This window comes from Bidens hawaiensis, unplaced genomic scaffold (assembly GCF_021521415.1).
Source record: "Bidens hawaiensis isolate Kalapana, Puna unplaced genomic scaffold, B.hawaiensis_p1.1 tig00008721_1, whole genome shotgun sequence".
Taxonomy (NCBI): domain Eukaryota; kingdom Viridiplantae; phylum Streptophyta; class Magnoliopsida; order Asterales; family Asteraceae; genus Bidens; species Bidens hawaiensis.
The window spans coordinates 1,925-72,011 of record NW_027504980.1 but is presented as its reverse complement, the minus strand read 5'-3'; the positions used below and the strand labels follow the sequence as shown (position 1 = coordinate 72,011).

General features: G+C 37.0%; 6 protein-coding genes and 3 pseudogenes across 7 annotated transcripts; 5 read left to right on the top strand and 4 right to left on the bottom strand.

Moving 5' to 3' along the window:
• The first annotated feature begins 378 nt into the window (after positions 1-378).
• On the top strand, positions 379-2,896 carry LOC143609664 (2-carboxy-1,4-naphthoquinone phytyltransferase, chloroplastic-like). Its single transcript, XM_077084357.1, has 10 exons — positions 379-545; positions 1,071-1,338; positions 1,407-1,510; positions 1,592-1,663; positions 1,737-1,875; positions 1,938-2,132; positions 2,204-2,242; positions 2,320-2,430; positions 2,500-2,565; positions 2,641-2,896. The coding sequence occupies exons 1-10, from the start codon at positions 472-474 to the stop codon at positions 2,773-2,775; spliced, it is 1,203 nt and encodes a 400-aa protein (XP_076940472.1). The 5' UTR covers positions 379-471; the 3' UTR covers positions 2,776-2,896.
• Positions 2,897-2,979: 83 nt separating this feature from the next.
• Positions 2,980-6,706, bottom strand: LOC143609665 (dicarboxylate transporter 2.1, chloroplastic-like). Its single transcript, XM_077084358.1, has 4 exons — positions 5,957-6,706; positions 4,900-5,213; positions 3,830-4,278; positions 2,980-3,382 (listed from the first exon to the last, which is right to left on the bottom strand). Exons 1-4 carry the CDS (start codon positions 6,683-6,685, stop codon positions 3,267-3,269), a joined length of 1,608 nt encoding a protein of 535 aa, XP_076940473.1. The 5' UTR covers positions 6,686-6,706; the 3' UTR covers positions 2,980-3,266.
• Positions 6,707-14,535: 7,829 nt separating this feature from the next.
• On the bottom strand, positions 14,536-17,187 carry LOC143609662 (uncharacterized). The gene is made up of 11 exons (XM_077084356.1): positions 17,014-17,187; positions 16,822-16,921; positions 16,462-16,552; positions 16,235-16,373; positions 16,110-16,144; positions 15,863-15,943; positions 15,563-15,739; positions 15,351-15,471; positions 15,078-15,260; positions 14,911-14,985; positions 14,536-14,790 (listed from the first exon to the last, which is right to left on the bottom strand). The coding sequence occupies exons 1-11, from the start codon at positions 17,185-17,187 to the stop codon at positions 14,536-14,538; spliced, it is 1,431 nt and encodes a 476-aa protein (XP_076940471.1).
• Positions 17,188-27,154: 9,967 nt separating this feature from the next.
• Positions 27,155-30,100, top strand: LOC143609669 (bifunctional riboflavin biosynthesis protein RIBA 1, chloroplastic-like). Its single transcript, XM_077084360.1, has 6 exons — positions 27,155-27,540; positions 27,650-27,871; positions 27,956-28,278; positions 28,386-28,515; positions 28,677-28,973; positions 29,626-30,100. The coding sequence occupies exons 1-6, from the start codon at positions 27,166-27,168 to the stop codon at positions 29,860-29,862; spliced, it is 1,584 nt and encodes a 527-aa protein (XP_076940475.1). The 5' UTR covers positions 27,155-27,165; the 3' UTR covers positions 29,863-30,100.
• A 5,691-nt stretch (positions 30,101-35,791) lies between these two features.
• LOC143609661 (secreted RxLR effector protein 161 pseudogene) lies at positions 35,792-36,247 on the top strand (annotated as a pseudogene).
• Positions 36,248-37,864: 1,617 nt separating this feature from the next.
• On the bottom strand, positions 37,865-39,439 carry LOC143609666 (UDP-glycosyltransferase 84B1 pseudogene; annotated as a pseudogene).
• Positions 39,440-49,738: 10,299 nt separating this feature from the next.
• On the top strand, positions 49,739-52,363 carry LOC143609670 (eukaryotic translation initiation factor 5-like). The gene is made up of 2 exons (XM_077084361.1): positions 49,739-49,850; positions 50,535-52,363. Exon 2 carries the CDS (start codon positions 50,859-50,861, stop codon positions 52,119-52,121), a length of 1,263 nt encoding a protein of 420 aa, XP_076940476.1. The 5' UTR covers positions 49,739-49,850; positions 50,535-50,858; the 3' UTR covers positions 52,122-52,363.
• A 2,275-nt stretch (positions 52,364-54,638) lies between these two features.
• LOC143609663 (eukaryotic translation initiation factor 5-like) lies at positions 54,639-57,629 on the bottom strand (annotated as a pseudogene). The gene is made up of 2 exons (XR_013149455.1): positions 57,482-57,629; positions 54,639-56,392 (listed from the first exon to the last, which is right to left on the bottom strand). The product of XR_013149455.1 is annotated as a eukaryotic translation initiation factor 5-like (transcript).
• A 1,825-nt stretch (positions 57,630-59,454) lies between these two features.
• Positions 59,455-60,833, top strand: LOC143609667 (bifunctional riboflavin biosynthesis protein RIBA 1, chloroplastic-like). Its single transcript, XM_077084359.1, has 4 exons — positions 59,455-59,630; positions 59,714-59,843; positions 59,997-60,293; positions 60,627-60,833. The coding sequence occupies exons 1-4, from the start codon at positions 59,455-59,457 to the stop codon at positions 60,831-60,833; spliced, it is 810 nt and encodes a 269-aa protein (XP_076940474.1).
• Positions 60,834-70,087: the final 9,254 nt, after the last annotated feature.

The following is a 70,087-nucleotide window of genomic DNA, read 5'->3' as shown; positions in this document are numbered from 1 at the left end:
CTTCCATAGTTATTCGATGTATAATTTTGTTTTTCTATATGAGTTATATAATCGTATTTTCTTATATTTGACATAAATAAAATCTTTAACATTCGATGTATAAATAACCAACCAAATCATAGCTATTGTCCATTACCACAACTTTGGTTTGTCCTAAGGTGCATACTTTTCTACTAAACCAAAAAAATCCAGACTCAATAATAATGAGTTTACTTGTTACATTTTAAAATATTAATAAACTACAAACAAGATTTTCCCATTGCTTTATGAAATATCTTGTGTTTGTCACTTGTAATCCAAAGTCCAAACATGATATCCTTTAAACACAAGGGAAATCTTGCAAAAATATAAATCATATGAATCAATTAAAATATAGCACAAAAGTAGAGGGAAGTCAAGTGTAAATTTACCTTATCCTCTGCCTTCACTTTCAAACCCATAGTATGTGGTGGGAGTTGCATCCACTTAAAAATGGTGCCCAAATTCTGCAGCCAAAGACCATGGAGGCATGCACTTTATCATCAAAACACCCACAATTTAACCAGGTATGTTCCTTCTTTAACCTCAAATTACCATGAAAGTGTTTTAAAATGTTTTGCATGCATATATTCAATCATAGTTTTAGCATGAACATGTATGAAACTTGATTGTAATATAGAGAAATACTCAATCTTGATGTTCTTTTTTTCTATTTGAAATTTATGGTTTTATGAACTAATTCCTCAACTTAGAAAGCCTGAATTTATAAACTTGTACAACACAAAACTTGAAATCTGTACTTTTATAGTGTTGATGTATCATGCATTATTATACCATAGACTTAATTGATTGTTCTTACAATAAATAATAATCCTTTAGAGTTATTTTCTTGTTCCTTTTTTTTGTTTTGTTGTTAATATACTTATCTAAACATATTTATAGTCACAAAAAAACATACAAGTTGACAAAATTTTAACTCTGGTGGTTAAAACTTTTTTGTCCAAAATTTTAACTCTGTCGCTTTAGGCCTCCAAAAAAGTTGAGCTGCCACGCACACTGTGATTTAATTTCTCCAAATTTAGTATCTATAGGTTTTACCCGGTAGCATCATTGTTGGGTGATTTCAAATCTTCATCATGGGGTTCCTTCCCCCCTCATTTATACTTCAAACATACTCATATCGGACGCTCAGAGGTCCATGAACAAATAATAAGACGACGAAGACAGCTTATTCGCGCCTATATCGAACCAGATCAACCTGCTATAGTTTCTACACATGAGGATGATATCTCTAAAGCAACGTTAATATGGAGGGCGATCAAATTACCAATCTATTCCGTTGCACTGGTTCCCTTGACTGTAAGTGGTTCAAAAACGATGCATCACTCGTGTCATGCAGGCCGATGAAATGACATTGATGTCTGCAGGTGGGAACCGCAGCAGCTTATCTGCAAACAGGGTTATGTTCAGCCAAGCAATATATTCTACTGCTGTCTTCGTCGGTTCTTATTATCACATGGCTCAATTTAAGGTAACAAAATCCCAAATTCATGAGGTAAAATTTACACATTTGGTATGGAAAGTATGTTCATATAGTGTGTAATCTGGACAGCAACGACGTTTATGATTTTGATACAGGAGCAGATATAAATAAGAAAGAATCAGTTGTTAACATGATCGGCAGGTAAATAATAATTTACTGACTAATCAGTTTTTGCTCTTTACGTCTCTAAAATTTGTATCGTGTGTCTTTGCAGTCGGTCAGGGACCCTTATGGCTGCATTATTATTACTCGGTGTCGGCTCAATGGGGCTCATGTGGGCATCGATGGAAGCTGGAAATGTGAGGTCAATGTTGCTACTAGCTTCTGCAATCACTTGTGGTTACATATATCAGGTACGAATACTATAGTTTCCATTATGCTTAGCTTGTAGCACTTTACAACTAACTTGTTATAGTGTCCGCCTTTCCGGTTGAGTTACCGGGGTCTTGGTGAACCGTTGTGTTTTGCAGCTTTCGGTCCGTTTGCAACCACCGCCTTTTACCTGTTGCAGGGCGGTAGCACGGCACCAATAACTAGCACAATTCTATCGGCTTCGGTCCTAGTTGGCATTACAACATCTCTAATTTTGTTTTGTAGCCACTTTCATCAGGTAATATTATTTACTTATAAACGGGTCGAGTTGTGTTTTTAAGTTTCTTAGAAGTTTTATTGCAAACTCAGATTGCAGGTGATAAAGCAGTAGGAAAACTCTCTCCATTGGTAAGTAGTTTTTCAAATCACAACCACCCACACGGGTTGGTATAAAAATCTAAATAGGCTCGGGTTCACTTATACAGGTGAGGATTGGCACAGAAACAGGTTCAAATGTGGTGAAAATGGCGGTTATTTTCCTCTATTCACTTCTGGTTATTCTTGGCATCTGTAAAGCTCTTCCAATCACTTCCATTGTAAGCTTTTCAAATTATTATTTTTTTAAAAACAAGTGTATAAAAACTGACCCGAGTTTTGTGATGCAGGTTATGTGTGCGCTTACAGTACCTATGGGCAAGCTCGTGGTCAGCTTCGTTTCAGATAACCACCAGGTCAGTTGCAAAATCACAAAACTTTCTGTAAAATGTCAAGATGATTAACGCATTTAACGGGATTTGTTCTTGCAGGACAATATTAAGATATTTATGGCGAAATATTTTTGTGTTCGGTTGCATGCGTTGTTTGGAGCCGCTTTGGCTGCTGGCATGGTAGCAGCCAGGATTATAACAAGAAATAATGTACTAAGACCAATATTGACTTGATTACCATATCAAGATCAGGATCCTAAACTCGTTTTATGAGTTTAATTAAAAAATGAGTGTTTGTACAACGGTTTTTAGTAATATTAATGAACCCATGTACATGTTCCAAATTTTGTCATTAATCGAGGATATTTTCGACATTCTACTTAGTTAACAACTTAACACTAGTATAAAAATGAAAATAAAAATAAAAACATATATGTAGACAAGGAAAAACCTAATTATCTATAATAATATGCATTGGACATGGGACAGATATTATTATATTAAAGAGTTTGCATTCACAATTAAAAAAGTTATGAACAATGCACAATTTAATCAGGAGTCGAATATTTACATGGTTCAGTGAAGAGCTTGATTAAACACAAGTCAACAACACTTGAGAGATGCCTAACTACATAAAATCTGAATCTTATTTTGCGCCATTGCGCTTGTGTTGAGAGGGGTGGTATATACAAAACTAAGGTAACTACTTACATGTAACCTGAGAATCAATAGAGTCCTAAAAACTTCCACCAGAAACCACCAACAACTGCCCAGATCAGTGCGTTTACGCATGCCATAATGAACCCGATTCTGAAGATATCTGGGAGGTCTACATAACCAGCTGGTAACAAAAGACAGAGAAAACAAACGCATCATTTTTATGCTGTGACAACATTAATGTCAATCAAGTTCAGGTACGAATGTTGATAAATTGGTGGCAATTTCAACTTGCTTATGAATGCGTAGATAAGTCAATTCATGTTATGTTTAATCTCAAAGGAGTCAAAATAGTAAAGTCAACAAATTATCTATTAACTTCTACATTTTGGCATAAAGCACCCAACCGCTATAAGTTATAGCTTAAAAACATATTTAAAAAGTTTTTTAACAAATAATCCGGTTAAACGGGTCACCCCCAAACCGACAGGTTGACTGACCCGAACCAAACCCGTTTATCTAAACGTGCTCATGGGTTAGACCAAAACTGACCCAAACCCACGAATTCGTGTTATGTTATTTTGACCCGTTAACCCACCCGCACATATTACCAATACAAAAGAAAACACACCTCCAAAGTAAACAGCAGCCTGCCCGCTACTATAATGAGTTAAAGCACCAAACAAATTTGTATTGTAAGCTAAGGCAAGTGCAGCCAACACCCGGGGCACCCCAGCCGCCACTTGCATAGCAAGAAAAGCCGAATATAAAGCTCCAACATGACCGGTTTGGCTTGCAAACATGTAATGTATCAAGAAATAAACTGCCTGAAGAAGACAAAAAGCCACAGGCCAGCTTAATGACAATGACTGCAAAATAACCGCAACATAACCCGATACCCATTGAACGATCCCAAGTTCAGTTAACTGGCTAGCCATGCCCACGAGTACTGCAAACCAAGCTAACGTGTCCCATGCTGAAGTTTCTTTTAAGCAGTCTTCCCATTCAAGCACTCCTAATAATAATAGTATTGATAATGCAATCATTGCAGTAAGAACACTCGATATCCCAATTGCATCCCTATGTAGAGAACGAACAAGTCACATCAGTATTTTGAGTTTGGTGTATGCATGAAACCGAAAATGACCTGTAGCCGAATAACGAATCCAAACAAAAACCGACAGTTGGGTTTTATGTTTTTTGTAAAACCAAGTTGTCGGTTCGGTTTCGGTTTTGTATGTATCTAAAAATGGAAAAAGCGATCAAACCGAATTTATCGGTCTTTAATTAATTTATTTTTGTTTAGAATGTTCATTAACTTATAAGAATCTAATAAATGGTCTAACTAAAATAAATTAGCTCAAATGTATAATAATTAGTTAATTATTTATTAATTAAAATGATTTAGGCCCAAAAATTTCAAGCCCAGATGGTAAGAGAAAAACGAACGGTTTTCAAAAACTCAAAATTCGATATTTTTTTCATTCATTATTTTGGGCAAATTTGTTTTGCCCAAAAATTCCAAGACCAAATCGTAAAACCAAAAAAATCCAAACCAAAAACTGAAACCGAACGATTTTCAAAAACTCAAAAATCGAATTTCGGTTTTTGGCTTAGTTAGAGCCAAAAACGGACCCATGCATATCCCTGCTTGGAGTTAAGGGGTGTTTGGATGTACATTATGGAAGTGAATATTAATACCCGAACACCCATAGAGAGATGGCTAGAACCATGGTGGCAATCATGACCCACTCGTTGGTTGTGACCGGACCCATAAGTTCAAGTTTCTTTGCAGCCATAGCAGGGGCATCCGGCGTGTCTTTGGTTTCTGGCGGGTATAATTTGTACAAGATATATGGAGTAACTAGCAGTGATACAAAAGCAGGTACACTAGCTGCTATGAACCATTCAATCCACGGGTCTGCAACCACCACCCCGAGTCCCTCGGCTAGTTGCAGACATAACAGATTTTGTGCTGCAGCAGTCAAGAAAAGAGCACTAGAGTAACCAGAACACTGTCATTGATTATTTACAATTGTGTAAGCATTTAAACACCAAAACATTTGAATTCAGCTAAATTGTTATCATACAAATTCAAGATTTCAATTTTTAACATTTTACATCAGTCATATTGTTTTTCTTTTATAATTTAAAGAACATAAAAGACCTTTTGATTAAAATATCCAAAATGCTAGTAACAGAGTCTCATGATTCGTTTAAGTATTTAAATTAAATCATTTTGTTACTTTATTTTTGTTTTGTTTATTGTTATTACAATTATCGCCGTACATACTTTGTTTTGTTTATTTTGCCACCAATATTTTTAACCACCCGGGCCCACATATTTCGGCATTCTTGGGACGGCCCAGGATTTCATTAAGGTGTGCAGTGTTCGGTTTGGGTTGGTTTTGGGCTTAAACAATACCAAAACTTCGGTTTTTAAATATTTGAAAATCGTTCGGTTTCAGTTTTCGGTTTGGCTTCAGTTTTTTCAGCTTTGCCATTTGAGCTTGAAAATTCTGGGCCTAAAAGAAGAATTTGGGCCCAATTTCATTTTGTTATCGAATAATTAAATGATTATTATAAATTTGGTCTAAAACATTTGAGTGACAATGTGACATATTTACTAAATTCTTATAATTTACTTTAAATAAAATTAAGAATCTATAAATTCGGTTTGGTTCGGATTTTACAAAAACATAAAATCAAGCCGTCGGCTTTAGTTTTTCAGTTTCACGCACACCCCTAAATTAATTACCTGGAATTGTGACTGAACAAGATAGGATCCAAGCTTTTTAGCCGACGGATCATTCGGTTTACTCCCAGCCGAAACCGACAACGACTTAATAATCGGCAAGAACACCCCACCTGCCCGAGCAGTAGTACTAGGCATTGCGGGCGCGATCAAAGTCTCACTCAAGGTCAACCCGTACGACAAACCCAACGTACTCTTTCCTAACCACTTCACAAAATAAGTAGCAATCCTATCACCCAATCCAGTCTTAACAAACCCTCTAGCAAAAAAGAAGGAAATCACAATCAACCAAATAACTTCATTAGTAAACGCATTAAACGCAGCCGAAAATGATAAAGTGTCGGTTAAAACCGTTGTGGTTAAACCGAGAAAAGCCCATGCACCGACTGGTAATGGTGATAAGACCAGTCCAGCAATGGTGGAGATGAATATGGAGAGGAGTTGCCATGCTTGATCGGTGATTTCGAGTGGTTTGGGGATGATGAAACGTACGGTTAAGCCGAATGCGAGTGAGGTTGCTAGTGGGAGGAGTTTGGCGCCTTGGAAGGTGAATTTTGGTGGTTTGGTGATTGGATTGGTGTTGTTGTTGGATGATGGTGTTGCGGTTAATTGTCGGAGTGGTTTCGGCTGTGGTGATCGGAAGAATGATGGTTTAGTGGATGATCGGTGGTGTAGAAGGTGGTTGATGGTGTATGAGGAGAATGAAGAGGAGAATACTGCATAGGTTTCCATTAACGTTGATTTACAGAACAAGTGTTTGAGTGCTAGCTTATGGTTGTGAGTATTGGGTAAGAGACTGTGTGGCTGTGCATGGTCTCACGTTTTATCTATTGCTCATGTTACTTTATAACATGTTTGAAATTTAAAACAACGACCGACTCTATCACTTGTTCGTATTCGTTCGTTAAATTTTTGTTGGAAAAACGGTCGGTTCACGAACATTTTGCCAAACAGGACAAACGGTCGGTTCACGAACATTTTACCAAACAAAATTTCGTATCCGAAAGTAACTAGACAAATGTAAAAGAACGAACCTAAACGAACACATTACCAAATGTTCGCGAACACATGTGAACAGGCGTAACCTTTGTTCGTGTTTGTTCGTTAAGGTAACCGAACGAAATTCACTTTACATGTCTGTTCAATTATTAAACAGACGAATATAAATGAACTTCCCGCCGAACAACTCACGATTGTTGGTTCGTTTACAATCCTAGTTGTGTCCATGTCCCCTACGTTGTTGGACACGTTCATAAGAATTCCTCGCCTGTAAGCTTATCAAGCACTTCTAAATGATTTAATGAAACACTAGGGTATAGGCCCGCGTGACACGCGGGTGGAATAACATGTCACTACAAATAATCAATTTAAACATAAGGTTAAATTAACATAATAGTTGTTCATAGTTTGTTACCAAACTATCATAAAATTACATTGTCAATAAGTTCAAACATAAAAATTACAATAATAACTTAAATTAAACCAAACCCCCAAAAGATATTAACAAAAACACTAACCATGTTGTTTTATATTAAAACATCATCAAAGTCTTCAAAAGTTATAAGAACACCAACTGCCCTTTCTTAAACACCTGAAAATTTTTAAAATCAACACAATATTCAATTAAACTAAACTTTAAATAACAACATTTTTAATAAATACTAAAATATAAGAATTACAAAGTTGTTATCTACAACCTACAAATCTAATGTTACAAAATTTAGTTATTAGTAAGTCTAAAAAGATGTTTGAAATAAACTTCTTTCATTAAATATATCAACAATATCTAAAGCATTAATATATTACCTTCTAATTCATCATCGGAGAACAAACTTTCGGGATAACCATCATAATCACTTTCATAGTTTTCACATTCCTCTAGCCATTTCACCTTCAAACTCACCTCCCGTTCCAACTCAAAATGTGCAATTTGTTTTCTATGATTAGATAACTTCAACATATCTAACTCTCTCAAAAGGAACAACTCATCACATGACAATACTTGTTTAGGATTAAAATTTTTATGTTGTCCATTCTCAAAGTTGATAACAACTTTGTTTTGATTTGGATAAAAAAAAACAATCCCTAACATGTTCAAACGGTAAAACATGTTGGTGAAGATCATCTATGTAATCATGTAACAGATTGATGAGATTGGTTTCTTGTATACATGGAGAAACTTTCCGAACACCAATCTCATGAATCTGATGCTTAAGGAGGTTATTAAACATCATCACAGATTCGATATTATCTTTGTGTATCATGAGGAAATCACTAAAGAGGAATTCATACTTATGTAAAACCGTAGAAAACTTCCAATTGACAATGGTCGACATTTTTTAGCAATATACTCCTAGTTTGTTATGAAAATCTTTAGATTGTAAAAGAAGAAGAAGATGATTAATTAAATTGATAATTATAAAATATAGAAAAGAAGTGACGGATTATTTTTCCAATGATGTACATGATTATATCTATCTAATTATCATGTGTAGTTACCCTATATATGTAATATTTTATTAGATATTATTATTATAACTATTTTAAATATTATAACTTAAAATTGAAATATAAACAATGCTATCTTATAAAACATGTATTTACGAAAATTAAAATATTTATTTATAACTTCATAACAATTTTTAAGTTAGGATAACAAACAAATATAAAAAACGTTTTACAACTACATAACAAAAGTATAGAACAAAATAAGTTACATGATAACACTTAGAGTCGAATAGAACAATTTCAAATAAATGACAAATATAATATTTATCATTCTAAGTTTTCAAAAATCTCCTTGTACACAACATTTGTTGTTTTATTTGTAAGCTTTGATTCTTTGTCGAGTATCAATAACTTAATACCATCTCGACTCTTCACTCTTGACAAAGCCACATGAGGTTGACCTTTATTTAAACAAATATAGATTAAATTAAGAAAATGTAAAAAAAATTAATATTACAAAAAAACAAATTCAACTTTATTTAAATTATGATTCAAATGTTGACTCCTCCTTCTTAAAATTACCGTATGGATTGTAATGATACATTGGAGATGAGTATAAGTTCAAGAAACATGTGTTAGGAGGATTAACATGAACACTTTGAATGTTATTTGGTCGTGATGTGTTTGAAACATCAGACAATGGGTTTCTTGGAAGTAGTGATGTTAATTGTGGTTACATCCATAAGTAGCTTGGTCCATCTTTATTCCATTTCATATATGTCTGAGGATCCGCATAGCCCTCGATTTATGTGTTATTTATCCATTCCTACTTTTTTTATGCCAATGTTGGTGACTAGAGATAACTCTCTTCAATTATTCCTAGGATGGGAGGGAGTAGGTCTTGCTTCATATTTGTTAATTCATTTCTGGTTTACACGACTTCAGGCAGATAAAGCAGCTATAAAAGCTATGCTTGTCAATCGAGTAGGTGATTTTGGATTAGCTCCTGGGATTTCGGGTTGTTTTACTCTCTTTCAAACAGTAGACTTTTCCACCATTTTTGCTTGTGCTAGTGTCCCGATAAATTCTTGGATTTCTCGCAATATGATTATCTAAACCAAATATACAAAAAAAAGTATAAACCAAAAAAGCAATACCGGGAAACAATATGTTGGGTTGATAGATTCTTAAACCAAAACTAAAATACCATTTCGATCGTAGTTGTTACTCTTTGAGGTGGAGAAATAATAGAGAAAAATGGTTGAACAGATCTTTAGAATATAGAAGATGAAGACATTGCTAAATAGGGGAGATAATTAAAATAGAATATTTAACGATTTGATAATATTAAATATATTTTATATGTGATTATTATAATCAAATGAAAACTATCTTAAATCATGGAATATGATTTATGTTATTAAATTTATGAATATATTTAGGAAATCAGTATGAGGTATATATTCTAAATATTAATATAACTCAAAGGTTTAATATAAAGATATTTTGACTAACTTTAAAAATAATTATTATAAAATAGGAATAACGAAAATTGTTAAATTGTCATAGGTTAGGGTTACACAAAGGTTTTGGTTATTGTGATTATGTTAACAAATAGTTATGTATAAACAGAAATTAATGAAAAAAATAAAAATACAAAAACACATTATTCCAAAAGCAGACAAAATTAAATTGTAATATCATCATTCATATAATAAATTTTTAATATAGACCAAAGTAATAAAAACAAAAACAAAAACCCATCACTAATGGACTTAAATCATAACCAAAACAACATCGTTCTTATAAAAACGAATAACTAAACTATGGCCAAAAGGTAATTGATTGTTGATCACGTAATCCTTCCATCCAATTAACGTAAAGCGACCCTTCTCGTTTTCGCCTCCGTTTTTAACCTTGAAGATTGTTTCAGTCCCAGCTAAAGTCCTGAACTTAATTAAGCGTTCTTTTTTAAGATTTTCAAGTCCCGACTTCAGCAGGTAAGCGCTAACAAAAAAATAGAAGGATTACATAATTATTTTGAAATTAAAGTAAAAAAAAAACATAACGAAAGCATAAAAGAGTATTATATTTATTACCATACGATATTCAATCTTCTTATGGAGCTCTAAATAACAATTAGAGTTTTCAGCCTTATTTTTATCACTATGATTGAAAACGTGATTGTGAGAAAAACCAACTACTGATTGACAATATGGAGACTCCATGGTATGTTCACCATGTGGATTGAAGTTTGATAATTTATGACAAATAACTGGTGGTAGATGTGGAAACAAGAAAGGAATACCGTTCTTGTCATACACTCTTAAATCAATGGTAGAGTTGTTCACATAATTGAACCATAGAACGTCACCATCTCTGAAACACAAATCTTTGACCAACTGGTTCCATCCGTCACCAAACAAATAGTGTTTTTTATAAAATTTAAAATTAATATCCCATGAATGGTTATGATAAAAAATGAAGTTAATTACTCCAATTTGAAGCGAGTCTTGAAACTGGGATTCAATATTCTTCTTTGAAACAACCTGTTAGGAAATTAGGAAAATATTAATGAATTTTAAAACCGTTTAAATTTATAACATTGACTATTAAGTGAAAACAAATAATCTGAATTTTACCAATTCATCATTCATTCTATTATGGTCGTATAAAACAATTGCCTGTCGATGTCCAGTAGAAATGGCCTTCTTCGAAGGAGTTCTAAGTAACCATGTACTTTCATCTTCAAATAAAATAAATATAATCCGTTGATAAGGACGAATCTCCAAAGAACACATCAGATCAGTGACTCCATCACCAAAACAAATTATTTTTTCATTAGTTTTTAACTCCACTGTCGATGATCCTTTGTAATGATGAATTTCAATGGTTTTCGGCAACTCTTTAAACATCATGGAATTTTGCAAGACAAATTCTTTTGGAATTTCCTAATAACAAAATTAAAAGTTACAAAAATTAGATACTGAATCTTTATTGAAAAACTTTATTATAGAGTTTAAAAATAACCTGAATAGGAATTTTCGAATATTCGATAAGCATGACAAAAGAAGTTGTCATTATCACCTTGATTTCTACTTTACATTAAACACCATAATATAAATATAATATATTAGTTATTGGCGTATTAATATAAGAAATATAAGTTATAAAAGAATCTCCAGAAGTTAATTATACACTAGAAATAGCAAAGTAGAAATCAAGGGATGGAGGCATACATGAATAACGGCAGGCAGAATGATAACCAAGTTGTTAAACCTAAAAGATGTTTAGGGATTTATAAAATTGTTTAAAATAATAGTCTAACTTAGGTAATAGGCGGTAATATTATTAGGATACGAATTAACATAAAATGAAATCACAATGGTGGCTATTGAACAAAACATTATTATAGAAGAATCATTTTAAATTACGAAATTAAACACATTTATTTGTTACTTAAAATAAAATACGGAATAAGTAAACTATGAAAATATAAAACATCTAAAAAATAATTAAATTTAATAAATACTAAACTTAAGATATTATAACATTTATGATACATATTCAACAACATCAACATGTATGACGAATCTAAGCATGTGATAAACATACGTTTTATAAAACCTGTTAAGTTTATACAAAAACATAATAATTAACAAAGATATTAAAAAGAAAAAAAGTAAAAGTGTCAATTGTAGCAGAACTTAAACAACCAAAACAGAATATTCTTGAACCCCAATATTGATACCACAAAATCTTAGTTTAAACCTATTCAAATACTTGGGACAGGATTAGAGAATGAGTGGCACAGTTGTACTCGAGTATACATTTCTTCCCAAACTCGAGTGAATTAACACGAACAAATTCTGGCCAATCATGAACTCTAAACTTGTAATTACCATGATTGTATTCCATGTGGATTCTAGTCATCACATCTTCACCATCTGGGTTTATCAACACCAACTCAGTCTCCTTATTCAATCCATTTTCACGAGCAAATTCAACAGGTAAACGCTGTAAATATATAAAAAAAATTATTTCGTATTTAGAATAATACATACTTAAATACAAAAAAAGTTTTTGTACCATAACAAACTTATGACAAGGGAAAAAACTTACCAAACGATCTCTAATAACAACTTCAACAAAATTGTTACTGGCATGCTTATCTTGAATCCTAACACGCTCACTATCTAGATCAACAACACCAAAGCTTTCATCATCTAATTATAAAAATATAGAACAAAAGTTAACAAATAATTATATTTGGATATACAAATTAAGTGAATATTGGGAAACTAACCTGAAATAGTAAGTATATCAACATTGCCCGACCGACCAACATACAAATTTGGTTGAACAAACTGTGTACGTTGTACGTTCAACACCACGACTATCAAAGACATATAACCTGAGAGTATTCTGATCAACCGGTAAAAACACAAGATAATCATTAACTTGTAAGTTAACATGCCTTGCTAAACTGGACCATTCACCAACAAATGCATATCCAGGAATACTGCTTTTGAAACTTTTAAACACAAGAGTCCATCTACTTCCATCAGCTGCAGAAACATCCCAGTTGGCAGATGATCTTCCACGTTTCAGATATGGAAGGTAACGTACAAGCAGATCGTCTCTTAATTGCTGACATACAAGTTTAATAAAAAAAATTTAAAAGATAAATTTTAAGAATTAAACAAATAATTATAAAAAAATTTAAAATTTATATAAACGTCCGAATAATAATAAGATTTAACATACCAACTTATTCATTGTTGGATAAGAGACATAGACATCAAAAATCTTATGCTGCCACTCCGGATTTTCTGGAACATATAACATTACCCATTCGTGTGGCTGAGTGGGGCAGAAAACAAAAACATCACCAAATCCGAAATCGTTGTCTTTTACAAATGGGAACCATCCATTTCCAAATACATACTTATCAATGCTAAAATCAATATCAACCCTCCACTCTTGATTTAGATGCGTAATAGTAACAATCTCATGGACAAAATCATGTGGAAATAGAAGCTTAAAATAATCTTTGTGAATTTTCTATACAACATAACAGAAACTCTATTAGCATATATTAACTCAAAAAATTGAAGTAGATGATAATAACAACTAATTTTAACTGATAGATACTGACCATATCTTCAATGGATGGTTGATTAAACACAGCTAATGCAGGATAATACATCTGCTTAGCAAATATCCATGGCATTTAGGTGCATGGTAAGTAATGCAAATATATGAAATTGACATTAATGATGAAGAATATGTGCAATAATTAAGAAAAAAACTAAAAATAGGGATTATTTAGGACAAAATCAGGGACTAATTAGGGTTGAAATGGCGAACTTACCTTCAAAACATGGAAGAAGAATCAAAGAGTCATGTTGATTTTGGGAGATGGTACAAATAGATTAAAACATATTAAAATTGGTTATAAATGATACAAAAAGTCTGTTTTTAACCCGGGTCATTATACGGTAAACGGGTTTCTTGAGAATATAACCATCACATTTAATTATTGGAATATATTTCAAATAAATACCTAAATAGAATATCTATTGTTTATATTTGTCTTGAATTTTAGTATTTGGGAGAAGGTAATTACATGTTTGACAGCGAATATTTAATTAAGTTATCCTTAATTTATAGAATTAAATTTAAAAACCAAACTTAAAAGCCTGTTATAAAAAATGTGACAAAATAATTATATAAATAAGATGTTACCGAAAACCAAACTTAAAAGGCACAAAATAATATATTTAAAGATATCAACCAAAAACCATTTTCATATTATACAAATATAAGCTTATTGTAAATTAAAATTAATTTGGAATATAAATTATGTTTGTGACAACTTCAAAATGCATGGCAGATTCGTTATTAACAGATTATATATACAACAAAGAACCAACCATTAAGAAAAAATAACTCCAAACATAAATATAATCAAACATTCAAATAAGGATAAATCGTTCAAAACAACCAATTAGCAGAGATAGTCGCTCCAAAAAACATATGTTTAAAAAACCAAACATAAAATATCCAAAACTATTAAAAATGATAAAGATGTAAAACCAAAACGAATTATTTCGAAACCAAAGTTTAACTGCTCACTTAGAATCCTTCTCCAAATTAGGAGGTAAAGTAGTTGCAACATCACATGATTCACTGGTGTTGCCCATCTCTTCAATAGTCTTTGACTTAAACTTAGTGGCCGACATGCTAGGTTGATCGTCAACTTCAAAAACCTCAACCAATTTTCTCTTAAGTTTATCGTCAGAAGACGTTGACATTCCCTTTTCCTCATTTGCCACATCCTGATCAACATTTGAACTTGGATTTTGGTTATCTCCAATATCCGAAATCTGTTATTAACAATTAACAAAGTGATCAACATAACAAAATCATGTCACACATATCATATTTAACTTTGTGTCACCCAAATATGATAATTTTCCATTATCATATTTAACAAACATATTTACCTTGACGGAAACTGAACTGGATGATTGAAATTCTGACATAGATGCTCCCAATGAAACAGAATTAGAATCGGTTTGCTAAAAATTAAAAGTGTAACCACAAAATCGGTTAATGAAAAAAGTTCAAAAATAACATTAACTATTAAATGAATTTAGTATTAAATAATTACCAAACGACTATTCTGCCTTTTCTGTAATTCAGTGAGAATATTAGTGTCATCAGTAAGCTTGTTTATACCATAATCTTCAACATTGTTTCTGAAATTGAACTCTGCCACATCGACCTTAAAAGCAAATTTCTTTTCTAAAAGACAATCCAACTCAACAGGGAATCCACCGTTTTCAACCTCATTCTGTAATAAAATAAGTGGAAAAAAAGTTAATTTTTCAAATTGTTAACAATTATTTATAATAATTATAAAATTTAGTAATTGAAAACAAACCTGCTTTTGAGAATCAATCAATTCAGCTGCAGTTTTGTTGATCAGCATTTTAGCATCTCTATCAAAAAGAGTCAACGACACAACTCCTATCGAATCTTGAACCCTTATCTTGATTTTGAATCTAAATAATTTTTAAAATAGGTTAATAGCAAGCAAAACCGAATATTGTATATTTTGTCAATAAATAATTGGAATTTTTTTTCACTAAGTACCTAGGTGTAAGAAGAACACCTAACACATTGCATCTTTCTGTTTTGCATTCATATTCATTTCCCCCTTCACCATTATTTTTCCATGAGTATACGGCTACAAGTATTACAGCCAATATAATACCACTCTGTATCTGGACATATGGCCTTAATTGTACCAAGGATAATGATACTCTTAGGCTGCAAATAAGTAAAAAACAAGTTATGCAATATAATCGTACAAATAGTGAATTTAATAATTAACTTACAAATATAATGGTACAAATATCAACGATGTTAAAAAAATCTGTTGCTCTCAAAAACTCCTCATCAACAGACGACAGCATCTTCACCGGAATGGATTTACGAACAGAAACATCATTGCCATTTAGCAAACCCAACAAACTACAAAATTAAAAATTTAAATAATTTAGGAATTAGTAAGATAATATAAAATTTAAATAACAATATCTATGAACTAAAACAATAATTACTGGTTTAATTTAATAATATACATGTTTTTGTATTCTTCTATTTCAAATAAAAAGTCGTTTATAAAGAAACGACTAACATTAGATCCAAAAGAATTCGACACATACACTCTTTCTAAAAAAATGAAAATTATACAACGAAACATTAGTTAAAGTTAGTGACATATTAAAACTCAAGAAACTTCAAAACAGTAGACATAGTTACCTTTACCATCAGAACCGGTGTAATACTTATACCAAACTGCAGTACAATAATGGCCTGGCTTTCATCAAAATGTTCAATTACATATTTAGAGAGCTCAGACGCATAATGATCCCATAGTGTGAGATATACACAATTTCCACTGAAATGAGATGAGTGTTAAATACAATATAAAGTATAAAGTATGTTAACAAAAATATGTCACAAAATGTTAGGGTAAATATTAATACCTTAAATCACATATCTTCATTGTACGCTTGTTTTTGTCCTTAACGTTTGAAGCATTGCTCTTGAACACATGAACCACGTAACCAATAATATCTAAGACAAACAAAAATAAATAAATAAATAATTAACAGATTTAATGGAAATCTAACAATAAAATTATAAATCAATTTACTTGAATTCAAATATTTTTATATCAACAGTGGATTTCAAAGAAAAATCTTTATTGATTAGTGATTCAAATGAAACCATCTTGAAACCAAACATTCGACCATCAAACTCTTGACATGGATTGACATGTGTGTTTGGTCCCAACACCAATTTGTTGGAACAGTCAATCACACGGTAGTTCGATCCATTTAGACCAACGCTAGGATTAACAATAGTCAGAGTAGAGCTTTCCTTCAAGAATCTTTTGAAACGAAAGATATCCTGCTTGTAAACGCTAGCTTGGATTCGATTCTCCTGTCATTATAGAACAAAATATATATAAGAATTAGAATTACAAGTAAATCAATAATTAAGATATAAAAAATGTAGAATCTGAACATATATACAGATTCATAAATAGATACATCTTCATCCATTAGAACCATCTCGATCAAAAAATCCTCGTTGACATTTTTGTTGTCTTTGATGCTCCAAAGTCTTAGAACTTTAACCTTAAGAGTTGATGGTGATGTTTTGAGAACATCGATTTCATTTAGAATGGTAAATTTTTGAGTTTTCATTGTCCTATGAATAAAATTAAAATATAAAACATTAGACTAAATTATTTGAAACATAAAAACAATTATTAAAAGGTAGGAGCTTACATCGTTGCATAATTTATAATTATGAAAAGTATGATATAAAGGCTTATGTGATTACTTAGATATTATATAGTAGAATGTAGAAAATAAACATTTTGGTAAACGTATTAAGTTTAGAAACTTTCTAAATAAAGTTTGAATATAATTTAAGCGCTTTATTGTAATTCGTTATTCCAAAAATAAACGATTAATTATAGTCAACATTTATAATTAGAATGTATTATTATACAATAAAAATTATTTAAATATTTAAGGTAACTGAAATAATTATTAATTTAATTAAACCGATTTATTGTAGATGTTTTTTTCCAAAAATAAACGATTGAATGAATCAGTTAATATATTCAAAAAATAAATTGTTTAATTTAGGAATTAAAGATAATAACAATAATAAAAAAATCATAAATTCTTTACTTAATTACTGTTTTTATTGTCAATTTTAAAATTATTTGTTTGTTTTAAAAAATCACAATTATGATTTAGAAAGCTTAATAAATTTATAATCTTAACAAAATTAAAAGTTTCTGTTTTTAGTTTAATCTAAACTTAAATTGGCCGGAAAATTAAATTGAACGGAAATTAGCCGGAAACCAAAATATAAAGATTTACCGAAGAAAACTATAATAACAGGTTAGCCGGAAAAAATTAATAATTGGACAAAGAAAACAATTACAAATTTAACTTAAATATATTCAGAAATCGGTCGGATATAAAGTACTTAAAATTCAATATACAAAACAATAAAAAAATGGCCAGAAAAATAAAATACTTAAAGAACAAAACTATGAAAAAAGGTTAGCCGAAAGTAGTTAAGAATTGGAGAAAAAAAAACAATAAAAATTGAAGGATTGATAGTTACCTTGAATATAATCATCGGAGAATCAATTACAACGATTTTGATGTCTCCAATCGGTTCGAATCCGAATGGCGGAACTAGGGATCGTATTGTTGGTAAACACTGTAGAGGTTCGATGGTGGATCTGAACGACGGATGTAGGATTTGTATATTCATCGGGAAGTTTCACCGAAAATCAATGGTGGAATTGATTATAGATCTCACCGGCGGAATTAGGGTTCGTATAATCATCGGGATATTAGAGAGAGAGAATCAGTGGTGGAAAACTATATTTTTTGTGAAAAATAAACAAGGTTTTGTTAATTTGGGTGTTTGGAGACCATGACACGTGTCACAATATTAGACCTTAAGAGAATGGTAACTTGATGACTGGATGCACATGTGGACAACCTAGATGAAGGTCATGTGTCCACATTGTATTGCTTTAATAGTATTTAAAGATTTGAGCCAACAAAAACTTGTTATATTTATATTTTGTTCTATTTTCGTGTTCCTTAGTATATATGTGTGTAATGTTTAACTTCTTCAATTTGAAAATTTATTTTGTTGTTTTAATCATGTTATTTTATCGCACTACAAATATTACAGTTAGACTAATTTATCATGTTACTTGTAAAATTGTGGGACAATAAAATCACGCTACTTGAAATATATGTAGTGTAATTTTATTTTTTTAGTTGGTATTTTGTGATATAGTGTAGTTACGCTATACATGTATTTACCAAAATGTCACTGTGTTTTTTTTTTCATTCAATCCGCACGCTTCGCAGAATTATGATTTTGTATTTGATCTGTCTTCTATATATTTATATCATGGTTTTGTTTCACCAGCCATATCCCGCAATCATACTACATATTACATTTTAAAGTAATGTGGAGTATCGTTTGCATGGTTTTTAAGTTCTTGAATCCTAGCTACTGGTTAGGAGGTTTTCATTTTGGTTTTGATATATTCGGCCTTTAGAAAAAAATAAAAATTAATTGCATGATATGTTAGAAATGTTTTATTTACACAATTCTCACGTATATCGGATTAGGAAGAATTATCAGCATGGATTGTACATTTGTGCCTTACGCATACTAGTAGTTATAACTGCCATTTAGAATTATGCACAAATTCTATAATAGCAAGAGTTATGTCAATATTCCATGAATATCGGATTATTTGTTTCCATAGTTACCGATATTCTATTGTATCTATATATTGTAATGGTTTGTGAGTGAGGAGATTGATTGAGTGCTTACCAATTCTAATATGGTATCACGAGCCCCCAAAACCCTAGATCCTACTCCACCCTCACCTTCTCCCTCTAGGTTCTCCAACATCCTATACCTCCCTCCCGTAATCTATCCCTCCCTGTACCTCCTCTCCCATTCCTATTCCAATGGAGTCTCGAATCCACCCAGCCGTCACGGTGTTGAAAATCAAGACCTTCATTCCCGTCACGTTGGAGATGTCGTCTTCATCATCCAACGACCCTGCTGCAGGTAAAGATAAAGCCAAAGACGATAAACCCAAAGATCCGGCCGAATCATGGGAGCGTATCGATTCCACAGTACTTCAATGGATTTACGGTACAATCTCGTCCGATTTACTAAACACAATCATGAAGAAAGACAATTAGTGCACTTTTACTTTTGCCCACCCTAAAAGTGCACTAATTTTGACGTTATTTTACTAATCTCGTGAAAATAACGTTAAAAGTGGCGGAAGGTTAATCAGGTATCATGTGGTGGCGTTGATAGCCGAAAGACAAGGGCACATGCACCAATCAGCCGGTGTCCCTGATGATTGAGTGCTATGTGCCTTATGTCCAAGGCTTGATGCAAAACTACTATCGAGCCGGGGGTCTCACCGGAAGCAGCCTCTCTATCCCTATGGGATAGAGGTAAGACTGTCTACATCTTACCCTTCTCAGACCCTACCATAGCATTGCTATTGGTGGGATATACTGAGTACGATGATGATGATGATGATGAATCATGAAGAAAGACACTACGGCTGCCGCGGCTTGGAAAGCTCTCACCGCGATTTTTCAAGACAATCAAGTTACCCGCGCCTTGTATCTCCAAGCAAAATTGTCAAATATTCGATTTGATAACTTCTCCGATGCGGCTGCGTACTGCCAGGAAATCAAATCATTAGCAGATCAACTCGCTAATGTCGGTAGACCTCAAGATGATGAACAGTTGGTCATGCACTTGATCACCGGCCTTAACGAACAGTATGCTCCGTTTGCCACCGTCCTGAAACACCGAAAACCGCTACCCTCATTTTATGATGCTCGGTCCGACTTAATCTTTAAAGAAACCAGCAAAGCTGCCGCCACTTTGGCATCGGCAGCCGCCGCCGGGTCAGCGCTACATGCAAAAACCGGACTTGTTTCGGGACAGTCGGCAAACAACAGTGGTGGTTCCATCGGGTCTCACTCTAGTCACGTTCACGGCAATCAGCAACAAACCTTTACCGAGTACTCGGGCTCTCGGAGTTCTCTCGGGGTCGTGGCAAGGGGAGAGCCCGTGGACGAGGACGCAATAGTTGGGGACGTGGAGGTGGTCGATTTAATACTTGGCATGCACAGCAACAATGGCCACAGAACCCGGCCTTTCCCCACTTATGGTCATCAACCCACTTGGCAAACTCCATACTGGCCGACCCCACCCTGTCTGTATCCAACCTCCTCCCCACAGCAAACTAATGGGAATGGGATCCTCGGCCCGCGTCCTCAACAAGCAAATTACGCGGCCTATGCTCCGACAAATATTGAACAAGCGTTATACACAATGTCACTGAATCCGCCGGAAAACTGGGCGCTTGACACAGGCGCAACGAGTCACATGAAAAACAATCCGGGTAACTCTCAATCTCTATTTAATAATGGTATTACTCAAAACATTATTGTTGGCAACGGTATGACCATTCCGGTACTTGGCCTTGGCAATCAAACTTTAAAACCGCCCTTCCCACCCTTTAAACTTAACAATGTCCTTTACTCACCCAAACTAATTCAAAATCTTATATCGGTCCGTCGCTTAACGACCGACAATTGGATTTCAATAGAATTTGACCCCTTTGGTTTTCTTGTGAAGGATTACAGGACCCGGGCGCCTATCCTTCGATGCAACAGCAGCGGTGATCTTTATCACCTCCTCTCTTCCATGCTATCCGACATCAAACACCACACCGCCTTTGCTGCTGTTTCTCAAGATCTCTGGCATCGTCGTCTCGGACATCCGGGAAATGATTTACTTAATAAACTTAGACGGTTTAATCTTATTTCTTATGCTAAGAATTTTAAACACACTTGTGAATCTTGTGTTTTTTGGTAAAAGTGTGCGATTGCCTTTTGTTGACTCTATGTCTACTAATTTTTTACCGTTTGATATTATTCATAGTGATTTGTGGACCTCACCGACACTTAGTATGGCCGGACATCGTTACTATATATTATTCTTATATGACTATAGTAACTTCCTATGGACCTACCCCATCTCCCACAAATCTAAAACGTGTGACATCTTTAAAAATTTTCACCACCTAATTCAGATGCAATTTGAACGCAAAATCAAATCGCTTCAATGTGATAACGACACTGAATACGTAAATAACCCTTTTAAGAAATTTTGTGCCGATAACGGCCTCCTATTTAGGCTGTCATGTCCACACATATCATCTCAAAACGGTAAAGCTGAAAGAAAAATCAGAACCATTAACAACATGGTTCGAACCCTTCTCGCTCAAGCCTCTCTCCCACCCAACATGTGGCACCATGCCCTCGCTATGGCCACCTATCTCCTCAACATAATACCTAGCAAAAATCATAAATTTTTCACACCGACCAAACTTTTATATAACTGGACACCCTAGTACGACCATTTACGAGTGTTCGGTTGTCTTTGTTATCCCCTCTTCCCTCCCTCCACCATAAACAAACTCGCACACCGTTCCACCCCTTGTATCTTCATTGGATACCCACCTAATCACAGGGGCTACAAATGTTTCAACATTCAAACCAACTAAATTTTAATCTCGAGACACGTCGTCTTTGACGAAACGATCTTTCGCTATGCTTTCAAGCAAAACGTGCCTCGCCTACTCACCGACTATTCTTTTCTTGATGCTAATCCTCACCCTATTCTTTGGCAAAATATCTCTAAAACCCCCCTGCCCAAAACACTCCACCTGTTGAACCACCTTTAACCCCCTGCCTCTCCAAACCACACTCCAATTAACCAGCCGACCTCCTCCCCAGCCCAACCCACTTCCCCACAGCACTCGGCCCAACCACCCTTATTACAAAATCAGCCCAGCCCACCCTCCAGTAACCCCTCTTCAGCCGAACTACACTCCACCCCACCTGTAGTCACGGCCCAAGGCCAACCACCCACATCCGTCCATCCGATGCGTACTCGGGCAATGGACGGAATACGAAAACCGAGAAACATACTCAACCTAAATACCCAGACGATTGCCCCCATTCCAAAAAACCCCATCCACGCTTTACACACCCCGGAATGGTCTGATGCCATGTCTCATGAGTTCAATGCCCTTATTCAAAACGAGACTTGGGAGCTTGTCCCTCGTAAACCGACCATGAATATTATTCGCAGTATGTGGCTGTTTAAACATAAATACATGTCTGATGGTTCTCTTGAACGATACAAAGCCAGATTAGTGTGTGATGGTCGTTTGCAGCAGGTCGGAATTGATTGTGGCGCGACCTTTAGCCCAGTGGTTAAACCGGCCACGATACGTACAGTTCTCTCTTTGGCTTTGTCTAAATCATGGTCGGTGAAGAGGTATGTACCCGCCTCAACACCGAGCGAGGCGGGTCAACCCACAAGATATAGACAAGAGACTTGAAATCAAGATATTATGAAGGCACAAAGCCAAAACCTATGCGCATGGCGCATATCACATATGCTCACGCATATCACATATGCTCATGCATCACATGCTCAGGCATCACATATGCTCACGCATCACATATGCTCACGCATCACATATGCTCACGCATATCACATGCTCACGCATATCACATCTGCGCGTGGCGCATCCGTGCGTGGCGCATATCACATGCTTGTGCATATCACATCTGCGCATGAAACATCTGCGCGTGAGAATAAAGAGAAGACCTCGCGCATCCTCAGGATAGACGCATATCACACATGCACATAATCAACCTCGTCCTTATCCAAATCAGGATTAGGGCAACCTTGATTGTGCACGTCAGACAACCTTTCAGAAGGTATCTTTTTAAGGAATAAGAATATGCTGATGTTGACAGCTGCCAATGAAAGGTGGACAACTCAGCAAAACCCATGTGCTACCACGTGATTATAACCAATGAAAAAGCACCAGGTGTCTCAAGGACACGTGGCGCAAAGCAATTGGAGGAGGCCAAAAAGGCCCTAATTGGGTCTGAGCCCAATAATTGGAAACCCTAGCACTATAAATACCATATCAACTCCACAAGGAGAGTACACCCAATTACACAGTATTCAGCTATATTAAGCAATACACTCCCATTTCCTTACTCTCATATTATTATCTTCTCCTACAAACTCTTATTCTCACACCGGAGGGTTACCCCAAAGAGGACCCCTCTGTCCCTTTCTGAGGGGTAAGTTTACGGTGTTGTTCATTTTGTAGGTGGAAGAATCCAGATCCCAGAGATCCATCGGTGAAATAGCATAATCACACCCGAGGAAAGTTGATCGTCTACCCGTGAGTCGATCTACGCTTCTTCAGTCGGTACATCAACTTGACGTCACAAACGCTTTCCTGCATGGTACACTAAATGAAACCGTCTACATGTACCAACCTCTCGGGTTCCGGGATAAACGCTTTCCGGATCATGTGTGTCGTCTAAAGAAGTCTTTCTATGGCCTGAAGCAAGCGCCACGAGCATAGTACCAAAGATTCACTGAATATGTGATATCGTTGGGTTTTGTTCAAAGTAAGTGTGACAATTCTTTATTCTCGTTCCACTACCAAGACCACACTGCATACTTATTATTGTATGTTGATGACATACTATTGGTCACCTCAAGCACCGGATTACGCGAGAGGTTAATGACCGACCTCGCTAGTGAGTTCTCCATGAAAGATTTGGGCCAGTTGAACTATTTTTTGGGGATTCACGTGACACGTAACGGAGATACGATGTTTTTGTCTCAACAATCATATGCTAACGACATCGTAAAGCGAGCCGGTATGACAGCGTGTAAGCCGGTTTCTACGCCTGTTGACACGAATTCTAAGCTAGGGGCAGGATCTGGGGAACCGTTTCACGACCCGACACTCTACAAGAGCCTTGCGGGGGCGCTTCAATATCTCACATTCACTCGCCCTGATATCACCTATGCGGTACAGCAAATCTGCATGCATATGCGTTGAAACGGATTATACGATACATCAAAGGCACGTCTGATCAAGGCCTCACCCTCGGGAAACCCGCGGACCGCTCGTTAACGGCGTATACGGACGCCGACTGGGCGGGGTGTCCGAACACTCGTAGGTCCACGTCCGGCTATTGTGTTTACTTCGGGAATAACTTACTGTCTTGGTCATCCAAACGTCAACCCACTATTTCCCGGTCTAGTGCGGAGGCGGAATATTGAGGTGTTGCAAACGTGGTGGCGGAAATTTGCTGGTTACGGAATCTGTTACTAGAAATTCGCCATCCTATTTCTCAGGCCTCACTCGTATACTGCGATAATGTCAGCGCGATCTACTTATCCGGCAACCCGGTTCAGCATTAACGAACGAAACATATAGAACTCGACATTCACTTTGTTCGGGAACAGGTTAAGCTAGGTCGTGTTCGTGTTCTTCATATGCCATCTCGTCATCAGATTGCCGAAATTTTCACGAAAGGTCTTCCAAGAACTCTGTTTGAAGATTTTCGATCCAGTCTAAGCATTCGGTCTCCTCCCGCTTCGACTGCTGGGGTGTAATAGCAAGAGTTATAATAGAATACGATTTATGTCAATATTCCACGAATATCGGATTATTTGTTTCCATAGTTACCGATATTCTATTGTGTCTATATATTGTAATGGTTTGTGAATGTGGAAATTGATTGAGTGCTTACCAATTCTAATATTCTATCATCCTAATCTTAGCTGTATGCTTTTTTTCCTTTTTCTTTTTTTAGTTAAGTTTGTATTACATTATGCGTTGTTATTATGTATAGTAACTCACTTTATACAGTATAACATAATCAATACTTGAGAAGACTAACTAATATAAGGCAAGACTTGGATTTATGTGTACCTATGTTGTCAATGGCATTTTATACAAGCATCTGCATCGTAGATTCGTAGCTATGCTATACAAGTTCATATTTTCACCTGCCATACGGTACATCTACAATGAAATTTATGTTATAAATGCATTGTAGCCTAAAATAATAGCTTAGTATACTACTATAAATATACGGTGGTATTTACAAATTTTTCCTACTCATTTTACAAAACACTTTCCAAATATTTTCGTGTAAAAATATTCATATGTACGAGTATTGATAATGCGTGTGTGGTGTGAACTTTCATTTAAATCAACCAAGAGAGTAAAGGAATAACATAGCCTCAAGATGGATACTTTAGGATATTTAAGCTCGTTTATTATATGATGTTATGCATCACACTTCTTTTGGACCATGTATATTATCTCTAAATTATTAGTTGTTTTGCACAACTAAGAGTTTACTTTAGTGACTATTATAAATATAAAGGTTTACTTTATAAGTTTTTAGATATAGAGGTGTACTTTAGTGTTCTTTAAATTTTTTCATAATATAGAGAATCTAATGTAGTGATGTTTTAGTTGTTTTATTTTTATTTTTCCTGTATATTATATAGAGAGCAGAGATATAGTATAGAGACTACCATATGAATGTTCTTACAGGTGTAAAGCCGAAAAAAAATTGTATGAAAACTAGGACACTAGTAATAAAAGTAGACATGAAAGAAGGGAAGGAATAAAATGAACATAAAATAGAAGGAAAGATGAAGATTAATAAAGAAAGGACAGAAAGAAAGGAAATCAAGAGGTAAAAATGAAAATGGATTTAAAATATAGAAATCAGACCAACCCTACTTAAACAAAATGTTAAAATCACCAAACCACCCTCTACTAATATTTATTAGTCTTAACGATTTAGATGTTATACCTTGTTGACCCACTTTCAAATAGAGGGAGTGGTCACAAATCAAAGCATGCCACAGTAGAAGACAAAGCCAGTTTGGTATACTATATCAATATATGTCTATATCTATAATTCTACATGCATTCATTATTATAATTATTTTTTTATGATTATCGGCCACTAGAATTCAGCAGCCTCTTGTTCCACCATGTAATCCCTTTCCACTTGTTGGCATATTATAATAGTTTTAGTCCAACCACACGACAAAGACATGACAATCGGAACATTGCACTTTATCAAACATATGCCAAATAAACTCGACATAGTTATGAAACTAGTTAATTAATCCAAACCAGAAATGTTTAAACTGTTAGGTATTGAACTGATCAGAATACAAACAAAACAATATCTCATGCACACTCATTTTATTAAATGAAATTCGAGACCACACATTTTCTACTTTTCTTTCAAATATTTCCTTAAATGAAACTAGAAGACACACATTTTTCTTTTTTCATCTTCTTAATCATCTTTACAAAATAACTGAGAGTTTAATCGTTTTAGTTTTATATTAATAATCAACACATAATTAATAATGAAAAGCTAAAAGATGAAGGTGCTAGCTGCTCAGCTCAACCCGAACCAATCCGTTTTATCGTCTACTAAAAATGTTTTAGCTGATTTTATATGTTACTAGTATAGCTTTCTCATCATTTTGTGCCTTTTGTTTTGTTGCTGTTTTGATTGTTATTGTCAATAAAATGTTTTTGAACTCGCGGTCCTTAGATAAACGAAAAGTCTGCTAAGTAAAATATTTAAAAAATAAGGGGTTCCTAAATATTTTCTTTCAGATTAATGCCTCTAACAATGGAATATCTATGATGCAGGATGATCACAAATGTGAGCTCGTATAACGGTCACCACTTGGTAAATATGTTTTCGTCCAGCGGGCATGCATCCGAGGCGTTTATCCATCTCACTACTAGATCATGCTCCAAAAGTAAAGGTGATGGAAGGCTCAGAGCTTCATTAGATGGTAGTTTTCCTGTTAATCAAAAGAGGATTAACGGTGTTGACAAAAATGGCGTTAGTGTGTCATCTGGAGTTGTGATACAGCCCGACTCAATAGCTTTGGGTACACTGGCAGCTGAAACAACGCCTACCACTAATGGTTTTTCTGCTCATGATGATTATGGTTTGGATCAACAAACTGCGGGCTTCTCCTCCATTCCCGAGGCCATAGAAGATATACATCAGGGAAATGTTTGTTCTTTCATTTGCTTCATTTGTATGCTATTACTCTATTAGAAGTTGTAGTTTTAAGATAACATTGGCTTACAACATTTATGATAAATATTGAATTGTATTGCAGATGGTAGTGGTTGTTGACGATGAAGACCGAGAAAACGAAGGTGATTTAATAATGGCAGCATCGTGTGTTACACCTGAGGCCATGGCGTTTATTGTTAAACATGGAACCGGGATTGTTTGTGTCAGCATGAAAGGCGAAGATTTGGAACGACTGGAACTTCCTTTAATGGTTGATAGTAAAGATAATGCAGAAAAACTCAGTACCGCCTTCACAGTATCAGTGGTACGCGTAATTTTAATACATTCAAAAAAAAATTAAGAAGAAAAAATAAATGAATGTATGTATGACTTTATATGTACTATGTAGGATGCAAAACATGGTACAACAACAGGTGTGTCGGCACGTGATCGAGCGGTTACAATAAAGGCTTTAGCTTCAAAAGATTCACAACCAGGAGATTTTAACCGCCCAGGTCATATATTTCCGTTGAAATATAGGGAAGGTGGTGTTTTGAAACGGGCAGGTCATACGGAAGCTTCCGTTGACCTAGCTGTGTTAGCTGGGTTTGACCCGGTAGCCGTGTTATGTGAGATTGTGGATGATGATGGTTCGATGGCTCGCTTGCCAAAGCTTTGCGAGTTTGTTAAACGGGAAAATTTAAAGATTATATCTATAGCTGATCTGATCAGGTAAATTGCCAAAATTAAGTTGTTTTGACCAAAATTAAATGGGTCAAAATTTCCACCTTTTGATTTCATGGAATAATGGTTTTCTTACACTGGTTTAAATTTGGCAGGTATAGAAGGAAGACGGATAAGCTAGTGGAACGAGCTTCAACTGCACGTATACCTACTACATGGGGCCCGTTTGTTGCATATTGTTATAGATCAGTGTTAGATGGAATAGAACATATTGCTATGGTCAAGGTGAGAGCACATTTAGAAAAAAGTATTATTTGCAGGTGGAAAATCGGCTCATTTTTTAGTGGACAAAAAAATATTTTTGGGTCAACCATATGCTGCAAATTTTAAAAGTTTTCGTTGAAATTTAAAATTAACTGGATGAAACATTTTTTATTTTAAAACAGGGTGACATTGGGGACGAAAAGGACATTCTTGTACGGGTACATTCAGAATGTTTAACGGGTGACATATTCGGGTCTGCAAGATGTGATTGTGGTAACCAATTGGCACTTGCAATGCAACAAATTGAAGAGGCGGGGAGGGGTGTTGTGGTCTATCTTAGAGGTCATGAAGGAAGGGGTATCGGGTTGGGTCACAAGCTTCGGGCTTATAATTTGCAAGATGATGGTCGTGATACAGTTGAAGCCAATGAGGAGCTCGGTTTGCCTGTTGATTCAAGGGAGTACGGTATTGGTGCACAGGTAATATTAATTTATTTATTATATAAATTCCATTCATCTTGCAAAATAACTAATTTGCTCTTGGTTTCATAAACATTGAACTAAATAGATAGATGTGACAAAAAACTCTAGTTTTGTTATAAAGTGTCTTTCCTTTTAATAAAGGAATCTAGGAGAATAATGCATTTGAGTATGCTTAGAATGACTTTCAACCCGTTTTAACTTATAATCTTTTTAATTAAATTATGAGTAAATTACACAATCATCCCTGTGGTATGCCAAAATCGTCCCTGTGGCATACAACAGAGGCGATTGCGTAAGTTACTCTAACTATAGCTTAACCCGTTGGACCCACTAGATATAAAAAACTACACAATTCACCAAAACATTGTTTTATTTCAAAATTCTTATTTACATTGCACGTTAATTGTGATTACAAATAATATCAGAATGATATTTTTTTTCATAAAGTTGTATATCAGTAATACATTTGGGAAGCTTTTGAATTGCTTGCCCCCTTTGACCCGTTTCCGTTTTTAACTAATCCTTTTGATTTTACCGCAGGCCCACTTGAGAATAAACGGGCCTGGTTGCCACCTTAAATTTCAAATTCTTTAAATTTCATTATACAAATTTCTTGTTCGTAATTGTATGCTTTAATGAAAACATGCAGATTTTGAGAGATTTAGGAGTTAGTACAATGAAGTTAATGACAAACAACCCTGCTAAATACATTGGGCTCAAGGGCTATGGTTTGGAAGTTGCAGGCAGAGTTCCCCTAGTGACTCCAATTACAAAGCACAACAAACGATATCTGGAGACCAAACGGGCCAAGATGGGCCACGTTTATGGCTCTGAGAACAATGGCATCCCAAACCTTATAAACAAAAATGGCAAACCAAGTGTATAAGTTTGGGTTATCATCTATAAATGATTTGACTCATTCTTTACTTACCCTCGTTGAACCAGAGTTTAGAAACCGAAACCAAAAGCCTCATTCTTTGAAACCAATTTGTAATACATGTTAGATGGTGTTGGAAGTTCCATTTATGTGCTGGTTAATGCATTGATTTTTGTTTTTTTTATTTTAAATAATCTGTAACTGCGCGGTTATTCAACATGACATTCGCTATACCAACATAAATTTGGTATCCAACATCACATTTGCGACATTTTACTTTCGATATCACTAATTCCATCAAACTTAGACGAGTGTTACAACTAAATAAAGATGGAGAAAGAAAAATTAAAGAGGGCTCAAGATTTTACATCATAAAATTTCTGACCGTCACCAATGACCTAAAAAACCTATAACCTCGTCTAGTGCTATGGTGCTTGTTTCTTATGAAAGTGGCGTGGGTTCAAAACATTAAAGGTGCTATTTGCAATGTTAGGACATAAAGCCAAACTCACTGACAACTACTGAATTGTGAATTACTACTTTTTTTTAATAACGTTCTTTATGCGTTCGTTTGAGATCCGGCGATAACCAAAAAGATAAGTTTATTTTTCATTTTGGATTTTGATCTTTTCTTCAGGAAAAATTATCTTTTGAGTAGTGATAACCATATGCCAAATACAAACACCAACAATTGACACATGGCCCAAGCCGATTGAACAAAAAACACCAAAACAAGAATACAAAACGCCTCTTACAATCATAAATTACACCAGTCTTCCTAAGATAATCGAAAATAATTCTTATAAACAACCCTCTTAAGTTAATAAATAGGTGAATTTAAACATGTTATATTAATAAATATCTGTAACTTTAAATTATTTGGAATCTTTTGTTCTTTTGTGAAAAAGGTCATTTACGATCTGCTGAATCCGATAAAAAATTGGGTTGAGCAAAAGTGGTGGCAGGTAGCTTGTAACCTTCTTTTATTTAATAAATTATCTTCAACATGTTCCTCAATGTATGCTGAATATCTGTATGATTATGTTTTTCTGCTGCACCAGTACACGGGCATCTCTAGTAGTCGGTTATCGACGCACGGTGAAACTATTTCCTTCTGTTAATCACATGCACTGTGTTTTTTTTAAACGGCAAATTTCTGTCGGGCCTTTGAACTCAAGACCTCACAACCACTTAGGGTCTGTTTAGTATAACGTAATGAAATGAATGAGCGAATGGAATGGACGTGAGAATGGATTGGACAAAGGAATGAAATAGATCATTACCATTTCATTATCATGTTTAGATACTATGTAGGAATGGAATGATTGTCCCTTTATTATTATTATTATTATTATTATTATTAGTAATAGTAATTTTTAATAATAATATGAATATTCATATTAACTCATTTTTTAGGATCTGTACGTTTCAGCGAGATCATTAAACCGAATAAAAATAATCGTAAAAATATTGGATCATGCATGCATGTTGTGAAGCGTTCACTCGTAAAATAATAATATTAATAATACAATAATAACTGTAATATAATAATAGTTATATTTGTTAGTGTAATTTTGTGTAAGTATGGGGACCTAGTTGTCGCACTTACAAACTTAGGGGGTTTTGAGTTAGTTTTTCTTCTATTCTTATATATGGTTATAAATAGGGTTTATTTGTAATAAAGTATTCACACCTTATTAATCAATACAATAACGGTTTAGACTTGAAATTTAAGGTTAGGGTTTAAAAAACTTCAATTGGTATCAAGAGCTTAAGGTTAGGGTTTAAAAAACGCAGAGGTGAAGCAATGATCATCGATCAAAGCGAAGTCCGGCACAGAAGGTGGTCACTTGAGATCACAAGCCTTGTGACGGTTTCGAAGACGAATCGAAGGTCAAGAGCAGCACAGAAAAAGAAGATTCCGACGACCTGTTGGTAAGGTATCCGTCGGCGGCAAACCCAGAATTCCGGCGAACTATCTGCACAGAATCCGACGAAGAGGAGATTGATTAGCAGATTTCTCTTCTCGATCACGGTGAATCTGGCGACATGAGAGCAATCGGTACAGATTGCTAAGGGTTGTTCGTTTAAAATTCTGCAAGTATTGTGGTCCAAGAAGATAAGCATCTTTTGACCTTTATTGTTAAAAAATTAAAAAAAGGTCATACAGTCAAAAGTAGTTGGTGTTTGTGCACAGAGGGTTACGAAAGAAAGCAAAACAAGAAATATTGTATTTTTGAGTAAAATACTCAAATTATATACTTGTTTTACATACAAGACTACTCTTAAGAAAACTTGATTATAAGTTTTTCTTTTCGTAGATCAAGAAATTGAATCCAGATTTCAATTTAAGTAACAACGATCAAGAGAGAAAAGATGGGTGATCAACCAAATAATCAAGTTGGAGGGCCAAGTAATCAAGTCGGTTTTCCCAAAGAACCGAGTTCCCTCTCGATTCAGTTTCCGATTCTTACGTCCACCAATTACACGATTTGGACGGTAAAAATCAAGGCTATCTTCAAGGTTCAAGGGTTGTTGGAGGCTATTGAACCAAGAATGGGAACGGTGGTTGACCCGAAGATAGATGGGTTGGCGATTGTGTATTTTTATCAAGGCATGCCGGAGGCTTTGGTGACGCAAGTGGCTCACCTTTCCACCGCTAAAGAGATATGGGATGCACTTAAGACTCGTTTCGTTGGGGTTGATAGGGTTCGAGAAGCACGTAGTGAGTCTCTTCAACATGAGTTCGATGTACTCAAGATGAAAGAGACGGACACGATTGATGACTTCTCGACCAAGATTAGCCAAATAGCTTCCAGAGCAAGCAATCTTGGAGAACCGTTTGAAGAAAAGACCCTAGTGAGAAAGCTTTTAAAGTCCGTTCCGAGAAAGAGGTATATAGCGATTGTTGCTACTATTGAACAGTTTGCCGATATAAAGACCATGACGTTCCATGAAGCCGTTGGACGCCTAAAAGCGTTTGAGGAACGATTTGGAGATGAAGACAAACCCGTGTCCGGTAAGCAAGAACAACTCCTATATACATATGAAGAATGGAAAGCTAAAAACAATCAAGAAAGGCGTCATGGGAAAGGCAAGATGGGAACCGAATAAAGTCAAAAGAACAAGGGAAAGGGTAAGGTTGTGGATCAGGAAAAGAAAGAACCCCGGGTGAAGAAGGATCGGTCAAAGATTAAATGTTATCGGTGTGATGAACTGGGGCACTTTGCCACGTCATGTCCTAACCGAAACAAGGAGACGAACGATCAAAGTAACCTCGCTCAAGATGGCGGACCGATTCTAAACATGATGACGGTAGCTCGGAGTAAGGAATATGTCGTTTTTCTAAAAGAAGACCAGGTTGATCCAAAGCAATATGCTTTAACCCTATGTGATAAAAATGCATGGATTCTTGATAACGGGGCGAGTAACCACATGACGGGAAATCCGGAATGGTTTTCTAACATCGATCGTAACAAGACCGGTAAAGTAAGTTTCGGTGATGGTTCGTGTGTTGAAATCGAAGGTCGGGGCACGACAATAGTAGAAGGTCAAAGGGGAGAACAACGAGCCTTGAGTGACGTTTATTTTATTCCATCTCTCAAAAATAATATTATAAGTCTCGGGCAATTAGACGAAGGAGGATGCAAGATCGGGATTGTAACATCCCCAAAATTTCGATCCAAATTTGACAACTTAGGAAAGTTGAGGGATCAAAAATAATATCAAGACAAGTTATGAGAAAATATTAAATAAGTAAATATAAGAAAAATAAGGAAATAAAAATATTTCCTAAGTTAAGTTTAGTTACATGAAAGAAATTCCATCCCACATTGGAAGATGTAAGAAAGTGGAAGCATTCCACTAAAGTATAAATAAGGAAGATGGAATCCATCCCACAAAGAAAGTGGTAAAGAAATGAAAGCTCTTTATAAGAAAGAGATTTTCCATAGTAATATTCTTTTATGAATATCATGCATCAAGCAGTCCTAGCGGAGGGTACATAACACCCGACGCTCACGGGCTCGGGCTAGGGCTCGGGCGAGGACGAGGACGAAGGCGACGGCGAAGGGCGTTGGGCGCAATGTGGCGCTTTGATGGCGAACTTTGCACTTCGCACGCTCACATCGCCGCGAGCCGCTTTAAGAGTCACCTTAGTATTTTTGGACAATGAGAATTAGACCAAAAGTGACAAGCTACAAAAGATGAAGGACTGAAAATGAAAAATAATATACAGGGACCCATTGCGCTACGCGATGAGTCTAAGGAGACGGCCATCGCGTACCGCGATGGGCCGTGATGACGCATCGCACACGTGTCACACCCAGGCGACACGTGGCAGTGTACCAGGACACGTGGCAGAATGTGTCAGACCACGTGGCGACACGTGGCACACATGTCAGGCCACATGGCGAGACCTTAGAAATGTGGGCATCGCGATACGCGACGGAGTCAGCGAAGATCCCATCGCGTACCGCGATAGTACACAAATTTGGCTATAAAAGGGGAGGCTCATGGCATTTCTCCACACACCTCCCACACACTCTCTCTATAATTTATACTCTCTTTCTACCTCGGTTTGCGTGCCGAACACCGTTTTGCGTGCCACAGACCCGACAAATCATTACCTCGTAATCCGTGCCAAATACCCGACGTTTCCTCGAAATGCGTGCCACTCAAGGAACCCGACATTCCTTCTCGAAGTACGTGCACGACCCGGCGACATCTGAACATCGTCTCGATTTACGTGCCAAGAAGGGTTGATCAAGAACGCCTTGATAAACGTGCATATAGAGTAGAAGTGTTGCCCGTATAAACTTAGGAATATCTAACTCCGAATACCCGTGCAAGGTAGGGGTTCTGCCTAAGTTATTATTTTATTATTATAAATGGCTTAGACCAAAGTCGGAGATATAGCCAAACCTTGATTATGATTAAGAATAAAATAACTTTTCTTAAGCAAAGGTTATAGTTAAAGTAATATTTCTTTATTATTAAGAAATATAATGTTCATAAAGAAAGAATATAAAGTTAATGTTTCTTCTTGAAGAAGAAACATAGTAAACAAGCAAATGGACTAAAGGTCCAAATGTTTTGAATAAACAAATGTTTTTATCAAGGTTAACGCTATACAAAAACGGACTAAAGGTCTGAAGCTAGATCGCTGATCTAGATATTTATACAAAGGTTATTCTCGTATTATAGGTCCGAGGTAACAAAACAAGAAGAGGAAATCAGAAAAACAGGAATCAGTAACAGAAACTGATTATAAACAGAAAAGGTGAATACGCTCCAAACCTTTTATAATGAGTCTGAATGTTTGCATAGGATTTACGAATCCTTAAAACTTTGTGTTACAGTAATAAGAAACGGACACTCTGATTAAGAGTATACATGTGTCTGGATCCAAACATACATGGTGACTCGGCATTTCCCCGAGGCCATGCATATCATCAACATGCCTCTGAAGGTCTACGGGACTGTTCAGAGAAATGATATTGTGTATATAATTAATTGTATATGGTACTTAGGGTAATTTGATCCCAATTTAGTTGGGTGCCTAATGAGTAGTCACAAAGGTATTATTGTTGGTTTCACAAAGATATTGAAAAGATATTTTAGAGTCAGCGTTATTCACCAGCTTTGTGCTGACGTATTTTCCCACCCATATTACAGGGAAACAAGAAAGGTTAGAACAGACAAGCAAGAAGGAATAGAAGATTGGAGTTATAGTCATTAGATGCTATCTGGTGGCTCAGATATTTTATTTCAAAATATTACAAAGAGTTATGTTTTCTAAAGAAATGTATTTGAAACATTGAACGGGTATTATAACCCGAGAGTTTAATAAGTTTTCTGTAACATCACGTAAATATCGGGCCAAAAATGTCAAAATTTCAAAGTAAGTCTTTGAGAGTGCAACTCGACTCAATTTTCGATGGAACTGGGCTTAAAGTTGTCGAAGGAAGATGAAAATCCGAAGGTAGATCCGACCGGTTATAGAAAGATAATCGGAAGCTTGCGGTATTTAACTCATACGAGACCCGATTTGAGCTACTCGGTTGGTTATGCAAGTCAGTTCATGCAATTACCAACTCAAGCTCATGCTCAAGCGGTTAAATATATTCTCCGATATCTAAGAGGTTCACTAGACTTTGGTATTACTTACTCGAGAGGCGGAAACAGTGTGTTGCACGGGTATAGTGATAGTAGTCATGCGATGGATATGGATGATGGTCGAAGCACCTCAGGTTTGATTTTCTACTATGGTACATCACCGATATTATGGGTTTCTCAGAAACAAGGAACGGTGGCGTTATCATCATGTGAGGCTGAATTTATGGCAGCTACATCAGCTGCATGTCAAGCCTTATGGCTTCGGGGTTTGTTGTAAGAGATGACCGGAGAAAAGGAGGAAATCGTGACGTTGAAGGTGGATAATTCATCGGCTATTGCTTTGATGAAGAACCCGGTTTTTCACGGGAGAAGCAAGCACATCAACACACGGTACCATTTCATTCGGGCGTGCATCGAGAGAGAACAAATCAAGGTGGAGCATGTCAGTGGAGATTTATAAAGAGCAGACATCCTTACAAAAGTGTTGCCATGGTTGAAGTTTAACGAGATGCGAAGCTTCATCGGTGTCACAAGATTAGGGGGGTGATTGTTAGTGTAATCTTGCGTAAGTGTGGGGACCTAGTTGTCGCACTTACAAACCTAGGGGGTTTTGAATTAGTTTTTCTCCTATTCTTGTCTAATAAATAATTGTATGGTTATAAATAGGGTTTATTTGTAATCAAGTATTCACAACTTATTAATCAATACAATTATAATTTATTTTTTTTTACCTACCAACAATACAAAGTAATGATTCATTTCATTCCCATGTGGTAACCAAACATTTCATTGGAATGGTAATAACCAATTCCATTCCTTTGTCTATTCCATTACCACGGTCCATTACATTCTGTCGTCCATTCCATTACCTCATACCAAACCGACCCTAAAGGTTTAGACTTGAAATCTTATTGTCTTCAATATTTTATTATACAAAACAATAAAATAATATAACAATAATCATAATATAATAATAATATGTTATACTATAATAATAATAATAATAATGATAATAATATTATGATTTGTTGATTCCATTCCATAAAGGAATGAAAACAAAATAGCTATTACTAAAAGAATGAAAATCCTATATTTGAAGGAAATTTCATTTATTATGGAATGATTCTTTTCATTACTACATAACAACCAAACATTGTTTTTTTCATTTTTTGGAATGACACGTTTCATTCTATCTTCTATTTCTTTATATCATACGCTTCCTTGGTGTTTAAAGGTTTTGTCTTTATTAATGGACCACATACTTTAAATCTTGCTTCTGTTATATATTTGTATGAATTAATCAACTTCTATTATGGAACATAGTCTAGAGATATATGGTCTAGATGAAGTTTTCTGTTATAGATTACTTGTTCAATTTAATTAGATGGTATGAGTATATGGATAATTGCCTAATTGTAGATTTGGATCACTTGTAGATGAGCTTATTATATGTTTTAACTATTATTATTATTTGATGTATCATTTAATTTTAAGTTTATTTTTAGTCATCAATTAAATAATAGGATAGTTAAATGACAGTAACACATATAATTAATATCTATACATGTGCACACACTCATAACTATTTTTAATTTACAAAGTAACAAAAACAAATTGTTTTATCTGAAATAAAATATGTAATTAGGTGTTATATACAGAGGATAGATTAGTTGAAATTTCTTTTTCTTGATATTACTTTTTAGAAGCGATTGCATATATAATCAATACAGTTTGATTTACTATGAATATTTATAAGTTCTAATAACTTTTTGGAAATAACAGAAAAAAATATTGAGTACTAATGATTTATTTATAAAGTGTCTATATATATATATATGATATTCTTATATTATTAGAAATATATATTTCTTTCTTTTCATATCATATCTTCTTACTAGTCTATTTATTTCAACGACATACAAATATTACAGGAAAAAAAACTAATGAAACCAGCTCGAAACCCAAATGAAACCGACCATTAAACACCCAACCAGTCAACCAGAAGCGTATTTATTGTTGATGTGAATAAGATGAAATGATTTCATTTACAAACATCTGAATATTGTCGTCTGATGAACCACCATTCTCCAAAGCTTGACGCGCTGCGATCTTCAAATCCACCGCATTCTTCCTAAACTTCTCCGATCCCGGCCCCCTCATAACCTCTTCCACGCATCTTCCCACTTCCTCCCCATCAAGTACACCTTCTGAATTCTTATTCAGCTTCACACCAACCCTCCAAACATCAGTCACGAGCTTAGCGTTTGTAGGCTGATCAGTCCATTGTGGACAAGCAATAACTGGCACACCCGCAGTGATGGTTTCCAGCATTGAGTTCCACCCACAGTGACTCAAAAAACACCCCACTGACGGGTGTGATAGCACGGCTGATTGTGGGCTCCAGCTCACAATCAAACCTTGCTCTTTAATCTCCTCCAAGATCTCAAGTTTTGGAAGTTGTTGATAACTGGGTGACATTAATATCACCCAGAGAAACGGCTGGTTTGTCTTTTTCAAACCAGCCGCTATACCCTGTATTTCTTTTTCTGACCAATATAAAAGAGTTCCAAACGAGATGTAAACAACCGAAGAGGGTTTTTGTTTGTCTAGCCACTCTATACAATTACTCTGGTCGTCATTCGATTTGGAAAGATCAAAACCGATATCTTCTTCCTTACCCAAAAGCGTCGCGGGAACTATTGGTCCTACTGGCCAAAATACACGGCCAGCATTATTAATCGCCACAATCACATCTTTCTCGAGCTCCATGAATGAATTCCCGAGCACCCACTTCACCTTGTGCATGTTACAAAACAATTCTTTTAGTACACTACCAAAGCTGGCAAACGTATTTGTTGGAAGAACAAACGAAGGCAAATCATCCGTGCGAAAAACAGGCAATCCTGGCAGCTTAACGTTCATATTAGGCTCACTTTCGGTTGGGAAATCATGGAGACGATTGTAATAATGATGATATATTTGGTAGACAGTGCATGGTTGGATCCATAGCATGGCGTTGGGAACACCAACCTCAGCTGCCACATCAGATACCCACGGCAAGAAAGGTGTATGAATAATGCATGCAAATTTTTTTGGATGGGACCGGATAAAGGCCAAGAGGTTAACAGGTCCAAACTTGCTTATCATATCCATGGAGTGTACCAAATCGGCTTTTCGGTTATAGTCTAAAGGCAGACCATCGGAGAATAACGCAAGGTGGACGCCGCCGATCATGGTGTTGTCTTTGAAGGGATATTCGTTTGTGGTAAGAGTGACATGGAGGCCTTTAGAAACAAGACTTTTGCCTAGTCTTAGGATGGGGTTTAAATGACCTGCAGCTGATGGGGTAACTAGAAGAACATTTATGTTTTGATTTTGTTCATAAAAAGAACCCATTATTTTGAGGTGGTGAAAGATTTGGGTGAGGTATGTAGAGGAGGGTGCGGTATGCATTAATTTATATACTTTCCTATAACGTGAGAAGTGCATTCAAATTGTTTAATGTCTTCTTTCAGATTATTGAAATATAATTTTGTAGTAAGCTATTGTCACATGCGGTTGTAGCTAGGCAGAGATTAGGTAGACAGTTTATTAAATATAGAATTTTAAAATGAAATTTGTAATCAATTAATTGTATTTAATTAGTTACTAATATTCAAATTATATCCACAACATGTTGATAAGATGCACCCGAAAAGAGCAAGAAGAAATATATGTTCCGCATGTATCATATATACTTAAATTGCGATAGGAGCAATTATGTGTCTTGCAAACAAAACGAGACCTGAAATTGCGTTCTAGATACATGTATTAGCAAGACATAGTTCTTGTACGATACGTTGCTGAAAATGTTCCACATACGTATAATACACATCCTAAAACGTACATGCTCTTAATGTGTATATACGTGATGATAAAACCAGAAGAGGGAGGGGATAGCGAGGTCCAAGCTCGTGCCACATGTGCAGTACACGCTCTGCTAACTAACCAACGCCATTTCTATGTGTATCTCTTTGCTCGTTATATTTTTCTTAACAAAAAATTGTTTTCACCTAAAATATCTTGCAAGAATTTGAATTACCTATCATTTCATATTTGAATAAGCAAATACTTACGCGATCATGGGTATCCACTATCAGGGCAGTCTCCGAGAATTTATATGCCTCGTCCGAGCCGAAATAAGAAGGCCCGTAGACTTTAACGAATAACGAAATATTATAAGCAAAAAAAATTTAAGGCCTTATGTAAATGGATTTTTTGTTTGGTTTAAACAATTAAATTTTTAAATGGACTTATTTGGTTATGATTTAGGTTGTGTAAAAAACTTCGTGTATAAAATAAACTTAAAAATGTCTCAAGTGAGATTGGAACTTGCAACCTTTGGATTGAAAGTCATAGCCTCTTACTACTAGACCAACCTAGTTATTGTATGTCTAGAGTAAAACATTAAATATGCATATTTTTTTTCATATATATATATATTTGTGCCCCCGAAAATTAAGTGCCCCGACCGGTCGCCCACATCGCCCTATGCCCGAGCCGTCCATGTCCACTATGTATATATATATATACAAATTATTGTGAATGGTCTTTGAAACATGTGAATAAAATAAAGATACGCTTGAGTTTAAATAATCTAGGAAAATCGGTTTTTATTGGTCCCAACTATCGTCTTTTAGTCACTGTCGGTCCCAACTAACGAATTGGCTGCTGACAAAACCAACTTTTAACGTATTTGTTCATAACGGTCCGCAACTAACAGAATTCTAACGTCGTTAGTTTCAGGTCGCCGGAAAAAGTTTTTGGCCGGAAAACACACATCTTTTTCCCCAAAACTCAACAATTTTGTCCCAAACATCATGGTAACTTTGTACCATATCTTTAGGAACATTTTTATAGCAAAAACCCCAATATTGAGGTGGCCGGAACCCTAGACCCATCGTCAAAATCAGTTGATGATGCTTAAGTGATGGTGGTTGGTTGGCGGTGAGTCAATTGGTGGTGGTGGCAGTGTTCAGATGGTGTTTTCCGGCAAAAAAATTAACTTTTCCGGCCAAAAACGTTTTTCCGACGCTGAAACTAACGGCGTTAGGATTCTGTTAGCCGTGGACTGTTAGGAACAAATAAATTAAAAGTTATGATCATCATTGACCAATTCGTTAGTTGGGACCTGCAATGACTAAAAGGCAATAGTTGAGACAAATAAAAACCAATTTTCCAGGATAATCACAGAACATGTGAAGATAAAAATAAAGATTTGACACTTAAGTGTTTAAATAACCCAGGATCATCAGGCATATGCATAGATCTCGACTCGGAAAAAGAAAAGCAGTATTTAATATGAAAACAAGATGCAGATATAATGAAGGTGCATGTGTCACAAAATATTTAGCATAAATTAGTATGAGTATGAAACTAATGCAAGTCAAAACGTATTCAATAACGCAAAGCATCATCCATAAAATATGAGCATGAAACTAACGCAAGTCAAAACGTATTCAATACGTAGTGGCGGATCTAGATAAAAAGCTGAGGGGTAACACAAGCTTAACAAATTTTTGTTCAGGGATAGTCGATGAATAAAACAGAAAAAGAGAAAAATATACTTTATCAAGAGAGTTGCGAGCTACCCCTCAATCTTAACCCAATATCCATGTCAATTCTTTTCAAATATTCATTGCTTAAATGATGTTTTTGTTTTACTACTTTTCTTAAAAATTACTAACACATTAAACCACATATTTATCCATCATAACACTATAATTTGGATATAATGAAAATCACCTTTAATTTTAAGAACTAAACAACTAAATTAACCGATCAATTAAAACAATAGTCATTCCACATAAACCATAGAAGGAGCCCCCTCCATATTATTATAAAAAGATAAAGGGATACTAAATTTTAATACTTTAGTCGGAAATACTCTCAACTTTCGATTTGTTACTCACCACTCCAACTTCCACCTTATTTTCTTCTATTACTCCATAACTAACAGAGCACTAAAGTTGGGAGTATTAAAACCCATATCCCAAAGATAAGGGAGTGACCGAAGAAAATAAGGTGAAAGTTGGGAGTGGTAGGTAACTAATCGAAAGTTGGGAGTGTTTCCGACCAAAACATTAAAGTTAGGAGTATTAAAAACCAATATCCCAAATATAAATAAAAAACTTAAGCTTAAAAGTGCAATTTGTTTGGGATTTGTTCACAATATCTCATTCTTCCCATGAATTGCACGACTTAGGTGCCTGCAAGTTAACCAGGAGAGTACCATCCTGCATGCCAACAATCCGAAGACACCCGAATGGGGACTAGCATTTATGGAAGCCTGCTAATGACCCGTTCAGTTGCCAGAACATAGCCCCTTATACCTTTATTTTCACCTCTCCCAAACTTTGAAGGGGTCTTCACTAATATTTTCTACATCATAATAAATTATAAAATGTTAATATTAAATAAAAAAAGTTCAATCCAAGATTAGCCATTCGTTTGTGAATTTAGTAAACTTATCATATTACGTACATATTATTTTATTTATTTTTAAAATCAAACCACTTTTATAAATTAAAACCGGTTAGATAATAGTAAAGATTGAGTGAGAGAAACCATGTCCTTGGATCAATACATGGTTCTTATATAAACTATATTACGTTACGACAAGTTCTCTGCCTGTTGTATGTAGTTGAAATAAAAATCATATTATAAATTTAAAACCTTGTTGCATTTGTGTGAAAAAACAACCTAAAAACAATGTTGTAAAAGTAGGTCTAGAAGACCAAGTACTTCCCGAGTAATCACTACAAGATATGGTGCCGAAATGACTTTCTTTAACTTCGCCTTGTTACTCCGAATCGATCAAATATGGTTTCAGATTTAGTCGGTCAAATCGGGCCGGATTTGACGTAAACAAAAAAGAAAACTAATTCTTATTTTTATGATATTAAAGAATGAATATCATTATCTTAATTAACAATTAGCAAGTTACATAGTATACTTACGTATTTAAAGTTGTATTTCTTTCATTCATATTGATATTTACATATTTTGCTATAAATATAATAAATTTATATAATTTCCCGAAATAATTTACCATGCCGAGTATATTAACATACTAGTTTTTACCCCCCCCCCCCCGGTATTACGGGGGTTGTGTTTCTTTTTCATGTCTAATATTTATATTTTTTGGATTTTAATTTTATTTATTGTAAGAAAGTTAATAATATACTTAGGGTTTGATGATGAAAGAGTTTCACAAATAAATGAGATGTTATAATCCGTTTAAAATATATGAGTTTTGTAAGACCCATGGCCCGCTTATGTTTTTTACTATAAAATTGTTACTTAATATAAATAATCTTTTTTCTTAAAAAAGTTGGATATTAATTTTTAGTATATCCCTATTTTATAAGATTTTCATATCAAGGTGAGATTATTTTTTAAAATAATGAGATGTTATTACGCGTTTAAGGTTATCTGGGTTTAGTGAGACCCATCCCGGTGTATTCGGATCAAATGCATGATAAACCTTCATTTACAAATAAAATAATCTGGTGGTTTGAGAGAATGTAAGAAGCAACAAAGAGCTTTTAAGGATTTCGTTTATATATTTAAGATTAAGATTCCTAGTTCTATGGTTTTTCTTTCCTTTTTTTGCGCGCAACATGTATTGTAATATATTTGCATCCTCATATGTTGTTTTACATTATTCATATATATATATATATATATATATATATATATATATATATATTTTATTTATTGTAAGAAAGTTAATAATATACTTAAGATTTGATGATAAAAGGGTTTCACAAATAAATTAGATTTTATACCCAGTTAAAAAGTTGTATGGGTTTAGTGAGCCCCATGAGCCATTTATTTTTTTTACAATAAAATTGTTTCTTAATTATAAATAATATTTTTTTTAAAAATGGTAGTATATCCCTATTTTATAAGAATTTTTATATCAGATATTTGATGAAATTAATTTTTAATATAATGAGATGTTATAACCCGTTTAATGGCTATCTAGTTTTGGTGAGACTCATATCCATGAATTCGGGTCAAATGCATGAGAAGTCTTCATTTAAGAATAAAACAATCTGGTGGCTTACGATATTTTAGGAAGCTTTCGTTTATATATATACTAGTTTTTATCCCCCGTATTACGGGGGTTGTTTTATATTATTTGTTTTTAATATTTATTTATTTATTGATATTTTATTTTTTTATTGTATGAAAGGTAATAATATACTTATTGTTTGATGATAAATTGGTTCACAAATAAATGAAATGTTATAACCCGGTTTAAAAGGTATATGAGTTTAATGAGACCCAAGATCCGTTTATTTTTTTTTACTATAAAATTGGTATTTTAATTATAAATACTATATATCTGTTTTTAAATAAATCAGATACTAATTTTTAGTATGTCCCTACTTTATAGGATTTTTATATCAATATTTGGTGAGATTAGTTTTTAATTTAATGAGATGTTATAACCCGTTTAATAAATATATGGGTTTGATGAGACTCATAACCGTGAATTCAGGTCAAATGCATGAGAATCCTCCATTTAAAAATCAAGAAAATCTGGTGACTCCAAAAAAAGAAGGAGCGATCACATCGCGACACGTAGGATTTTTATGTTTTCGTTTATATATATTATTATATAGATTTAAGATTAAGATTATTTAACCTATCTCAAACTAATATTCAACTCACACATTCCTTAATAAACCTCAAATTAACATATTACTTAATATATATAAGACCATGGGATTCTTAATGACCGGATCTCAGATTAGCACATTACCTAGCATATCTCATATTAAAAATTTAAAATTATTTTTAAGATTTCAGATTAAGGAGTCAATATCATGCCAACCTGTATTGGCCGCTACCAAGAACAGAAAAAGGAAAAGTGGTTTATTAGGTAGAGATAAACATAAACGCACGGAGGCCCGTTATAACTTACACACTCTTCATCAATGCTTTTGCTGATTAAAAGCCTAAGGGTATGTTTGGTTGGAAGTAATAGAATGAAGAAGGAACAGAATGGAAGAAGGAATGGAATGAATAAGAAAATGAAATGGATCATTACCATTCCATTGTCTTGTTTGGTTAACCGTGATAAACGGTTATTATTGTTTGAAAATGCTATTAACCCTCTTGTTGACAAGTGTGTGTCCTTGGACAAGGATCGTAGAAAAGAGGAATGTTTTGTGATTGACAGGATATATAAGAAGGGATTTGAGAAACTACGGAGTGAGAAGGTGGAAGAGAAAGGTAACCGACCAAGGAAAAAGAAAGTGAGACAGCCACCCAAACAAAATAATCGAGAATGGAGATTGAGGATGTTCGGGACAGATTCTGGCCTATCGGAAGACTGGCAACAAATGATTGAAGAAAAGCGTGCTTATAATGAGAAGGTTGCACGGGAGCGGGCCAGACGCCCACCTTGAATGGCATACAAGTTTCAAAAGGGTGGTAATTGTACATTTTGTATATTTTTAGTTTCCATTTTGTTTTAGTTTTTATATTACTAATTGTATTTCAAGCGTACCATCTTAGCAAAAACTAAGTGTGGGGATACCGCACCATCAGAAAACGAAGTTTCAGTTAAGCGATCTAGAGTGTTTTCATGTTCTTTTTGTTGTGGTTAATCCAGGTACGTGTAAATTTTGTTGTATTTGGAACTTTGTGGGTGTAGTTCACTATAAACCCTCACGAGACCCCACTCGTCCTCCCAGTAGCCCGGGAGGTTTACAGGGCTTGTTGCATACGCTAAATGCAATCGTGATTCCTACGAAAGTGAGTTAGGTCTTTTAACGTTTTTAACTAACTTAACAGATTTTATTATGAAACGAATTAATTTGGCTCGGTAATGGTTTAATAAAATTAACAATTATTCATTTTCGAAACTCTTAAAAGACCTATGTCTTACACTTGTGAGAAGCTTGCTTCTACACATCTCGAGATTTTGCAGGTTCGATTGTCAGTTTGGTAATTGGATGAGACGAGAGTATACGAGTGTTACGAGAGTTCACGAGCCGACTGGTCCTTCTCTAGTCACGTTAATATAAGATGATTTCAGTTTCATAATTTAATTTTGTTTATATTACTTTAAACGTTAAAAGTTTAATTGTATAATTATTAGTAGAACCGCCACACCTGACCCCCGAAATTTTAAAATTGCTTAATAGTCAAAAAGTCAATTTCAACCATGTCCCTCAAATGTTTATTAATCGTTCTATCATGTTTAAATTTGAGGACAATGTTAACTATTCTTACATTGAGAACAATGTAAACCTCAAGTGTGAGGATGAGGGAAATTTGAAAATTTTTAGCCCGATAGTACTTCGAAGAGTGTTTAGAAACCAAAGTTGTTAACTGTTAATTATTGCCATTAATGCCAAGTCATATGTTTCTGGTCATGGTTGGTTTTTCAGCATCTCATTAGTCTTACTCACAAATGTTTTTATAACGAGAAGTTGAAAATGGGGTCGTTTAGGCGGGAATAACGAGTCATGGGGACAGGTACACATGTTTATATCGTCAGCCCTATTCCTCCGATACGTGTATGAGTTGACCCAAATATATATAATACACATATAATATATAGTACACACATGTCATTTGAGTGTTTTCACTGATGTTCATGGATTACGGGATCACAGTTGGCAAAATGCAAAAGTGATAGAGGCAGCTAGGTTAAGCCTCGTCTGGATGAGCGTGAGTGTGGGTATTGGGGGGTTGGGGCCTCATTATTACACATATGAGGTGAGGTTAATGTGAGGGGCGGGGGGTTGGGTCCCTAAGAAAACCTTTCTTGGACTTATTTTTCAATTGTTTAACCCCGACATTATGTTACGAGACGATCCGGCTTACTAGGTTTATTTGTAATTGTATTTGTTTTTGTTTTTGTATTTGTATTTGTTCCATATTTAAGCATCACGTTATTATGCTTAAAAAAAACTTTTGGAAAAGCCCAAAAAGATGTCTGTTTATATTCAGTTATGTATTAAGTAGTTCGTTATGTAAAAAAAAGAAAAAAAAATATGAAATTAGTATGTATGTTAATTTGCTTATTTAGAGGTTTTATAATAAGTCAGTCAGTTTGTATAGCAGTTTCGTTTATTTAGATGTTTTGTAATAAGCCGGGTCAGATCGTTTGAGCTACTTAAATATTTCCCTTTCATACCCTTACACCTGGCCCCGTTACAACCCTTTTAAAGACCTCTTGATTTGCATTTGTGCCAAAGCAACTTGATGGATTAATATTTACTTATGAATGATATTGAAAGCTGAGTGATACTAGCACATCTTTTGCTAGTCCATATATCAAACCGAGAGGAGAGATGTTATATTACGAGTGGTATGAGCATGTGTGCCTTAACCGGAAACAAAGTACACCTGTCTGGGCGGCTCTATTGTTTTTATTATAGCATTTAACCGTATTTGTGAGATGTCAATCTAAAAACAGTGTCAGTCTGGGAAACTGGGTATGACCTTAAACCTTACTAGTATTAATGGCGATAATCTACATACCTATGATAGAGGTTAATGTTTACTTTAGAGTTTGCTTGAGGGTAAGCAAAAGATAAGTGTGGGGATGTGATGGTCGGGTATTTTGTATGTATTTTAGTGTATTAATTATGTAGTTTTATTGAGTATATTGTTAGAAGTTTGGTACTTCATACGTGCTTTTGTATTTCAGGTAATTGATCGTTAAAGATGATAAATGGGAGACCTGTACGAGCATGGAATGATATCTCAGGAAGACCGAAGCATTATTTGATGTCTTGGGAAGTGTTTCAAGGATTCGGGAAGAGTATAGATGAGTGATCATAAACCGATGCTAAAACTGAACAAGATAGGTTGCGAAATGCGACCTTGAAGTAAAACAAGCATATCCTGAGCTAGAAAATGAGTTACGAGAGCCATAATATATGAATTTTGGGTTTCTCGACGAGAGAAATCTTAAAATGAGGTTTTCTTAGGTCGCGGTACGCGATGGGATGGTCATATGGCCATCGCGTACCGCGACGGGAGTGCAGACGGGAATTTTAGGTTTATATGTTATTTTTAATTCTGAAGAACCCCAAACTCCGTTTTGACGAACCATAGGCGATTCCAGCAGCTCCAAGAGGCGATTTCCACCATTATAGCTTGTGCCAAGACCTTCCACATGATCCATATCATCCGTATCGAAGATTTGATGATGTCTCGGTTCGGCTAATCTCCTAGAATCGCACCCGGGATGTATAGTTTGTAACCATTTACAGTTTTTCTCATGTGATTAAGAATACTTATGTTTTGTTATTGAAAGATTGATATATTATTATTGATGTTTAGTATTTCTGTGTGTTCGGTCGGTTTAGGTTTACGTTGGTCTGAACGATCTGTTACCAGTTGCTAGATAATTAGTCATAAAACTGTTTGGTTAGATTGAATACGATAAAACGTACAATTACCCTTAACTGAGTCACACTGGCAAGGACTGTTTGATAACCAGTGTCGTGTGTAAAGTAATTGTTGACCATATAATTAGAAATCTGTTACACGAATACATTGACCACATACTCTTTGTGATACGATACCCTACTTGCTCTAACTATTTAGAATAATTAGGTTTTTGATTGACTCGAACGACGGTCATCAATTATGCGATTACCTTGGATCATGTGATAACTAGGGTGACACATATGCTTATTAAGAGAATACCATAAAATGCGACTACTTGGTTAAGTGAGAACTTTTATGAGCGACAATTATTGATGGGTGAGTACTTGGAGTTCTCGCATGAGAGAGTAGTTCTCGCATAGTGGAAAAGGATAGTTTCACATGTAGTCGTAAAGATTCATTGTGCATTGTAGTACAGTGATAGTATAGTATACCTTATGTGAATTCTAAATCTTCTCTTTTACATTTTTTCGGGGAGGTGGTGGTTTGGGAGGGAGGGGGGGGGGGTCAGGTAATTTGAATGATGATGGTTATTCCTGGGAGTGTTATATTGCAATTGTGCAACAAGTACTTGAAGACACTTAATTCCACACTAATTTAATATCAGATCTTGAGCTTAAGAACTATGTTGTATATGTAAACCCAATCACTATGACACCCTGAGTTGCGTTAGGGTTGAAACTCTTGCAAGGGGCAATCTCGTATATCCCTGAACTTGCAAAATTATACATTCCCCAAGATCATGCTATAAGAAACGACAAGGCTTTGTTCTGTGTGTGTATGTTTTACACGTGGCTAGGTTGAGTTTAATAAGATGGCATATAGCCACACATAATCAGTTGTACCCATTCAATGAAGATCGTAAATAAAATGATGTTAGTTAATGTGCGTTATTCTTTTCACACCTTATTAACACTGTTCATTACCCATGACGCCTGGTGACCTAGTGTTTACTCTTCACAAATATGATAACGAGTTTAAATTATTGCCTATATAAGATGAAATATAACCATATGTGTTAAAAAATTTACAAACAAAGCACTTGTACGTGCTTACTATTGTGGGGTGCTCAAATTTCACAATGAAAAAATAAAATAAAATGCTGTGATATTTTTCTGTAAACAAAAATAAAAATGAACACCATTAATTTATGTTATTATTCACTTGTGGTATAAAGTTAAATAAATCTGACATTAATATGTATTTATTGTCATTAATTAATTAATTAATTAATGTATCTACTGTTTTAGCTTTAGAAAATATATTTTTATTAAATAAAAATGGTGAATACGTGTAATTGTCGGCTGTTTGTTTGTTTGTTTGTTTGTGTTTCAATCAATCGCTCATCTATTTTAATTCTATTGGCCACAATTGAAATTGAAAACCCTAGGCGCCTCTTATTATCTATCGATCCATCGGTAAGTTTATTATACAATTCCGATTATTATCTTTATACAGTGACCTGGTGTTTTCGTTTACGCTAAATCATATTATTTGCTTGTAACGGTGGAATTGTTATGAATATCGTCTTGTTTATTTATTGACAAATCGACGAATTTATCGTGTTCTTATAGTTAATAATAATAATCGATGTTACGCCTGTTTTTGTTTCCGTGTTGGATTTGCTGATTGAATTCATTTTAGATCTGATATTTGTTGTTGATTTGTGTTATCTATTGAATCAAATTGCTGCTTGATGATTGATCTTGTAGTTTATAGATGGAACTCTGGTTATTCGAAACACGACTGTTGTTCGTGTTTTGTTGTTGATGTGTCTTATTTGCTATATTATTGATGATTGTTTGCCAGTGAACTTTGCTAAATAGGCTGTTTTAATACCGAAATTTTATTCGGATGGTCGATAGAATAAGTTTTTATCTATTTTCATACGACTTGGTAACATAATTGCGAAATAGTTTTTTGATTATATGTTAATGATACGACGATGCCATCTATAATATTCTTACGTACTTGTATAGTTCTATTTTTTATTATTTGACGGTTACCCTTTATGGGGTGACATTGATTGAACTTTGTAAGAAGTTACCTTTTTTATATAAATCTTCTGGATACTAATATCTCACAGTACTCAATTCATAAAGGTTGTGCGGTAATCTGCTTACAAGAATCTGCAAGGTGGAGTTTTTGGAAGGTTATAAAAAGGGTATTTTTATGTCCGAGCAGGGAATTCTATACTTTCGGTGTATCGGGCTATTGGGAAAGTATTGTCCTATATCCTCACAAGGAGGAATTTCCTATCTTGTTGAAAACAGTTGGCTGTATGCATCAACCTCTATTAAAGAATTCTGTGGTTGTAGCAGCTTAGCGCAGCTATCTTCATTCACTACAGCAACTGATCTCCCGTGTTTTTGTTCCAATTCAAGCTCTGTGATCCGACACTTTGATTACTCAAGGAACCAGTAACAATGGCTTTGCAGAACATTGGGGCTAGCAACAGTGACGATGCCTTCTACAGGTATAAGATGCCAAAGATGATTACTAAGATCGAGGGGCGTGGAAACGGTATCAAAACGAATATAGTAAACATGGTTGATGTTGCTAAAGCTTTGGCTCGACCGGCTTCTTACACTACAAAATACTTCGGGTGTGAGCTTGGAGCACAATCTAAATTTGATGAGAAAACCGGGGTGTCACTTGTGAATGGATCTCACGACACAGCAAAACTAGCGGGTCTTCTTGAGAATTTTATTAAAAAGTATGTTCAGTGTTATGGTTGTGGGAACCCGGAAACGGAGATACTGGTTACAAAGACTCAGATGGTTCAGTTGAAATGTGCTGCTTGTGGGTTTGTGTCTGATGTGGATATGAGAGACAAGCTGACATCATTTATCTTGAAGAATCCACCTGAACAGAAGAAGAATTCCAAAGATAAAAAGGCGATGAGGCGAGCTGAGAAGGAGCGGTTGAAGGAAGGTGAGATGGCGGATAAGGTGCAAAAGAAGCTGACAAAAGAGACGGTGAAGAAGACCGGTAAAGATAAAACTTTGTTGAAAAAGAAAGGTAACACTTCTGATGAGGATCGTGTTTCACCGGCTGCAAGCCAGGCTGGCGACAAGGAGAACAGTTTTGGTGAGGAGGACGATGATGATGTCCAGTGGCAGACTGACACATCAGCAGAAGCGGCCCGCCAACGCATTCAGGAGCAGCTAAGTAGTGTGACGGCTGACATGGTAATGCTGTCAACGGAAGAGCCTGCAAAGAAAAATATTAATGGGAACACGAAGAAGAATCTTGCTGACGTGGCTAAGGAGTATTTGAAGAAGGGTGTGGGTCCAAAAAAAATGCTGACATCACTATCGGGATCTCCTCAGGAAAATGCAAGCGCTATTTACGAGGCGGTGCTGGATGGGGTGGAGAAAGGATGTGCGAAACACGCGCTCAAGAAGAAAAATTATCTAGCTGCTGTTGTTGAGGGTGAGGGTGATTCACAGTTGCTTCTTTTAAAAGCGGTTGAAGACTTTTGTGGGAAGTCAAACCCGACTGCAGTGAAAGAAGTGGCGCTTGTTTTGAAAGCGTTGTACGATGAGGACATCCTGGAAGAGGAGTATATAGTGAAGTGGTATGAGGAGGGATCGAGTGGTGGGAACAAAAGCTCTCTCATTTGGAAGAATGCAAAGCCTTTTGTGGAGTGGCTTCAGAGTGCGGAGTCTGAAACCGAAGAAGAGTAAGATGGAGGTCATGCTACTCTACTTTGTTTATGTTTGTGCTATTTTATGATACTTTATGTTATGCTTTTAGTGCGGCTTGAATACTTGGTTTGGATGTATTGTGACTTGGTGTTTTAACAATAAACCGTGGTTGTGTTTGCGTTCGTTATTTTCTCATGTTTATGCGTCGCTATGTATGGATCTTTCATGTATTTAGTGGCTTATTTAGTCTCCATTAATGCAACGCAATTTAGCTTTTCATTTTCTGTTTAGTACACTTGATAATCACATTTTATTAGGGTTGTTTGTCGGTTTGAAACACGAGCAGACCAAAACGAGCCTGAACCTGGAATTTCCAGAAAATCAAAACCGAAAACCAGACTGTCTGGCACGGTATTTCTGAGTTGGGTAGTCTTGCATCGGGCCAGGACTGATTATGAACTTCTTAGGCTATAATGTTTGTATTTATTCGGACTGAACTGAATCTGAATCACTCTCAAAGTTAAGACCGAGATCCGAATTGAATATGCTTGATTGGCCCTGAATTAGGCATTCAAGTTACCAAGTGTATTCTGAATATTTTCAGCCCTACATGTTGGTTTCTGTTCTCCTAGATCACATAAATATGTGAAAATTGAACCTTTTGAAGACTAATGATCTCCTAGATCACATGTCATAGATAGCATATTTGAATAAAGTTTTAAAATAATGATGGCATGAGTTTATTATGGCGTGTCGCGATCTTTTTGTGTCATGTCACCCTTTCTCTCTTTTTTCTTACTTTTTCTCACATAAAAACCATCTGGGAATAAGAACGGTTCTTCCCCTCTCTCTTCAAGCTATCTGCCTCTCTTCTTCTTCATCACAAACGCCAAACGGTTGCCACATAGGAACATTAGAGCAGCTCATTCACAAACGCCCATTTGGAACTCAACTTAAACGGGTGGAAGCCTGAATAGTGTACATTGCATCTATATGTTTATTATACGATTAGTAACTTGTGTATGAGAATTATTACTATTGAACGTGCTTATTACTATAGATGGTAGTTAACTTCATTCTTTATATGTGATGAGAAAGGCGGATAAATGAAAGTTACATTGAGATCTTGAGAGGGAAACAAGTAATATTTAGATGATTGAATCTCAGTGGTATAACTTAAACTGATCAAGATATTCGAATATCAAGAACGTAAGTTAAAGTGGTAAGGAGATCCTTAATCTCAAAAGGATAAAGAATAAAGAGATCAAACAAGAAACTATTTACGAAATAGATAATAGTTTCCTTATTACAAAGGAAAACAAGAGAAAGTCCTCTTCACAATTATTGGATGTTTGATGTATGTAAAAACAATGATTTTTTCAAATTTCAACACATGAAGTTAAAGAATTTGAAGAAAAGTTTTGCAATATTAATTTCACACCAAATATGAATTTTGATGAAAAAGATGTCGATTCAGATTTGAATTCAAAGAAGTCGGCGAACCAACCGACCATGTAGTTGTCCTCACATTAGACGTGCACAAAAAAACCGGTTCTGGAACCGACCCAGAACCGGTTCCAGTTCCTACCCGATTGACGTTATACCCGAAAGCCATACCCGGTTCCACTAATTATATAATTGAAACGGTTCCTACCCGGTTCCAACGGTAATATAGCCGTTGGAACCGGTTTTTGAGAGAAATATAGCCGTTGTAACCGGTTCCAAAGGTAATATAGCCGTTGGAACCGGTTTTTGATGCCCGAGACCTATATATAACTTGTTTTCCACCACCTTCGTAATGTCGAGTTGGACCCTGCTTTAAGAAACTTCGAGCAATATTTGCAACGAGCCATCTCTTGTGCGTCGGTCATGACACACAAATCGTAATGAATCCAAACATCGGGCCATCGTGTTGTTTCGATCACCATATCAACGTCGTCATTAGTTGTCATTTCTTGTCGGTTTAACCTTAATTGTGATTTAGGGTGTGTTATATAGTTTTGAAAGTTGTTTAAGTAACAACACACAACACATTGTTATTTATAGTACGTTAATAACCTATATATAGTAAAAAACCCGGTTATTTATAGTATGTTAATAACCTATATATAGTAAAAAAACCGGTTCCAACGATCAAAAACGGCTATATAGCCGTTGGAACCGGTTTGTAACGGCTAGATTATTTGAATTTAAAAAAAAACCGGCGAAACCGTTTTTTACGTAATACCCGGTCCCGGTTCCTACCCTACCCGGTTCTTAAAAGTTGGCATTTATGGGCACCGGTTCGGGTCCGGAACCGACCCGGTTCCTGACTGAAACCGGTCTCATTTTCTACCCGGTGTAAAAAAACCCGGTTCCAAACCGGTTCGGGTTTTAACAGAACCCGATTGTGTGCACCTCTACCTCACATGATCGTCAACAAGCCATGGATGTTCAACTTGTCTATTTCTAGAATTTGGAAATACATACCTTTTGAATTGAATAAGTGGAACAATTTGAATCATATAAATTATTGAGATTAAGTGACATAACTACACAAGTGTTGAAAATAGATAAATATTGAGTTGACAAAAAAATTCCACACACCAAACACAAACACAGTTTATTGCTAAAATACCAAGTCACAATACATCCAAACCAAAGCATTCAAGCCACACATAAAACATAACATAAAGTACCATATAATAACACAAAACATAAACAAAGACAGAGAGAGTAGCATGACCATCTTATTCCTCTTCAGTCTCCGACTCCGCGCTTTGAAGCCATTCCACAAAAGGCTTTGCATTCTTCCAAATGAGAGAGCTTTTGTTCCCACCGAACGATCCCTCCTCATACCACTTCACTATATACTCCTCTTCCAGAATGCCCTCATCATACAATGCTTTCAACACGAGGGCCACTTCCTTCACTGCAACCGGGTTTGACTTCCCACAGAAGTCTTCAACCGCTTTTAAAAGAAGCAACTGTGAATCACCCTCACCCTCAACAACAGCATCTAAATACTTTTTCTTCTTGAGCGCGTGTTTCGCATACCCTTTCTCCACCCCATCCAGCACTGCCTCGTAAATCACACTCGCATTTTCCTGTGCAGACCCCGACAGAGATGCTAGCAGTTCCTTTGGTGCCACACCCTTCTTCAGATACTCCTTAGCCACATCAGCAAGATTCTTCTTCATGTTGCCATTAGCATTCTCCTCCACCACAGGGCCAACCTTCTTCACAGGCTCTTCTGTTGACAGCATCACCATGTCCGCCGCCACGCTACTAAGCTGTTCCTGAATGCGTCGACGGGCCGCTTCAGCTGACGTATCAGTCTGCCATTGGATATCATCATCGTCAGAACCGTTCAGCTTGTCGCCATCTTGGCTTGCAGCAGGTGAAACACGATCCTCATCTGAAGCATTACCTTTCTTTTTTAACAATGTTTTATCTTTACCAGGCTTCTTCACTGTCTCTTTTGTCAGCTTCTTTTGAACCTTATCCGCCATCTCACCTTCCTTCAACCGCTCCTTCTCAGCTCGCCTCATCGCCTTTTTATCTTTAGAATTCTTCTTCTGCTTGGGTGGATTCTTCAAGATAAACGATGTCAGCTTCTCTCATATCCACATCAGACACAAAACCACAAGCAGCACATTTCAACTGAACCATCTGAGTCTTTGTAATCAGTATCTCCGTTTCCGGGTTGCCACAACCGTAACACTGAACATACTTTTTAATAAAATTCTTAAGAAGACCCGCTAGTTTTGCTGTGTCGTGAGACCCGTTCACAAGTGACACCCCGGTTTTCTCATCAAATTTAGATTGTGCTCCAAGCTCACACCCGAAGTATTTTGTAGTGTAAGAAGCTGGTCTAGCCAAAGCTTTAGCAACATCAACCATGTTCACTATATTCGTTTTGATGCCATTTCCGCGCCCCTCGATTTTAGTAATCATTTTTGGCATCTTATACCTGTAGAAGGCATCGTCACTGTTGCTAGCACCAATGTTCTGCAAAGCCATTGTTATTGGTTCTTGCAATTAAAATGTCGAATCACAGAGTTTTGGAACGAAAACACGAGCAATCAGTTGTTGTAGTAAATAAAGGTAGCTGCGCCAGGTTGCTGCAACCACAGATTTCTCTAATAGAGCTTGATGCATACAGCCAACTGTTATCAACAGGATAGGAGTTGCCTCCTTGAAAGGAATACTTTCCCAATAACCCGACACACCCTAAGTAGAGATTACCCTGCTCGGACATAAAAATACCCTTTTTATAACCTTCCAAAAACTCCACCTTGCAGTTTCGTGTAAGCAGATTACCTCAAAACCTTCATGAAATTTATGGTTAGATATTATTATCACGAAAAATTGCATTAAAAATCATAATGAATCACCACAATGTTAATATATGCAAAAACAGAAAATAAAACAATATAAATCTTGGTGATTTTAATGACATCAGGCCATTTTGGGTAAATGGGATCTATTTATTACCAAATAAGATTTTAGAATAAACATTGCTACAAGTTAGGAGATGCGGAAAGCACACTTAATCAAGACTGTTCTAATTCCTGGTAACAACGGGATATGAGGCAGCGTCACTGGTAGTTTTGAAGCTGATAACCACTATCAATAGTTACAATGGTTATATAACTACTACTAATATTTATGGCGGTATTGTAACTACCAAGGATAGTTATTGTGAACTAACTACCACTATCTAACCCCTACATAAATAAGTCATTTAATCATCCCTTTACGGTGTAACATTTAGTTGTTCAAAAATAATAATAAAACAAAATAGGTCACTTAATCGTCTCTTTATATACGCGATTAGTCACTCTAGTACACGAATAGACATACAGTGTTATCCAAATTGAAAGTTCGAGAGAACCACCAAATTATTTTGATCTGAAAGTGTTTAACGACTCTCAGATTGTCCAAGCGTTAACACAACTACTGAATCCCCAACAATAAATGCATAAAACCTATGTTATCCTATACAGCTAAAATTATTTATCTACCACCTTCTTCAACCCCGCTCATGAATTCAGTATTAAAATCAAAATTATGATGATCAAAGACACTGATAATAAAGCAGATAACTCATATCAACACCGAGGCACATGACAATCAAAATTTATATCATCTTAGCTCCTGATTATAACAATAATAATCATATACAACATAATTCAATAGATAACATAAATCAAAAGCAAAAGTTTATATATATCAGATCTAATAACAATTACAAATTTACAATCAATTAATAACACTGCAGTCATAATAATTCAGACTTTTGATCAAAACAAACACATATCAAATCAATCGGTCACAAGCAAATTACACCGAGATGAATACAATTAAAAACTAGATTATGAATAGAAATTATAATCGGAAACTAAACGGAGACTTACAGAAGGATGAAGAGAGATGAGATGAGATAAGCAAAGAGGTTAGGGTTTTGAGTTGTGATTAAAGCGATAGAGAAAGAGGCGGCCTATCAGAATTACTTATATAGGCGGGTGGGTGGGTTATCAGGAATTACAAGTATTCGCGTATATGAATGTGGGAAGGGTTTGAGACTTCGAGCATAATCGGGTAAGATGTGCTAGTAGCCCCGTAAACGAACGAACCAAATGTTTGGTGAACTGTTTGGCTGGAAAGTTTGTCTATGTTCGTTTATTTATTAAACGATTGAACATGAACAAAAAAGTTGTGTTTGTTTAATTAAATGAACGAATATTAACGCATGTTTTTCCGTTTATTTATGTTCGTTTATATTTGTTCATATATGCTCATTTTTGTTTCTTTGTGTTCATTTAAGTAGGTTCATATGTGCATATGTGTTCAATTATGTTTGTCTATCTTTGTTCAGTTAGGTTCATTTTGTCTGTCAGCTTGTTTAGATTTTAAATAAGCGAACATGAACACGTTCAGTTTTAAAGAAATGAACTCTGATCATTTTCTATTTACATAAACCGGATAAGACTCACAAGACCAATGAGACCTGCAAGCCTTGAATTGATAAGAATTGGTAATTTACAAAATGGTCTAAGTCTGAATAGGCTCGGGTTAGATCTCGCAGGTCTGACCTGTTTGTACACCTTTAAATACAAGTTTCGTATTTCAATTTGTTCCTTTTTTATATTTTTTTTGTAAGAAAAGAAAAAGAGAGAGAAAATGATAATAAAAAACAATTATTTTATCCTTTACAAAAATATGTGGTCTAAAACTAGAAACGTGTTATAGCAATTTCTATATAAAATTGTTTTTTATTGGTCATCTATATACTTTTGATCTTAAGCAAGAGAAATATGACATAACTTGTGAAACAAGTAGCGTAACCGGTTTGCATTCGTGTAACACACAAAATTTAGAAATACTTTAATATTCTTTTTCGACACAGGATATATCATAAACAAGAACACAACGAACGGCTTTGCAAGACGTCAAAGTCAATGGACAAAAACTGAAACAAATATCAACATAAAAACCCAATATGTAAACAATTATTCCGCAATGACCAATCATATTGTTGAGCTTTCACTCTATTTTATCCAAAGAAACAAGGTGATTTTTATCCGTTTTATCACTTTAATATATAGGATGCACGGCAATGTTGTCAAATATCTTTTTGTTTAGCGTCTTCCAAATGAACCAAAGCGATGTCAATATGATTTAGTGAGCACGTTTTATTTAGGATTTCTATAACGGAAGGCTACTAGGAAATGATAGTAGGTTAGTAACTGAGATTTCATCAGGGTACTCGGAGCTATACGAATGCTCAGATCGTCTATGTGGTTTGCACAAATTACAAATTAATTTGTTCCTTAAATTTTAAGAAATTACGTTTCAAACTTGTGAATTAGACTTGTTAAATTTAGACCTTCTTGATTATGTTATTACTAAGATATTGTTAAAAGTTTTAGCCTAATATATAACGATTGTTTTAATACTAATTTTGGCTTGATAATTATTTAAATAATTACCTTTTAAATTAATTCGAAAATTTTAACATGCTTATTTTTTACCATACTTAAACACATGCTTTTATCCAGAAATCAAATATAACTTTATCCATTAGCAAAACGTTAACTTTAGGTTGTTTGTATAAGTGTATCTTATTTTAAAATCTTAATACAAAAAAAGAAACAAATATATATTCATGAACGAATTAAATAGTCATGGGAAACAAAATCTGACCTATTTCAATCTACTCTTCTGAAATCACCGTTGGTCATTTCTATCCAACGGTTAAGATTTAACTAAAACATTTGGTAGTGTTAACACCCTATAGTCTTTACCCTAAAACATTTCCTATATAAACTCTCACCACTCCGAATTCTTCTCAAGTTCACTTGTGTTCTCGACTTCTTGTACCCCCACCATGGCATTTCTCTCCGTTGTGTTTATTTCAATTGCGTTGCTCATCGGATCAGCACTCCCGGCAACAGATTCCTCAAATTCTAGTACTAATCATTCGTCTAGTTTTGCACCAATCTTCTCATTTCTAAATGAAGTAACAATTTGTGCCTTCGGGGTTTTAGTAGTAGTTTTGTCTATGTATGTTCTATGTTAATATCTAGTCTTATATTCTCTGTATGCTTAATGTGCAACTGTGTATGTATTAATGTATATATGGCCAGGTATAAAAAGAAGATGGATAAGATAGTTAAACGAGTTTCCGCTGCACGGTTGCCTACTGCATGTGAATCATTTATTGTTCATTGTTATAAATCAATGTCAGATGGACTGGAGCATGTCGCAATTGTCAAGGTGCGATTGATTTCAGTAACTTTTGAAAAATGGCTAGCGACGCAACTCGTTGCATGATTGCCTTCTATTTTGAATTAAACATACAACTCCTTAATAAAACATATAAATATTTTTAAATAAAAACTTACATGAAATAGGATTGATCAATAACAGGGAGAGATTGGGGACGGAATGGATGCTCTTGTTAGGGTTCACGCAGAATGCTTAACGGGAGATATATTCAAGTCTGCCAGATGTGATTGTGGGAACCAACTTGAACTTGCATTGAAACTAATCGAAGAGGCGGGTAGGGGTGTTGTTGTTTATCTCAAAGGACACGAGGGAAGGGGCATCGGGTTAGGTCACAAGCTTCGTGCTTATAACTTACAAGATGATTGTCGTGACACGGTCCAAGCTAACGAAGACCTTGGTTTGCCTGTAGATTCAAGAGATTACAACATCGGAGCACAGGTATACACAAATTCACATAGTTACATATACAAGTAGGCACATAGTTTTACAATGCTGAACCATAGATATGATACTAATCGTAGTTTATACGAAAAACTGTGACATATTCTTTCTAGGAACTTTTATTGATGAACATTGCATACATATATATGTAATTTATTAGCATCAATGTAATATTTATTATACAAACATTTATGGTAACCTAGATATCGGATACATAAGGAGACATTTTACTTATGATATATGTCAAGTTAAAGTATTTCCATAGTAGGAAATTATGTTATAATGCATATAATCATTTGTGTTTTGATTTTTTTTTATAATTGTGTTTAGATCTTGAAGGACTTAGGAGTTAAAACAATGAAACTGATGACGAACAACCCTGATAAATGCATCAAACTTAAGGGATGTGGCTTAGAAGTTATGCAGAGAGTTCCAGTTCTAACTCCCATTACCAAGGACAACAAACAATATCTCGAGACCAAAGAAGCAAAGATGGGACATCTTTATAGCTCAGGGACTAACGATACTTTATCTTGATTTTTTTAATGGTAACTCACCTAGTCATCTATTCGTACTAATAAATTACACCAATAATATATGTCATGGTCAGGCTTGAAACCCTAGTTAATTAGCCTCACCCAATGAAGAGGTATGTACCCGCCTCAACACCGAGCAAGGCGGGTCAACCCACAAGATAAAGACATTATGAAGACACAAAGCCAAAACCTATGCGCATGGCGCATACAAAACATCCTCAGGCATCATATGCCCAGGCACACATATGCTCGCGCATCACATATGCGCGCGGCGCATATCACATGCTCGTGCATATCACATCTGCCCAGACACACATGCTCGCGCATCACATATGCGCGCAGCGCATCAGCGCGCGGCGCATATCACATGCTCGTGCATATCACATCTGCGCATGAAATATCTGCGTGTGAGAATAAAGAGAAGACCTCGCGCATCCTCAGGATGGGCGCATATCACACGTGCGCATAATCAACCTCGTCCTTATCCCAATCAGGATTAGGGCAACTTTGATTGTGCACGTCAAACAACCTTCCAGAAGGCATCTTTTTAAGGAGAAAGAATATGCTGATGTTGATAGCTGCCAAATGAAAGGTCGACAACTCAGCATGACACATGTGTTACCACGTGATTACAACCAACGAGAAAGCGCCAGGTGTCCCAGAGGACACGTGGCGCAGTGCGATTGGAGGAAGCCAACGAGGTTGAGCCCAACCGGTGGTAACCCTAGCACTATAAATACAGCATCAACTCCACTTTGATGACACATTCATACTCAATCATTGACAGTTACAAGCAGTGATAACACATTCAATCATATTGAATCACATTCACTCACAGTCAGTTACATACAAACAGACAGTCTTACAATCAAAAGGGTATTCAGCTATTCAGCAAGACCCTGGAGATTCTCTTACACACATTATTATCTTCTCCACAAAGATACTGATTCTCACGCCGGAGGGTTACCCCAAAGAGGACCCCTCTGTCCCTTTCTGAGGGGTAAGTAACGGCGCTGTTCATTTTGTAGGTGGAAGAACACTGATCCAGAAGAACCATCGGTGAAATAGTATAATCACACCCGAGGAAAGTAGATCTGCTACCAGTGAGTAGATCCACGTTTCTTCATTGGCGTCATCCACTGTTACAAACGGCAATCAGATCTCATCAGATCTATAAAAAAAAAAAATCAATCACCATGGTTTCTGGAGTTCGTAACGTTGATCAAGCTCTGGAGGATATTGAACGTGAGGGTGTTAACGACGGACAGCAGGTTCTGAGGGTTCCGCGTGATTCTACGCGTACCACCAGCAACCGTCCCTTCGTCACAACCCCTCACGGCCAGACTGAAACTCCTCCAGACGATCTCACGTTACAAAATATGGCCGGCGCGAAGCTGAAAGGACCAATGGGTCCAGAAGATGAAGCAAATGATCCGAATGAATGGCTCATAAACGAGCAGCGGCGTCTGATTGAAAAGTACAACGAAATGGTCAAGCAGAAGAAGCTAGCCGACCAAACACAAAGGCAAGCTTTTGATAAGCAGACTACAAAGAGGCCGCGCGCGCCGGAAGAAGGACATTCTGTTCACACTGCACACACTGAGTTCAGTGATGAAGAAGTGCATAGCATGAGGAAGACACGGGAAACTCATGCAGGAGGCTCACAGCTCCGCGCGCCTGTGAACATGGCGCCTGGAGCCAGAGCAGATCTGGATCTGCACATGCCGTACAGCCCACCGGTCAGAGGGCAAGTGGACGTAACCACGCCCTACAGACCAGCCATCCTGGTAAAACACTCAAAGTTTACTGCGCGCATTGCGCAGGCTCCCATCCAGCACAAGACAAAGATGCCAAGTGGTCTGGGCAAATATGATGGCACAACAGATCCAGATGACTTTTTGCAAGGTTTCTATAACACGGGAAACCTAGAGAGCTGGACGATGCCAACATGGTGTCATATGTTTGCTCGCTGCCTCACGGGCGCAGCGCGGGTATGGTTCGAGAGCTTGCCGACAGGGCAAATTGATGGGTTCGAGGAACTATTAGAAAAGTTCCAAGCCCACTTCGTACAGCAGCGCAGGCACACGCGCGATCCTGATGACATCATGCACTGCATACGCAGGAATGATGAAACGATTGAGGATTACATCACTTGGTTCAATCAGGAATCCCTGGCAATCGGGGGTATAACTGAGCAGCTCCTGCGCGTGGCCTTTATACAAGGCGCGCGCAGTGATCAACTCCGCAGGGCTCTCGTAAGCAAAGATGGGATGCCCACCACGTGGGCCAAGTTAATGGAGGCATCGCGAGTTTTCGCGAGAAATGAGAAACAAATTGCCCAAGATAGGGCAAGAGAAAGAGCGCATCAGGCAGAATCACCGCGCAGCAAAGAGAAGAGGGCCAAACAGAACTCTGTATGGTCCAGGTTGCAGCCAACAAGTTTTTCTTCCGCGGAAAAACAAGCGCAACCAACCTCACCACAGCCCCAAAAAGAAGTTCGTAATCGCGGGGAGGGTGACAAGAGGGAGGGCGGCAGAGATCCTAGCAGACCTCTGCCAAGAATATGGACGCCCCTCACTAAAACACCTTCACAGGTGTTAAGTACTGAGAATGTCCAATTCAAGCCCCCCAAGCAACTACACTACAAGGGACCGCAAAACAGTGGCAAATATTGTGAATTTCACAGGTCCCCGGGCCACAACACCGACGCATGCCATCATTTAAAGGATGCGATCGAGAAGGATGTAAAGTCAGGCAGGCTGGCTCACTTGGTAAAAAACCAAAGAATAGAAGATGAGCAACCGGAAGGAGCCTCTGCCAGCAAGAAATACAAAAGAATCTGTGTGGCTGAGGGGGGACGACAAGGGCAGACGTCAAAAAAGAGAAGCGCGCAAATCCACGGAGATTGGCGCGAGCAGCAAGTCATCTTCCCAAGAATCAGGGGAGGCCCTTCAATAAGCAGTCCTCTCGTCATCACCACACACATTGCTCATTACGAAGTGTCAAAGGTCCTGGTGGACACTGGAAGCGAATCTGACATTATGTATGAGCAGTGTTTCAGAAAGTTAGACCCGGCAGACCAAGCGCGGCTCGAAATTGTGAACGCACCAATCTGTGGTGTCTCAAATGAAATCATACATCCCCTAGGCCAGATTCAGTTTGAACTAACTATGGGGGATGATGAGCACAAGCGAGCCGAAGTTGTCAACTTCTTGGTCTTGCCCACCACGTCATGCCACAATATGATCCTGGGTAGGGGAACGATTGCCCAATTTAATGCTGTACCGTCGCCAGCGCACGGCGCATTGGGGATCCCTACACCAACAGGCGTAACATTTGTTTACCGCGATCATTTGTGCGCAGTGACAAGCACGCCGCGGGAAGGGAGAATGAAACTTCCAATGGCTGACAATGCGCCAGAGAAGTGGATTTTAAACCCAAAATTCCCAGAGCAAACGGTCACAATTGGCGCTATCATTTCAGACGAAACGAGATTGAGAATGAAAAAGTTGCTCACAAAATACACGTCGGTTTTCGCGTGGCAACACTCCGATATGACGGGGGTCCCGCGAGACTTGGCGCAACATTCTCTTAACACGTTCAAGTCGGTGGAGCCAATTGCTCAGAAAAAGAGAATCATGGGGGATGAAAAGGCGAAGGCCATGAATGAGCAAGTGGAGGACCTTTTGCGCGCAAACATCATCCGCCCGATCCGATACCAGACATGGGTAACCAATCCTGTGATGGTAAAGAAAAGCAACGGGTCATGGAGAATGTGTATTGACTTCAAGGACCTCAACAAAGCATGTCCGAAAGACTGTTACCCCCTCCCAAACATCGACGCAAAGGTGGACTCTGTGGCGCCATTCAAGCTCAAATGTTTCCTGGATGCTTACAAAGGCTATCACCAGATTCAAATGGCACCACAGGATGAAGACAAGACTGCCTTCAGAACCGACAAGGGTGTTTTTTGTTACACAAAAATGCCCTTTGGTTTAAAGAATGCGGGCGCAACCTATCAGAGACTTATGGATTCGGTTTTCAGTGAACAAATCGGAAGAAATCTAGAAGTCTACGTTGATGATTTGGTGATCAAGAGCAGGGAGGAGAGACAAATGCTCAAAGACATCGAGGAAACTCTTCAGCGCCTAACGGAAGTTAACATGAAGCTCAACCCGAGCAAATGTACTTTCGGCGCAGAAGAGGGGAAATTTCTTGGTGTGATGGTCACTAAGGATGGTTTCAAGGTGAACCCTGAAAAGGTGGAAGCCATCCTTGACATGCCTTCACCATCCACCATGAAAGAGGTTCAGAAGCTGAATGGTAGATTGGTGTCAATCAACAGGTTCCTAGCGAACCACGCCAGCAAATCTACTCCATTCGTTAACACCTTGAGGAACTGTTTGAAGAAGAGCCAATTCAAGTGGACGCCTGAGGCTGAGCAAGCTTTCACTGAGATAAAAGAATGTCTCATAAAGTTGCCAGCGCTCACAGCTCCACTTCCTGGCGAAACCCTTACATTGTACCTGTCAGCTGGAGACCGCGCGATCGGCGCAGTATTATTGGTGGATCGCAAGGGGATCCAAACGCCAATATACTATGTGAGTCGGGTGCTCACAGACCCTGAGACGCGCTATTCCATCATGGAAAAGTTAGTTTTGTCACTAACACACGCGTCGCGCAAGCTCCATAGATACTTCAATGGTCATCTTATTGAAGTTCTGACTGGTTACAACATCCAGCAAGTCTTGCGACGCCCCGCCGCTCTCCGGAAGGCTGACAAAGTGGGCGCTGGAATTAGGTGAACACACAATCACTTATAAGCCCCGTCCAGCGATAAAGGGTCAAGTTTTGGCGGATTTCATCACGGAAATCCCAGAGGGAAAGATTGAAGAAGCTCAGCGCGAGGTAGACCCTCCGCGAGCAAATGATGAAGAAGATGTTTGGAGGCTATTCACTGATGGAGCCTCCAACAGCGAAGGGTCCGGCGCAGGCCTCAAACTGGTGGACCCTGATAATCATGAATATACTTATGCTATTAGGTTGGACTTCAAGAGTACCAACAATGAGGCTGAGTATGAAGCCCTGCTGGCTGGTCTGCGCATCGCGCGCAAGTTTGGGGTTAAGAGACTAGAGGCGCATGTTGATTCTTACTTGGTAGCTGCTCAGGTCAACGGCCTATATGACGCCAAGGAGAACACAATGCCTCTGTATCTAGAGCAGGCAAAAAAGCTCGTTGAGCAGTTTGACTTCTTCAGAATCATACACATATCGCGCAGCGAAAACAAGTCCGCTGACGCGTTGAGTAAAATGGCATCAACTAATTTTGATCACTTTGGCAAAGATGTCAGGGTGGAAGTAATGAGCAGCCCGTCAGTGCAAACGCAATCGGTCCTTGTAATTCATACAACCCCTTCATCCTGGATAACTCCAATAATGGAATTCCTGAAGGAGGGGAAGTTACCGGACGATCGCGCACAGGCGAGAAAGATAAGACACAAGGCACAGAACTATGAATTACTTGATGGTACATTATATCGGCGCTCTTATCTTGGACCGCTCATGAAATGCCTGGATGCTGAAGAAGCAACCTATGTGATTAGGGAGATTCATGAAGGAATCTGTGGAATTCACGCTGGTCCGCGCATGGTGGTTGCCAAGGCGATGAGCTCAGGCTACTATTGGCCAGGCATGTACTTGGATGCGCTAAAAGAAATCCAAAAATGCAAGGCATGTCAGAGCTACGCGCCAAACACCATGCGTCCAAAGAACAACTTGATTCCAGTGACCTCCGCATGGCCTTTCCACAAATGGGCCATTGATATTGTGGGGCCCCTGCCGCAAGCGCAAGGGCGACTGAAATTTTTGGTAGTGGCGATAGACTATTTCACAAAATGGGTTGAGGCCAAGCCACTAGCAAAAATCACAGCTGAGGCGATGAAGCAATTTATCTGGAGCCACATCATTTGCCGTTTTGGCCTTCCTATGGAAATTGTGAGCGACAATGGCAAACAATTCACTGACAGGAAGATATCAAGCTGGCTCAAAGAATTGCACATCAACCAAATCTTCACGTCCGTCTACCACCCTCAGGGGAATGGCCAAGTGGAGCGCGCGAATCAAAGTTTGCTAAATGGGCTGAAGAAAAGGTTGGAGGGAGAATCCCATTCTTGGGTCGAGGAGTTAACTAATGTCCTGTGGGCGCACAGGACATTAAGCAAAACTAGCAATGGCGAATCCCCGTTCAGCCTAACCTATGGGACAGAGGCTATGATCCCAGCAGAAATTGGATGCCCATCCCATAGGGTACTCATGATGAGCAAAACTGATAACGAGCGCGAAAGAAGATTGGACCTTAACTTGCTTGAAGGGCGCAGAGAAGCGGCTATCATTAATGAAGCCAGATACAAGAAAAAGCTGGAAAAATATTATAATCAGCGCGTTAAAGAGTGCCACTTCAAGAAAAATGATTTTGTCCTTCGAAACAATGAAGCTAGTCGCGCAATACCCCCAGGAAAAATGTCCCCCAATTGGGAGGGACCTTATCAAATTTCAGAAGATTTGGGGAAAGGCGCGTACACTTTAAAAGATTTGAATGGAAAGAAGATACCGCGCGCGTGGAACGCGGCACAACTTAGAAAATGCTTCATGTAAAAAGTTCAAATATGTAATCAAGGCTTTTAAGCCATCATGAATGATGATTCGCGCTATCTTTCAATATTTGTCGCACTATCTTTCAATATTTGTTCTATTACCTTTGCATACATGTTTCACACTTCCTTTATTAATTTGGAACAATATGACAACACTATATTGACTTCAAAGCAAAATAAAGCGAAGTAAAACATACATGCGCGAGCCTTAGCTCAAACGCGTTAACGAGTCTTAACTCTAAAACGCCAGGGCCTTAGCCCAAACCTACGAGCCTTAGCTCAAACACGTTAATGAGTCTTAACTCTAAAAACGTCAGGGCCTTAGCCCAAAACACTCACAAACATCCATCTTACATCCCGCGCGGCCTGATCATAAAAATCCTTAAACACAACTAAGACAAAGTACATGCCATATCATGTTAAGGTCTCAGGTCGAGGTCGCGCGCGGAATCATAGTGGATATCTAAGTAACACACGCTGACATGTAATGGCTAAACTCATACTTCCATATAAATACCGCGCGACAACGACGCGCAAAAAAAAGAAATAATGAAAAGTTAGCGCGCATGTCAGCATGAGCAAGATACGGCGAAACCACAAACAAAATAGAACAGAGGTTAAGTGAATAATTTCCTTACAACCTTGTTCTTATTTTAACGTGCAAGCATATCTTATATCTACAAGCAAACATGAAGAGATGAATGGAAATGCGCAAGATGTGAAAAAGAGAAAACAAGTTTCATTCCATTGGATTGAAATTTACAAGTATGATGAGTTACAAATTACAAGTATAAAAAATTAAATATGTAAAATTTGATGAAGGGCTTCTCAAGTCTCCACGTCGACGTCAGCCACTTCATCACCTTCATCATCTCCCGCAGCATCTGACGCGGCCTGCTCCTCATCTCCGAACTGACCATAGTCAAGTTCTTCCTCCTCATTGGAGTCTTCTATCACGACGGTGGCAGGAGCAGATTTATTCGCAGCGCCAGAGCCGCTGGATGGGGCAACATCCCCCGCGCCACCATCATCGCCACCAGCCCTCTCGCATTCATCGAGCAACTTCTTTAGCGCGCCGAGGTCGGGCTGGTCAGCAAGCGCAGCTATCTGCAAAATCATTAGAAAAATATTGAGTACAAAACACTTGGAAAAATTAGTCAAGTAAAACTCATTAAGGTCAAGGTACCTGCATAAGGATGGGGATGGGAGTATTCATATACTTTTCCCCCACCGCGGCCATGTCCGCGCAGGCCGCGTCGCTCTTGTAAGGGTACTCGGATGGGTTCTTCTTCAACATGCCATAGTCATACCCATCCGTAAACCCTTCAGCTCGGCCCACCAAGCGCGCGGCGGCATTGCAGTCCATCACAAGGGCCTGAAACTCGGCGGAATATTTCATCGCCAAAGCGCAGCGAGTTATGCCCTGTGACACCAGCCATTGGCGATCCTGCGCTAGGCCAGCAACAGACGTCTCGAGGACAGGAACCTGGGAGTTTAATAACTCAACAGTTTCCTTAGTCTTTTGTAGCTCCTCCTTATCAGACGCTGCTGCCGCCAAGATTTTTTCTTTCTCCGCCTGCGCAGCACCAAGTGCTTCCTGGCTGGACGCCGCCGTCGCCAAGGCCTCATCTCTATCGGCCTGCGCGGCCGCCAACTCCCTCTTCAGGCGCGCAACCTCGCTCTCCAGTGATGATTTTTCAGTGATACTCTGGACGATAGCTTGGTCACGCGCCTCAGCCTGCTGTTCCAAGACACGCACTCTACGCGCGTACTTGGCAACTTCGGCCTCCGCCAACTGCTGCTTCTCCCGCGCAGCTTGGAGCTCATGCCCGCGCTTAATATAGGCGGTGTTGGCACTTGCTCTATTTTCGCTGAGCTCCGCCTGGAGTTTCTCAGCTCGTGCGCGAGCATCAGAAAGGTTCCAGGCAGCCACCTTAGCCTCTTACTGGGCTGCCACAAGAGCATCGCGTACTTTAATATAATCGCGATGAAGCTCTTGGGAGGCAGCAAAGAAAGCTGACCCAGCGAAAATGTGATCGTTGAGCAAGTCAGCGCGAGTGCGCTCCTCCTGATACCTCCTTTCAGTAGGAGGCACGGCATGAGCCCAGAAGTCCTCGCATACGCCCATGGATTGGAAGGAACTTTCTTCATTAATATTCCATCTCGGGCGATAAACGTGGTCACCTTCCTACAAAACACAAGAAATGTTCTAAGTCATAAAACATACTTATATGGAGGAACGCGCAGCGGAGCAACAAATTAAAACATACCTGCGGGGATGAAGCAGAAAAGTCAGCGCCAGCCCCACCAGAAGTATGCGCTGCGAAGACTTGTGGCATCGCAGGGCTGGCGCGGTCTCCCAAGGAGCCCTCAGCTTGAGCCCCCTCATCCTCCTCATCTTCTTGAATAGGCCTCTTCTCCTGCGACCTGGGGGGCTCCAAACCAGCATCGCGGAGAGGGCTGCGCGTAGGAGGAGGCGAGGGAGGTCTCGACGCCGCCAGTTCGGCGCGCAATACGGCTTCCTGCTCTTTTATAACCCCAATAAGGGGAGAATCAGCACTAGCAGGAGCAGGACCAGAACCAGCGGCGCCGCCAACGGCGC

Excerpts from the sequence above, each read along its gene's own strand:
- LOC143609664 (XM_077084357.1), top strand. The coding sequence starts at position 472 with ATGGTGCCCAAATTCTGCAGCCAAAGACCATGGAGGCATGCACTTTAT. Across the intron at positions 2,243-2,319 it reads TAGGAAAACTCTCTCCATTG|GTGAGGATTGGCACAGAAAC; the intron begins GTAAGTAGTTTT and ends TCACTTATACAG. Across the intron at positions 2,431-2,499 it reads CTCTTCCAATCACTTCCATT|GTTATGTGTGCGCTTACAGT; the intron begins GTAAGCTTTTCA and ends TTTGTGATGCAG.
- LOC143609665 (XM_077084358.1), bottom strand. The coding sequence starts at position 6,685 with ATGGAAACCTATGCAGTATTCTCCTCTTCATTCTCCTCATACACCATC. Across the intron at positions 5,214-5,956 it reads TTGTTCAGTCACAATTCCAG|TGTTCTGGTTACTCTAGTGC; the intron begins GTAATTAATTTA and ends AATCAATGACAG. Across the intron at positions 3,383-3,829 it reads GGCTGCTGTTTACTTTGGAG|CTGGTTATGTAGACCTCCCA; the intron begins GTGTGTTTTCTT and ends TTTTGTTACCAG.
- LOC143609662 (XM_077084356.1), bottom strand. The coding sequence starts at position 17,187 with ATGAAAACTCAAAAATTTACCATTCTAAATGAAATCGATGTTCTCAAA. Across the intron at positions 15,740-15,862 it reads CTGTCGTCTGTTGATGAGGA|CCTAAGAGTATCATTATCCT; the intron begins GTTTTTGAGAGC and ends ACTTATTTGCAG. Across the intron at positions 15,472-15,562 it reads GGTGTTCTTCTTACACCTAG|ATTCAAAATCAAGATAAGGG; the intron begins GTACTTAGTGAA and ends AAAATTATTTAG.
- LOC143609669 (XM_077084360.1), top strand. The coding sequence starts at position 27,166 with ATGATCACAAATGTGAGCTCGTATAACGGTCACCACTTGGTAAATATG. Across the intron at positions 27,872-27,955 it reads CCGCCTTCACAGTATCAGTG|GATGCAAAACATGGTACAAC; the intron begins GTACGCGTAATT and ends TGTACTATGTAG. Across the intron at positions 28,974-29,625 it reads AGTACGGTATTGGTGCACAG|ATTTTGAGAGATTTAGGAGT; the intron begins GTAATATTAATT and ends GAAAACATGCAG.
- LOC143609670 (XM_077084361.1), top strand. The coding sequence starts at position 50,859 with ATGGCTTTGCAGAACATTGGGGCTAGCAACAGTGACGATGCCTTCTAC.
- LOC143609667 (XM_077084359.1), top strand. The coding sequence starts at position 59,455 with ATGGCATTTCTCTCCGTTGTGTTTATTTCAATTGCGTTGCTCATCGGA. Across the intron at positions 59,844-59,996 it reads AGCATGTCGCAATTGTCAAG|GGAGAGATTGGGGACGGAAT; the intron begins GTGCGATTGATT and ends GATCAATAACAG. Across the intron at positions 60,294-60,626 it reads ATTACAACATCGGAGCACAG|ATCTTGAAGGACTTAGGAGT; the intron begins GTATACACAAAT and ends AATTGTGTTTAG.